This window comes from Arachis hypogaea, chromosome 15, assembly GCF_003086295.3.
Source record: "Arachis hypogaea cultivar Tifrunner chromosome 15, arahy.Tifrunner.gnm2.J5K5, whole genome shotgun sequence".
In the NCBI taxonomy this organism is placed as follows: domain Eukaryota; kingdom Viridiplantae; phylum Streptophyta; class Magnoliopsida; order Fabales; family Fabaceae; genus Arachis; species Arachis hypogaea.
Genome location: NC_092050.1, coordinates 30,654,307 through 30,726,395, shown reverse-complemented (window position 1 = coordinate 30,726,395; position 72,089 = coordinate 30,654,307). Strand labels below are relative to the sequence as shown.

General features: G+C 36.3%; 2 protein-coding genes and 1 pseudogene across 2 annotated transcripts; all 3 read left to right on the top strand.

The window, feature by feature from the left end:
- Window positions 1-26,314: 26,314 nt before the first annotated feature.
- Window positions 26,315-32,567, top strand: LOC112750110 (DExH-box ATP-dependent RNA helicase DExH15 chloroplastic). The gene is made up of 8 exons (XM_025798664.3): window positions 26,315-26,945; window positions 27,058-27,233; window positions 27,385-27,498; window positions 28,537-28,645; window positions 28,734-28,820; window positions 29,495-29,613; window positions 29,785-29,959; window positions 30,221-32,567. Exons 1-8 carry the CDS (start codon window positions 26,448-26,450, stop codon window positions 32,471-32,473), a joined length of 3,531 nt encoding a protein of 1,176 aa, XP_025654449.1. The 5' UTR covers window positions 26,315-26,447; the 3' UTR covers window positions 32,474-32,567.
- A 9,778-nt stretch (window positions 32,568-42,345) lies between these two features.
- LOC112750108 (pyruvate dehydrogenase E1 component subunit alpha-1, mitochondrial) lies at window positions 42,346-46,546 on the top strand. Its single transcript, XM_025798663.3, has 9 exons — window positions 42,346-43,168; window positions 43,754-43,922; window positions 44,024-44,103; window positions 44,528-44,605; window positions 44,987-45,082; window positions 45,178-45,249; window positions 45,800-45,853; window positions 45,951-46,016; window positions 46,157-46,546. The coding sequence occupies exons 1-9, from the start codon at window positions 42,644-42,646 to the stop codon at window positions 46,199-46,201; spliced, it is 1,185 nt and encodes a 394-aa protein (XP_025654448.1). The 5' UTR covers window positions 42,346-42,643; the 3' UTR covers window positions 46,202-46,546.
- Window positions 46,547-51,819: 5,273 nt separating this feature from the next.
- On the top strand, window positions 51,820-53,432 carry LOC112748221 (phenylalanine ammonia-lyase class 3-like; annotated as a pseudogene).
- The last annotated feature ends 18,657 nt before the right edge of the window (window positions 53,433-72,089 follow it).

Sequence of the window (72,089 nt, the reverse complement as noted above, 5' to 3'; positions counted from 1 at the left end):
CATTAAAGTATCTGAAAATAAAAGAGAAATATAAATTAAAAGGAATATTGAACCTGTGACTGAAGATGAATTGAACTAAACTAATAGAAATCCTAAAATCCTAAATCCTAAGAGAGAGGAGAGAACCTCTCTCTCTCTAAAAACTACATCTAATCCTAAAATTATGAAAAGCGAATAATGGAAGACATGTTGATGAATGAATGGATTCCCCCACTTTATAGCCTCTAACCTGTGCTTTCTGGGCCGAAAACTGGGTCAGAAACAGCCCAAAAATCGCCCCCAGCGATTTTTGATACGTACAAGTCGCGGGAAAGTGACGCGGAAGCGTCGTCCACGCGTTCGCGCGGATTGGGTTTTTGCCAGGTCACGCGTCCGCGTGATCCACGCGTTCGCATCATCTGGCTTCGGGGCAGCTATAGCAAATTATATATCGTTGCGAAGCCCCGGACGTTAGCTTTCCAACACAACTAGAACCATTTCATTTGAATCTCTGTAGCTCAAGTTATGACCGTTTGAGTGCGAAGAGGTCAGGCTGGACAGCTTAGCAATTTCTTCAACTTCTTGTATTCCTTCCACTTTTGCATGCTTCCTCTCTATCCTCCAAGCCATTCCTGCCCTATAATCCCTGAAATCACTTAATGCACATATCACGACATCAAATGGTAATAAGAGAGGATTAATATTAGCAAATATAAGGCCAAAGGAGCATGTTTTCAATCATATCACAAAACCAGGAAGGAAAATGTAAAACATGCAAATTATATGAATAAGTGGGTAAAGAGTTGATAAAAACCACTCAATTAAACACAATATAAACCATAAAATAGTGGTTTATCAACCTCCCCACACTTAAACATTAGCATGTCCTCATGCTAGGCTCAAGAGAAACTATAAGAGTGAAGAGGAATGGTAGGATGTATGAAATGCAACCTATGAATGCAACTACATGCTAAATGCTTTTACTTACTTGGTTAAGAGTAAATAAGTTCTTCCAGACAAAAGTAATTCAAATCCCACTAATTCAAATCATATAATAAAAGACAAGTAAACTTGTAAGAAGATAGCTCATGAAAGTAGGGAACATAGAATTAAGCATTGAACCCTCACTGGTAGTGTATATCACTCTAACTCTTAAGTGTCTAGGGTCAATCACTCTTCTCTTCCCTAGTCATGCTTTCTAAACCTTGTTCTTCATCTAACCAATCAACAAATATTTAGCATACTAATGCAAACATCATGAGGTCTTTTCAGGGTTGTAATGGGGCTGAGGTAAAGGTAAGGGTACATGTATGGCCAAGTGAGCTATAATATGAATCTTTGACTAACCTAAGCTCTCACCTAACATACATATACTCTATATACTTTTAAATTCATGCCTAGCTACCCATAATTCCCACTTTTGTATAATTCCCATACTCATATACCAAATTTTTTATATTTCTTTACTTTTATCACATGTGCATTGATCTTTTATTAAACTTAATATTGGGATAATTTTGTTCCCTTATTTATTTATTTATTCATTGAATATTTTTTTTTTTTTTGGATTTTTTTTCATCATGAAAATAAACATAGCTTATCAATGCACATGGATTTTTAATTTTTTTTTTTTTAGTTTCACATGAGTAGGTACCCAAATTCCCATTATTTTATCATGACACATTCCCTTATTAACCCTTGTTCCCACAATTCTCCCATACTTAATTGACACACAAATTTCTATCTTAAACTAACCAAAGATTCAATTGGGATATTTAATTGTTTTTTCGCTTAAGGCTAGTAATGTGGTAAAACATAGAACAAATGGGATTGAAAGGCTCAAAGTGGCTGACAAAGGTAATTGAAAGGGTAGGCTTATTTGGGATTAGTGATGTAATAATCAAATAATGGCCTCAATCATATGCAAGCATGTAAATACACTAAATAGTGGACATATAGAATGGAACAAAGCAAAGATTGCAATCATAGGAAAGAAAACACACAAGAATAAAAATTTATGGTTAAATAATGTAACCATATAAATAAGCTCAAAGTCTCACAGGTTATGTGTTCTTTGGCTCAAAACCCATGTTCCAAATACAACTTCAAACAAATTTAACACAAAAAATTTTAATTATATATATATATATATATATATATATATATATATATATATATATATATATATATATATATGTAAAGCTAAGGGTTCGAGCAAGGAATGGAACATAACAAATGATAATCAATGCACGGTAAAGAAGGATGTTACTAACACATGGTTGCAACTACATGTGAAAAGTTCATCAATGAAAATATAGCAAGTGCATGTAATGACAATTAAATGCAAGATATTTATTGGCATGCTGGCAAATGCATGAGTAGCATAGATCAAACATTCAATGCCCAAGTTAGATTACCAACTCTTTAAAACTAATAATCTATTTGTATTGACAATTATATTTAATCAATAAAACATGAAAGGGATTTTGTGAAAAACAACAGGCATTAGTAGTAGAATGATTTAAAATAGTGTTCAATGCCATACAGACTCTTTCACAAACACATAGCATGCATGGTGAATATATTATTGAAAGTATTAAATTGAACATGCAAACAACCCTTTAAGAAGTAATATGAATTGTCAAACAATTCCATAATAACTCACAAGAAAATAATTACCCAATTAAATTTTTAACACCAATAGAAAAAGAATAAATTTAGAAAAGAAAATAAAAATATGCACAGAATGAAAAAAATGCAATGAATGAAAATATGTAAATGCAATAAAGAAAATAGAATGAAAGAGAGTATGGATGAGAGTGTAAAGGAATGAAGAAGAAGGGGGTACGGGAAAGAAAGAAGTAGAGAAGATAGAAGAAAAGGGAAGGAAATTGAAAACGGAATGCAACGCGCGCGCGTAGGGCACGCGTGCACGCGAAAATTGCATTAACCATGTGACGCGTAAGCGTCGCCCACGCGTACGCGTGAGTGATTTTGGAAGCAAAAGGACACGCGCGCGTCAGCGACGCATATGCGTGGGTCACTTTGTGCTTCCAGCGCAATTCCAGCTCAAGGGCAGCCCAACTCTCTGACTAAACACCATTGACATCGAATTTTATGGTCATGCGTGCGCGTGGGTGACGCGCACGCGTAGAGAGCTATTTTCGCAAATGCCGCGGACGCGTCAGGGACGCGCTCGCGTGGATGCGTTGGTGCCAAAGGCACGCTTCCAGTCACGCTCCCGTGTGACTTTTTGTTCAATCCCTTATTTTGTCGCATGCACAGGTGACGCGTACGCGTCAGCGACGCTCGCGCATCGTGTGCAATTTTTTTTTATGCATGAAAAATGCAGAATAAAAAATGCAGTGTTGATATGGATGTTATGAATAATTCCAGGTTCAATAAAATAGAATAAAACTAAAAACAAACAAAACGAAATAATATTAAAATTGAGAAAGGAACGATCATACCATGGTGGGTTGTCTCCCACCTAGCACTTTTAGTTAAAGTCCTTAAGTTGGACATCTGGTGAGCTCCTTGTCATGGTGGCTTGTGCTTGTACTGATCCTTGAATCTCCACCAATATTTGCAAATCCAATATCCTCCGGGATCCCAAACTAGGCACATAAAGCCTTCAAGCAAGTTAAAGCAGATGACTAGGCCCCGGGAGTGTTGATTGCCAGAATGAATTCCGGGATCCCAAACCTTGCTTTTGCACCGGTCTTCTTGTTGATCATCATGATTCCATCCGGGTAGCAAGCAATCTGAATTCTCACTAAAGCGGACAAACAACTTCCTAGACCCATTCAGTTGAGCTTTACACCAACCTTTGCATTTAAACTTTAAGTTTTCCACCATATTGAATCTTGCATGACGACTCCTACCACTAACCATCTTCCTCTTACGCTTAATGCCACAAAGAGCTCTAAGATGACCATCTGTTTCAAGTAAAGCATATTCAAGCGAGCTAATTAAGCTTAGAGATGAAAGATTTACCCACTTGAATGAAGGAATAGATGGTGATGGCTTTGGGGAAGAGGTCTCCAACAGCATTGGCAAGGTGATTTCCAACTCCATTCCCTTGAGTTCTTCCTTGACAACTTCCACCTCCTTGCAAGCTTCTTCAATTTTAACCTCTTCCTCTTTGTAGCTTTCTTCCAATTTAATCTCTTCTTCATTGCTTACCAAGGGCATGGGAGGCTGTGCTTCTGCTTCTTTAGTCTCGATCTCTTGATCAACCTCTTCCAAGTCTTCAACCATAATATACCTCGGAGGTTGTACACCCTCTTCAACATCAAATTCAAACGTCTTGGAAGGAGGTTCTATGATTTGAATTTCCCATGGAGGTTTCGCATCTCCTAAATCTTCAACCATTTCTTCCTCTACAACTATTATGGCTTCCTCCACTTGTTCCAATACAAAGCCATGTTCCTCATTGTCCACTGAAGTTTCTAGTGTCTCCTTTATGCTACGCTCTTCTTTTGATTCTCCACATGCAGCCATGGGAGTACTTTGAGTGCTCAGATGTTGAGAAGCTAATTTATTTACTACCTCGGTTAAGGCAGTCGCGAGTTCCAGTACATCCCTTTGCATCTTCGCTTGCCCTTGAAGAAGACCACGAAGGATGTCATCCATTGGAGATTGGGGTGGATATGAGGGTTTATTATTTTGGAGAAAGGGTTCACAATAGGAAGGTGGTTCTTCTTGATAAGGATATGGAGATGGTGAATATTGAGGTTGTAGAGACCCTCAATTTTAAAAATATAAATATAAATAAGTTATAATTTATTTTATAAAATTAGAATTCCTTATTTTTGAAAAAATTATTTTTATTATCAGTAATTGAACTAATTATATAATAATTTAAATTTAATCAAATCCATATTATTATTATTATTATTATTATTATTATTATTATTATTATTATTATAAACATTGTATATAATTGCCGTAAGTATTAAATTTCATTATAAGTTTATATATATTATATTCATTGCATTATTATCATTATTACTATTATTACGTTTATTATTAGCATTATTACATGACCATCATTACTATTGCTAGTATTATTATTACTATTATTGATTATAAAACATAGAAAATAAAAGGTGATTTATACTTTACATTAGGTTACATATATATTATTATCATCATTATGCATTAGGTTACGTGTGTGTATATATATATATATATATATATATATATATATATATATACGTGAATATCGTAAGAGAGAGGGAAGAGCATAACGAAGAGAGAAAGAGAGAAAACGTAAACTCTTCTGAACTTCCGGCTTCGATTTCTTGAAATCCGTAACTCCAATAAAAAATCTAATCCGGTAAGAGTATTCGTAACCTCCTCTTCTACACGTTGGCACCATTTTTGATTAGTGGAAGTTGACAGTGACATAGCTCATCTTTTCTTTGGGTTTGGCCAACGGGAATTTTAGGAGGCATAGACGATTCTGGACATTTTCTTCTTCGATAGCTCAGTCAGAAAGTTTCTCCGGAGCTTCGAATATTTTGATTCCGTACGAAGGTATGGTTTTGGTTTCTCGTAGTTAATGTTTAATGTCACGTGAAAACTTAGGCTAGAAGACCTTAAGATAGGAATGAACTGAATGTATAATTGATGGATTGTGTATATGGTATAAAATGTGTGGTTTAGCTATTGTCAATAATTTTCTATTGAAGTTTGTTGGTTTTGGGAAAAGATTTAATGTTGGTATTTGTTTGATTTTGAAATAATTTGTTACTGGAAATGATTTGAATGACTGAGAGGTGTTTGGTTTGGTAGTTGGGACCCTTGAAGGGTGGCATAAATTCGAGTTTCAGAGGAGATACTGCCAAAGTTTCTATAAGAATTAGAGTTTTGATTTGAGGTGTTATTCTAAAAAGGAAAGAGATTATTATGTGGCTTGTGTATCTGAGACTATTTGTTGACCCTCTGTCGCAAGATGTGACCGGGCACTTTAACTCCCCGGGTTCCCCCATGGGCATGCATATATATATGAATATTAAATATTATATTTGAGTTTGGAGTTCGACTCCATGGAATACTATACTATTGAGCTTGGAGTTTAACTCCATGGAATACTATATTATTGAGCTTGGAGTGTGACTCCATGGAATATTATATTTGAGCTTGGAGTTTAACTCCATGGAATATTATTGAGCTTGGGGATGCGTGCACAGAGGGACTGTCCAATGGTTAACTACCAGGACTTGTCGGGTTGGCTGTATAACCGACAGATGAGACTCATCAGCCATAGGACAGGCATGCATCATATGCATTTGTTTGCTTTGTTTGAGTGTGTGTCGTTTTAGTTTGCTTAACTGCTAAATTCTGCTTATCTGCTACTTGTTCTACTTGCTGTAAATACTTCTCTATCTGTGTTTTGCTTGCTTGAATTATATGTGTATGTTTTTTTGAGAAACCCCTCTTGACGGAGGTGTGAAGAGGGTTGTCCTACGGGAGATTCAGAGGATTAGAAGCAACAGAAAGTAGAATGTTAGGTTAAATTTAAATTCAGAACTTGAATACCTTAGATAACTTACCTAATTCTGGTTTAGTTGAATCCTTAAGATGAAGTCTGAGTGTCAAAGTTCTAGGAATGCCTCTGGCTTCCCCGGGACCTTTTACATTAACTATGGAGGCACCTTTGCCATACTAAGAACCTCCGATTCTCATCCCATACTATGTTGTTATTTTTCAGATGCAGGTCGAGAGACACTTCGTTGAGCATCTGGATATCCTCCTTTCAAGCAAAGAACTACCTTTTTGACTGTTATATCTTGATTTTGGGCTATGTATAAATGTTTATAGAATCTCCACATGTACATTTTGTGTTTTTTCCCTCCTAGAGGTCGACTTGGAGATATAGGGGTTTACTTTGTGGTTTGAGTTTTATTTTGGGTTGTATATATATATAATCATATACTCTGGCCAGCCTTAGCTTCGCAGGTTGAGTCTGGAGTTTGCTATCTAAGTTTTGGAACTCTGATATGTATATATGTGTTCAGCTTCCTTTTGATCTTTCCTGTCCGTTTTACAAATATCCATGCGAGTGTGACACGATTTTCTGTTTATCGTTTTTTATTAGCTTATCCTTCAAGGCTCCTAGATATGATTTCATCCAACTATATCTATGTACATATCATTTTCTTTTAAAGGTCGTAATACCTTGCCACCTCTGCTTTACGACTTAAGCGTAAGGCTTTGTGTGGTAGGGTGTTACATTATGGTATCAAAGCAGTTCGTTCCTGTAGAGCCTGAGGGATGGACTGATTATGCTTCTGGGCATACTCTGGGTGTGTGTATGTGCTATTAGGATATCTGATTGATATATGTGGCAACGTTTATGAGCATGCATTTGGAACTTGAAGCATTAGACTTGCGATATTGAGACTGATCAACTTAATATCACTTGTTTGGTGTGTAAAAGGACCAGATGTCGACTCACGGACGCGGTCGCGGGCGAGGTAGAGGGAGGAAAGGCACCATTACTCCTGGCCCAGCAGGGAATGATCCAGTAGACTTCATGGCTGCCCTGGGAAATATGGCTGCGGCTATGCAGGCGACAGCCGAGGCACTGGGTAATCAGATAAACCAGGCTAATCACGGAAACAATAATGATGAGGACGGTCCCATGACACTTGCTACATTTCTGAAAGTTCACCCTCCGACCTTCAGGGAAACCTCAAATCCCACTGATGCAGACAATTGGATTCAAGCTATGGAACGGGCACTTCAGGCTCAGCAGGTTCCTGAGGAGCAATGGGTTGAGTTTGGAACTTATCAGCTGCAGGGTGAGGCTCAGTATTGGTGGCAGGGGACACGACGTATCCTGCAGCCAGATGGCGCTGTGATTCCTTAGGAGGTTTTCCGAACAGAGTTCTATAAGAAATACTTTCCTAATTCAGCCAGAAATACCAAGGAACTTGAACTGATGCAGTTAAAGCAGGGACAGATGACTGTTACTGAGTATACTAGCAGGTTTGAGGAGTTATGTCGCTTTTCTCGTATCTGTCAAGGTGCGCTTGAAGATTTTGCTGAGTGGACATGTATTAAGTATGAGGAAGGTCTTCGAAGTGATATTCTGAGCTTTGTTGCACCAATAGAGATCAGAGTGTTTTCGGAACTGGTAAACAAAAGTAGAGTTGTTGAGGATTGTCTGAGAAAGGCGACATCAGATAAGAGTGATCAACGAATTTTTGTTAGGAGAGATCAGGGAAGGAACTTTGCCCCTAGAGGACAAGATTTTAAGCGAGGCGGTTATACCCCACAATCACATTTGGGTCAGAATAACTTCCAGAGATTCAATAATAACAACAGCCAGGGAAGAGGCAAAGGAAAGCAAGCTCAGACCCCACTGAATGATTTAACTTGTAGGAGGTGTGGAAAGTACCACCTGAATACTCCGTGCAGGGCTGGTTTAGGTGTATGCTATTACTGTGGTGAAGCTGGCCATTTGTCTTGGAATTGTCCAGAAAAGAAGAAGAATCAAGAAGCTGGAAAGGTACAACATCAAGGACGCGTGTTCACTATGACAGCAGATGGTGCTGGAAGCGCAGATAGTCCGATTAGAGGTAATCACGCACTGATAATCGAAATTTCCGACTGCCTTGCATAGTAAATAACACGTAGCATTCATTGTAGTACATTACCAAGTTGTGAGCCTTGTGATTTTCAACTGAGCGATCGACTAAAGACCTCCGAATGGTGAGACAGAACGATAGTTGGTTAGCCTAGAAAAGTGACTAAATTCTTGGAGAATAATAATAAGAGTGGCGCAGCAGTAGTGCGTCGAACTATTATGAGTATACAACTTAAGTTATACATATGGAACCGGAAATGTTGAGAGTTGTGCGGGACAATTACCTAAAACCCAGAGATGGTAAGTTACGAGGAAGAGACATGACATAGATTGAACCCGTAATTGATAATCGGTTAGGTGTTAAGAGAAAGAGTAAGTTGTGACAGATTTAGTGTCAGAGGCTGAACCAGTTTCGATTGTATTACGTAAGGTGACACCATTAGAATTGGCAGAATTTAGGAGCTAGATGAAACGAGTATTAGGGACGATAAACCCGCCGTTCTAGTACTGGCCTGCCTTATAACCTTTCTGCATCGAGTCTATCTTGTATCTTCCGTTTTGCGTAGACTTTTAAGCCATAAGAATATCCTGGATTTACAAACAAAACATATCAAATCTTTCTGTTTTTCTTTGACATGTTCAAGAAGAAAAGTTACGTTAGTATGAATCTTTTCTATTTTATATCAATTTTCGAGGCAAAAATTTTTATAAGGTGGGTAGAATATAGAGAACCTCAATTTTAAAAATATAAATATAAATAAGTTATAATTTATTTTATAAAATTAGAATTCTTTATTTTTGGAAAAATTATTTTTATTATCAGTAATTGAACTAATTATATAATAATTTAAATTTAATCAAATCCATATTATTATTATTATTATTATTATTATTATTATTATTATAAACATTGTATATAATTACCGTAAGTATTAAATTTTATTATAAGTTTATATATATTATATTCATTGCATTATTATCATTATTACTATTATTACGTTTATTATTATCATTATTATATGACCATCATTACTATTGCTAGTATTATTATTACTATTATTGATTATAAAGCATAGAAAATAAAAGGTGATTTATACTTTACATTAGGTTACATATATATTATTATTATCATTATGCATTAGGTTATATATATATATATATATATATATATATATATATATATATATATATATATATATATATATATATATATATATATATATATATATATATATATATATATATATATATATATATATATATATATATATATATAATGGAGAAACCCAAAGCGGTTTATACATAATAATAAAGAAAGTCAAGGCGGTCATATATATATATATACACGTGAATATCGTAAGAGAGAGGGAAGAGCATAACGAAGAGAGAAAGAGAGAAAACGTAAACTCTTCTGAACTTTCGGCTTCGATTTCTTGAAATCCGTAACTCCAATTAAAAATCTAATTCGGTAAGAGTATTCGTAACCTCCTCTTCTACACGTTGGCACCATTTTTGATTAGTGAAAGTTGATAGTGACATAGCTCATCTTTTTTTTGGGTTTGGCCAACGAGAATTTTAGGAGGCATAGACGATTCTGGACATTTTCTTCTTCGATAGCTCAGTCAGAAAGTTTCTCCGGAGCTTCGAATATTTTGATTCCGTACGAAGATATGGTTTTGGTTTCTCGTAGTTAATGTTTAATGTCACGTGAAAACTTAGGCTAGAAGACCTTAAGATAGGAATGAACTGAATGTATAATTGATGGATTGTGTATATGGTATAAAATGTGTGGTTTAGCTGTTGTCAATAATTTGCTATCGAAGTTGGTTGGTTTTGGGAAAAGATTTAATATTGGTATTTGTTTGATTTTGAAATAATTTGTTACTGGAAATGATTTGAATGACTAAGAGGTGTTTGGTTTGGTAGTTGGGACCCTTGAAGGGTGGCAGAAATTCGAGTTTCAGAGGAGATACTGCCAAAGTTTCTATAAGAATTAGAGTTTTGATTTGAGGTGTTATTCTAAAAAGGAAAGATATTATTATGTGGCTTGTGTATCTGAGACTATTTGTTGACCCTCTGTCGCAAGATGTGACCGGGCACTTTAACTCCCCGGGTTCCCCCATGGGCATGCATATATATATGAATATTGAATATTATATTTGAGCTTGGAGTTCGACTCCATGGAATACTATATTATTGAGCTTCAAGTGTGACTCCATGGAATATTATATTTGAGCTTGGAGTTTAACTCCACGGAATATTATTGAGCTTGAGGATGCGCGCATAGAGGGACTGTCCAATGGTTAACTACCAGGACTTGTCAGGTTGGCTGTATAACTGACAGATGAGACTCATCAGCCATAGGACAGGCATGCATCATATGCATTTGTTTGCTTTGTTTGAGTGTGTGTCGTTTTAGTTTGCTTAACTGCTAAATTCTGCTTATCTGCTACTTGTTCTACTTGCTGTAAATGCTTCTCTATCCGTGTTTTCCTTGCTTGAATTATATGTGTATGTTTTTTTGAGAAACCCCTCTTGACGGAGGTGTGAAGAGGGTTGTCCTACGGGAGATTCAGAGGATAAGAAGTGACAGAAAGTAGAATGTTAGGTTAAATTTAGATTCAGAACTTGAATACCTTAGATAACTTACCTAATTCTGGTTTAGTTGAATCCTTAAGATGAAGTCTGAGTGTTGAAGTTCTAGGAATGCCTCTGGCTTCCCCGGGACCTTTTATATTAACTATGCAGGCACCTTTACCATACTGAGAACCTCCGGTTCTCATCCCATACTATATTGTTTTTCAGATGCAGGTTGAGAGACACTTCGTTGAGCGTCTGGATATCTTCCTTTCAAGCGAAGAACTACCTTTTTGACTGTTATATCTTGATTTTGGGCTATGTATAAATGTTTATAGAATCTCCACATGTACATTTTGTGTTTTGTCCCTCCTAGAGGTCGACTTGGAGATACAGGGGTTTACTTTGTGGTTTGAGTTTTATTTTGGGTTGTATATATATATAATCATATACTCTGGCCGGCCTTAGCTTCGCAGGTCGAGTCTGGAGCTTGCTATCTAAGTTTTGGAACTCTGATATGTATATTTGTTTTCAGCTTCCTTTTGATCTTTCCTGTCCGTTTTACAAATATCCATGCGAGTGTGACACGATTTTCTGTTTATTATTTTTTATTAGCTTATCCTTCAAGGCTCCTAGATATGATTTCATCCAACTATATCTATGTACATATCCTTTTCTTTTAAAGGTCGTAATACCTTGCCACCTCTGCTTTACGACTTAAGCGTAAGGCTCTGTGTGGTAGGGTGTTACAGAGGTAGTGGTTCTGGGTGTGGTTCATATGGTGGTTGGTGTGGTGGATATAGGTTAGGGTCATATGGTGGTGTTTGGTGGTAAGGGGTTTGTGAGTATGGTGGTCCAGATTTGTGTTGAGGAGATGGTTCATAAGCATATGGCGGGACTTGTTGATAACTACAAGGGGGTCCACAAATAGTCATCATTTTGGTATGCATCACAGAATGGTTGTTGGTTATAGTGCATTGGAGCGGGTTGTTGCCAAGAGGGTTGATCAAATCCTTGTGGCTCCTCCCATCTTTGATTCTTCCAATCTTGATGCCTATTTTCATTATAGTTTCCATTCCTTACAACAACATTGGAACCAAACTTAAAGCGATGGGGGTGAAAACTCATAATAGCAAATAAAAATTAAAAACGAAAATAAAAATAAATTTAAATTAAAAGGTTATTGAAATTTAAATTTTGAATTTGAAAATTAAATTTTGAATTTTGAATTTTGAAATTTGAAATTTGAAATTTGATTTTGAAATAAGATAAAGTTTTGAAAAAGATATGATTTTTGAAAAAGATTTGAATTTTGAAATTTAAAACTAAGATAAGATAAGATAAAAAATTTAAAATAGAAATCGGAAAATTTTTTTTATGCAAATTTTGAAAATTCAATTAAAATAAAGAGAAAAGATATTTTTGAATTAAATGAGGAAAGAGAAAAACAATAAAATGACACAAAACTTAAAATTTTTAGATCAAAATGAAGAGAACAACTAAGAACAACTTGAAGGTCCAGATGAACACGAAGAACAAATTTTTGAAAAATTTTTAATAACTAAAAAAAAAACCAATAAGCTCTTAATTTATGAAAAAGCAAAAATAAAAACAAAAATAAAAACAAATAAACAAGCAAAAAGCAAATATTTACAATAACCAATAATAAGGCACACGTTTGCAATTCTCCGGCAACGGCGCCATTTTGACGAACTAAATTTTCTATCGGTAAAGAATAAAAGTAATCGCGTTGTAAGTATAGCTTCTAAACCAATAGAAAATCCTTCCGTACAAACGTTTGGTTGTCACAAGTAACAAACCCAATAAAATTTATAAACCAAAGTATTCAAACATCGGGTCGTCTTCTCAAGGAATTGCAGGGAAGTATGATTTATTATTGATTATGAAAAATAATATTTTTGGTTTTTGAAAGGTTTGAACAAGGAAAATAAATTGCAGGAATTAATAAATTAATATATAATAAAACTCTTGGCAAGGTATGAAAATTTGGAAGTCCTATCCTAGTTATCCTTATCGATGGTGATGAGAATTGAGATTTAATCCCACTTAGTTAACCTTTACTAAAGCAAAGGAAAGTCAAGTGGACTAATTAGTTTGATCCTCAAGTCCTAGTCAATTCCTAAGAAAGGACTAGAGTTATTGGAATTCAATTCAATTAGCAAAAATAACAATTATCAATCACGATGAGTTTGATAACTCAAGAGTCTCCAATTAATCAATTAAAGCCAAGAATATAAAAAGCTAAATAAGAATCATAAATCTGAAATACCTCAATTTATATTAAATAAAGAAAATCCTAACATGAAATCATGAATGGTTCGTAAGCCAATTTGGAAACATAAGTAATCAACAAATAAAAGCATTAAAGTATCTGAAAGTAAAAGAGAAATATAAAGTAAAAGGAATATTGAACCTGTGACTGAAGATGAATTGAACTAAACTAATAGAAATCCTAAAATCCTAAATCCTAAGAGAGAGGAGAGAACCTCTCTCTCTAAAAACTACATCTAATCCTAAAATTATGAAAAGCGAGTAATGGAAGACATGTTGATGAATGAATGGATTTCCCTACTTTAAAGCGTCGTCCACGTGTTCGCGCGGATTGGGTTTTTGCCAGGTCACGCGTCCGCGTGATCCACGCGTTCGAATCGCCTGGCTTTGGGGCAGCTATGGCAAATTATATATCGTTGCGAAGCCCCGGACGTTAGCTTTCCAACTCAACTAAAACCATCTCATTTAGACCTCTGTAGCTCAAGTTATGACTGTTTAAGTCCGAAGAGGTCAGGCTGGACAGCTTAGCAATTTCTTCAACTTCTTGTATTCCTTCCACTTTTGCATGCTTCCTCTCTATCCTCCAAGTCATTCCTGCCCTATAATCTCTGAAATCACTTAACACACATATCACGGCATCAAATGGTAATAAGAGAGGATTAATATTAGCAAATATAAGGCCAAAGGAGCATGTTTTCAATCATATCACAAAACCAGGAAGGAAAATGTAAAACATGCAAATTATATGAATAAGTGGGTAAAGAGTTTATAAAAACCACTCGATTAAACACAATATAAACCATAAAATAGTGGTTTATCAAGGATCCGCAAATTTGGGGCGTAAATTTTCTTTTCTCAACACTTTGCACTATCTTTCTCTAGTTTTTAGTAGTTTTGTCTTTTGTGAATACTTGTTGGTATTTCATTGCATTTTGCTTAGTTTGCTTGTATATATCTTAGCTTGCTTATAGTTTTATTTTAGTAAATATTTGCATGTTACCTAGTATAGAAAATAAGTTTGGTAAAACAACAAAGAATTCTCAAGAAATCTCTTTTTGGGCATTCCATTGATTGGATTTGAACCTTGTTTTTGAACTTGCTTGAAGTATTTTTCTTATGGAACATAGAAAAGAGCTTGAACAAATTACCTAGTGAGATTTGAGCTTTAATGGATGGTTGCACATTTTCAACCATTAATTTTGTTCTTGTGTGCTATACTTTCTTATGATTGTAATCTTTGATTTGCTTGAATTCTTTATGTCCTATATTTGATGTTTTGATTGCATTTAGTATGATTGAGGCCATTTTTGATTAAACTCACTTAACCCATATGGACAACCCTTACATCTACCATTGTAAACCACTTTTGAGCCTTTTAATTTCCCTTTTGTTCTAATATTAAGCACATCTTTTGCCCTAAGTGAAAAACCATTATGTCCATGTATTGTATCTTTGATTAGCTTGGGTTTGAGAGTGTGTGTCAATCAAGTGTGGGGGAAATTTGTGGAAAATATTGGTAGAAAGTTAGTTTGGATTTTCATTGTGAAATTTGAAAAAATGGGTAAACACTCATGCATTCTATACTTGAAACATATGCATCTCTTTTTGATGTTAAGTATAAAAAAAGAAGGAAAAAGAAAAAGAAAAGAAAGAAAAAGAAATGATAATAAGAATATTAAATAAAGGATGCATATGTGTGTGTGTTGGAAAGAAAATGCATGAGTAAATGTGAGATAGGAGATAAATGGGTAGTTAGGTTGTTTTGTTATGTGTACATAGGATGATATAGGATTAGGTGGACACTTAAACTAATCAAAGATCTAATTCACTAAGTCCACTTGATCATATTGATCCTACCTTAACCCTAGCCCCATTACAACCCTCCAAAGACCTCATGATATTTGCATTCATTCATCAAGTATTAGTTGATTGTTAGATGACTTGCAAATCTTTGAAAAAAACATGATTAAAGAAGAATTGAGTGATTAAGGCCTAAACATTGAGCGACTAGAGTGTAAACACATCCAGTGAGGGGTTCGATCGCTCAATTCTATGATTCCATCTCTCATATTGTGTCTTCTTGCAAGTTGTTGAAAGGAAATTTGAAAATTTCAAATCAAATCTTTGGACATTGATTATATTGCTATATTTTCTTGTCTTGGCCCTAAGTTTCTACTTTGGATTGATTGAGATTCTCTTGTTTGTTTTTGCCAAACTCCATAGGAACCATGGTATAGATAGAGATAGATAGCATTTAGTATAGTTGCATGCATATAAGTAGTTGCATTTAATAAATTGCTTACCCTCCTTATCCTTCTCCTTTGATTGTGATTAGCATGAGGACATTCTATTGTTTAAGTGTAGGGGAATTGATGAATCCATATTTGACGATATATTTTGGTTTGATTTGAGTGGATTTTATCACATAAACCCACATTTATTCATCTAAATAGCATACTTTTGTATTCTCTCCCTAAATTGAGCTTAATTGTAAAAACATGCTCTTTTGTGCTTATTTTAATCACTTTTATCCCATTAGATACCTTGATGTTGTTTGTGAGTAATTTCATGTGTAATAGATTGGAATGGCTTGATAAGAGTGGAAGAAGAGCATGCAAAAGGGAGAAAACATGAAGAAAACAAAGGAAAAGTACACATTGGAGTGTGCGTGCGCACAAACCCCTGTGTGTACGCATAAGAACCACACAGCAATGTGTGCATGCACACAACATCTTGTTGCGTACGCACAAGAAGAAAATCAGCATGTGTGCGTACGCACACGTCCCAGCACGTGACTCACTTAATGGAAATCGCTGGGAGCAATTTATGGGCTTCCAGAGCCCAATTTTTGGACTTTCTGAAGTTGATTCTTCCTATATTAAACAAGGCCTCACTCCATGTGAAGGGGGGAAGAAGTTAGGGTTAGTTTAGCATTATGTAGGTTGTTTTCTAGAGAGAGAAGCTCCCCTTTCTCTCTAGAATTAGGGTTTCTTAGTTTAATTTATTGTAATTTCTACTTTCAATTCTTATTTTCATTTACTTTTTCTTGTCATTTATTGTTATTGCATCTTTATTCTTCTTCATTTCCTTTGTTATTTCCTTTATCTTGTCATTTTTCTGTTATGAACACTCCTTGTTAATTTTACTTTCAATTAATACAATTTATGTTTAATGTTCATTTAATGCTTCCTTTAGTTGTTGTTATCATTTTCTTGCTTTTGGTAGTTAGATTTTATTTTTAATGCATTTTAATATTATTTTATTTTCATGCACACCAAGTGTTTGATAAAATACTTGGCTTAGTCTTTACATAGTTTTTTCTCACTGTTGGCTTAAAATTGATGACTTTGGTGACCATTGAGTCATTGATGTCCACTATTATTTGATATATTAGAGTAGTTAGTTGTTTTAGTTTCCATTGACTCTAAGTGACCCTTAGTGTTGACTTAGGACTTATGGATTGAAATCAACTATGCCTATTTGACTTATCTTCGATGTAAGGTTGACTAAGTAGGATTAACTCTTCATAATCATCATGTATTTGTGGTCAATGGCTAGGATAGGTAACCTTAGCTCTCAATTACTTGCCAAGAGGTTTCTTGCATTTTAATTTTCCTTGCTTTGACTCTTATTGCTTTGACTTTTATTTCTTGCATGTTTGGTTTTCACACTCTTGGTTGAGAAATTGGATGTTTGGGTGGAATTGAGTTGTGGATGTCCATTCCGTATTGTGTGAGGATTGTTAATTGGTTCGGTTTCCCTTGACTCTAAGTGACCCAGTATTGTTGACTTAGGACTTAGGGATTGGAATCAATTATGCCCTTTTGACTAATTCTCAAGTAGGATTGACTAATTGGGATTAATTCCACACAATTGCCATGGTTGTGGTCCACAACTAGGATAGGAATCCTTAATTACCCACTTATTGCCAATAGTCCTTTTTATCATTTAATTTCCATTTGCATTGCTTTTACTTGCTTTCCTCCATTTAATTCCTTGCATGATCATTTACTTTCTTACCATTTACATTACTTACTCTCTTGCAATCATCCAAATCCCCATTTCCTCCCATAGCCAATAATATGCACTTCATTTGCAATCTCCTAGGGAAGACGACCCAAGGTTTAATTACTCTCGGTTATTTTGTATTGGATTTAATATTTGATCTTGAGAATTCATTGTTGGTTTGGACTATGCTACCAATGAATTGATTCTTGTTTTGATTGATTCTAAACCGGCAATAATTTCTCTTATCACTATGGCAAGAATGAATAGGAATGGTAACGGAGCTGGAGGAAGCTCAGTTGCAGGTCCGATGACATTGACAACCTTTCTGATGGTTAAGCCCCATGTTTTTAGCGGATCGATTAATCCAATGGAAGCCGATAACTGGTTCTAGGCAATAGAGAGGGCAATGCAAGCACAACAGGTACCGGAGGATCAGCTAGTCGAATTTGCTGCTTACCAACTGCCTGGGGAAGCACAACACTGGTGGCAAGGAGCTCACCGTCTGCTGCAGCAAGGAAATGAAGATGAGGCTATCACATGGGAGAGGTTCAAAGAGGAGTTTTACAAGAAGTACTTCCCAAACTCCACGAAGTAGGCTAAGGAATTGGAATTACTACAACTGAAGCAAGGATCTATGACTATAGCGGCTTACAAAAGCAAATTTGAGGAGTTGTGCCGATTTTCAAGGGTCTGTCAAGGTGCCCCTGAAGGGTATGAGGAATGGAAATGCATGAAGTACCAAGATGGCCTGAGGGATGACATTATGAGGGCTGTGGCGCCTCTTGAGGTCAAGAACTTTGCAGAATTAGTCAACAAGAGCCGTGTAGTGGAAGATAGCTTAAGGAGGATTGCAACTACTAACACCAACCGTGGTGGGAACCATGGTCGAGAGGGTGCGAGGTATCTTTTCCCAAGGGGTCAGGATTTTAAGAGAGGAGGTCATAACCAGCAGCCCCAGCAAGGCCAAGACAACTTTCGAAGGAACAACAACAACAATCATTAAGGGAGGAGGTATGGAAAGCAACCTGAGAATGAAATTACTTAAAGGTGGTGTGGAAGCTATCATCCGGGAACTCCGTGTCGAGCTGGATTGGGACTTTTTATAGTTGTAGAGGAGTTGGACACATGTCTTGGAACTGTCCTGAGAAGGCCAATCGGAATGCTGCCAAGGCCCAACAACCAGGTCGCGTATTCACTATGACGACGGAGGATGCCGCTAGGTCCGACGGTTTGGAAAGAGGTAAGTGAAAGATCGGTAACAACGTGTTAAAAGTATGCTTGAGTTGGTGTTTGATTTTGGCTATCATAGATAGAAATCTAGTGAATGTCTGTCATGCTAAGTTGTGGTTTAGTACTTAAGGAGATAAGTGATAGGATTAGTACTAGATAAGAAATCAGAGTCACGCAGCGGAAGTTTATGAAAGTATTAGAATAGAATCGTTGCAGATGGGAGCTGTAAAAGATGATTAGAAATACTTTAGGTTTGGATATCTGACAGGTTTAGTGAGCTAATGCCAATAGTGATTCGCACGTAGTTAAGTTTAATTGTGGATATGGGGTTACACTGATTTTAAAATAGCTATATAAATGACTAGAGGTGTAATTGGATTCGTGCTTAAATGTTGATGGATAAATTATTGGACTTTGGATGATAGATTTGGAAGACAGTAAAAATTTGAAACATTGAGGTCGTATTGAGGTTAATTTGAGAGAAACGGTGAAGGGAGGTGAGTTTCGGTTTTGGGAAAAGTTTTATGAAGGGTGAGATGAACATAACATCTGATTAGTTATTGAGAGAGCTTATATGAAGATTTGATATCGAATTTTCGAGGACGAAAATTTTTGTTAGGTGGGTAGGATGTAAAACCCGGCAAAACCGTGTTTAATTAAATATAAATTAAATATGAGCAAATATGGTTAGGAAATTTGGCAATAGGAATTTGAAGATTTACATATGATAGTTGAACTCATACGATTTTTCTGAGTTAGAAAATGTAATTTCTGCGAAAAACCGCATCAGACTGCGAAACGGCAGAATAACCAGGCGAATCGGTTTAAGTCTGTCCAGTACTGTGAGAGAATAATTAAAAATAGTAGAAAACCTTAGAAAAATAATTAGAATTCAAAACCGGACACTAATTCTAAAGGTTTGGCCCAAAATTGGGCCAAACGGGCCAAAAATACTAACGGGTTAGACCGAGCCCAAGTTGGGCCCAAGCCCAACCTATATATAAGCTTAAATGAACCCCCATTCAGCCACTTCACCCTCATAAACACAACACCACAGCTGAGAAGGGAAGAGAGAAAATCCTAACCTCTCTTAATCTTCAAACCACCATAACTTTCTCTCCGGTGCTCCGATTGACGAGCCGTTTGCGGTCACGTGTCGTCCTTGACGAGCTCTTCAAATCTATCTAGGTTATGTGGTGAGTTTCTTGATGAAATCTGCCCAGTTTCGATTTTTCTCTTGTATTTCGAATTTGGCTTGGGTTTTGAGAAAATCTTGTGACTTTGGTTGTTTAGGGGTGCTCTAGTATGAGCTATTGGTGAATTCCATCAACCAAATTCATGGGTTAAGGTAAGGAACCCTCTAACCCTTGTAATATATGATATTTAGTGAGCCCTAAGTTGATGTATGTATGTAATGTGTGTATTAGAGAATTGGATACACTTTTGGAACTTGAATCTTGCTTGTGAAAGTGTTTGGTGGAGCTTGGAGCTGAGTTTAGGTGGAGATTCCCAAGCGAGAACTTAAATTTGACTTCTAAGAGGTACGGTTTAAGTTTCATTTGAGTACCGTGTGGTGTGATATGAATTCCTAGGTTAAATGCCCTTAGGATTAGGTTTGAATTATGTATTGGGATGAATTTGATGTGAGTAGATGGTATATTGTGGTAATTGAAGGTTTGGATGAGATTAGTGTAATAGTGCATAATTGGTGTATTGTTGGATTTTCTATTTGATAAGGAATGGTGTGAATTTTGAGTTATATATATATATATATATATATATATATATATATATATATATATATATATATATATATATATATATATATTGATTGGTGAATTTTGGGCCGGAGGCCGGAAGAGGTAAGGAAGGTGAGTTGATGTGTGTAGTGTGTGATAATGCATGATGATTTTGATGGGTGTGATATTGTTGTTGATTATTGAGATGGAAGTTGAATGATGATAATGTTGGGTAGTGATATTGAGTTTGTATGCTTGTGGATGTTAATAAATGAAAAGGCTTGGTGATATGGATATAGGATGATGGAATGAGGTTTTTGTCATGTATATTGTTGAGGTTTACATTTTTATAAGTAGAATGTGGGTATGGAATGGATTATCTATGTCATGCTAGGTGTTGGAATGATGAAAAGGTATATGAACATGAATTAAAGCATATTAGGACTGCTTTAAATGTGGAATAAGTGATGCTGGATTGAAATTTTGGTAAAATTGAGGTTTAGAGGTTTTTGGTAAAAATGGATTTTTAGTTAACTTCGACGGATCATATCTTGAGCTACGGATTTTGAAAATTAATGATTTTTTGTATCAAAATAAAGACAATTCAAAGAGCTTTAAAACGATATCAATTTTGTAGAAATCTGAATTTTGTAGAGAAAGATATGATCATCAAAACTTGGTATCCGAAATCTGAATACTGTGATGTTGTAGAATTTTGGTTTCTGGTTAGTGTGCGCATGCACACACTGTGTATATTTTTGAAAATGTGCGTACGCACACCCTTGTGCGCATGCACACACGAGGATATGGCTGCTGTTGGGAGAGCTAGCACGCCCTGTGCGCACACACAACCATCGAAGTTTTGCAGGCTGTGCGCACGCATAACCCTATGCGCCCGCACACGCTGGGAAGTGCGTTCTGTTGGAGGCGTTCGCATGTTCTGTGTGTACACTCAACAACCAAAATTTTACTTTCTGTGCATATGCACAACCTTGTGCGCACGCACACTTTCTAAAAACTCTCCTGGGCGTGCGTATGCACAGCTCTATGCGTACGCACACTGCCCTGTTTTTCAAATAAAAACTTGTTTTTAACTGTTTGATTTTCCTGATGAGCTTGCAAACTCCCGTAATACTTACTTGACACTTTTTTTTACCAGTTTTAGGGTATTGAATCACGGGAGAGAATAGTAAAGGAATAAAAAGGGTAATTTTGGTTATGAGTTTAGAAGATAGTGATTTAAGCTTGGTAATTTCTATAGATGAAATCAGAAGGGAATTAATGATGATTCGTGGGAACGATGAATGAGTTAACTTGAGGTTGAGTATTAAATTGAGACGAGATTAATGATAAGGGTGATTAAGAGTGTGATACTGAAATTGAATATGATTTGACTGTGATATACCTGCCTGGGTTGATGCAGTGGAGTAATTCTGCTTGCTCCGGGTTTGGTCTGAACTCCTGGGGTAGATGCAGTGGTTAGCTCCCACTTGCTCCCAGTCGAGGATAATTTGAGATTTGTGAAATTATCTGAGTTTCAGATTTCCTTGGGTAGAGGCAGTGGGTCGACTCCACTTGCTCCAGGTTGAGATCCGAGATTCTGTTGACCCTACGTCGTAAGATGTGGCCGGACACTTATACCTTTTCAGATGAGCTCTCCCCCATGGATATTTTCATTTTGATTTTTGAGCTTGGGGACGCACTCTCGCAGGGACTGTCCAATGGTTAGCTACCAGGACATGTCGGGTTGGCTTTGTAAACGACAGATGATATCATCGGCCATAAGGCAAACATTCATCATTTGCATATGTTTGACTTGTTTGGGCTTGCCTATTTGTTTTGGATTGCCAAATTATACATATATGCTATGCTACCTGATTAAATGCTACTTGCTTTACTTGTACCTTAATTGTATTTTACTTGTCTGTATTGCTTGTGTTTGTACAACTGAGAGGTCCCTCATGCTGGTGTCAGTTGACGCTGAGGGCTGTTCTTAACACGATGAGTTGATGATATAATTAATTAATGATAATGATTATTAAATGAGATAATTTGAGCTCCCTGGGTAGACGCAGTGAAGTGATTTCACTTGCTCCAGGTAGAGAATGAGACAATTGGTAATTGGAGTACTGAGTCTGAATTACGGGTTATAGTTGTTATGAATTAAGTGATGAGAGGTTTGAAAAGAAGAGAAAGATGAGGTGTGGCCTAGACTTAGTATTACCTAGATCGGTTGCCTAATTCATGGATTAGTGAGAACCTAGGATGAATAATCGACGAAGGGTGTTAGGATGCTTAGTGAGTTTTTATTACAATGTATTGTATTTATTTGGCACTTTTACCGTACCGGGAACCCATGGGTCAGGGTTCTCATTCCGTATATATCGCTTGTTTTTCAGATGCAGGTCCAGGTGTTCAGTAGTGAGCTGTGGTTCATTTGAGAGACGGCGAAGACCTTTATATTCCTGCTTTATATTTTGCTTAGAATCTCTCCACCTCCATTTTGAAAACTTATATTTTGTATATTGATCTATTTTGGGAACTTGCCTATTATTTTGGGAGAGATAGGACTTTATGTTGTTAAATTGCTTTTATTCTGTAACCTAGCCGGCCTAAACTTCGCGTGTCGCAACTAGTGACTACTTACTTATGCTATATTTCTATATTCTGACTTTACCCTATTCTTCTTCGCGGATTTAACTCTATATCGCCTTCAATTTATGCTTTATGTTCCATTTGACGATACGTGAGTGTTACGACCTTGCGATTTTATTTTTACTCTTTTCAAACTTCTCGATTAATACCACCTTCGATTATACTTCTAATTATGTATAAAAAAAATCCACCTGAGAGTCGTACCACCTTATTATCATTGACTTATGATTCGAGTATAAGGATTTGTTTATTAAGGCGTTACATTTTTAATTTTGTTCCACCAGCTATGTTAAAATGTGTTTCAGGTCTATTTTCAGCCACCATGTCTTCTTTACATATTTTCATGAATATAATAGTATTTTGTTCATTCCAATAAAGTTTAAATTTTATTTTCGGACTTGCCACTTTCATAAATTTGTTGAGGAAGAGCATAAAAAAATCAAACAAACAAAGTACATGAAGAGATACATAAAAAAGTGGAGAGATATTGCAAAATAAGGAAATGACCCTATTGAAAAAAAATGTTAAAAGGCCAACACTTCTAGCAAATGGAACATTGCGTGAAAATGGTGGAAGGCCACTACTTCTTGCAAACGAAATATTGCATGAAAATTATGGTAGATGGCCAATATTTCCAGCACAAATAGAAAATATTTTTCACAAAGCCAAGAATAAAAGTAGTACAAAGATCTCTTTTATTTTAAAGTCAAATTTTTTTTAATAGAAGTGATAAAATAACTTCTAAAAAAAAGAAGTCATATTTTCTATTTCTTCAAAAACGCTCAATTAACTTAAAAAGTTAAAAACAGTTTCTAAAAAATGATACTAAACACATATATTTATAACTTTTACAATCCAAAAGTTAAAAAAAAAATTGCTACTTCCCAAAAGGCACGCATAATCAGCCAAACTTTTTGGAGGGCCAAGTGAAATTTATCTGACCCAATAGATAGATTCGAGTAGGGGTGGCAAGAGGGGAAGCCCGCCCCGTCCCGCCCCGCCAGAAGCCCGCCCTTTGGTGGGCTGTCATGTCCCGTCCAGCTAGTGAGGGAGTCCTAAAATCTCACCTCGTCCCGCCTAACTGTGGCTGACAGGCTAAACCTGCTAAAACTTCTTTTTTTTTTATTAATTACTAAATAATATATATAATTTCCAAGGTTGCGAGAACCGGACCGGTCAATGAACCGGTGAGGTCACTGGTTTAATGGTTTACTGGTTCGACCGGGGTTCAACCGGGGTTCAACCGGTTTAATTAAATATTAAATAAAATTATTAAAAAACTTAAAATAATCTTAAGTATATAAATTCAATAATTTCTAACTTAATAAAATTTAATATTTCACATAATAAATTATCCATTACTTAATATTAGAGGTTTACAAACAACTTCAAACATCAAAGTTTATAACTAAACAAAAAATAAAACGTACATAATGACAAACCCATAATGTTCTACATTCAAAAGATACAATTACTAGCAGTTTTCAACTAATCAAAGATGCAACTCATCAAACTTTAATAAGATGATATTTCATTCTATATATCCCCCCTCCATTATAAGTATTCAAGCAGAAAATACATGTATAGTGAGCCTTGTTATTTTTGTCATACCTCACTGTGAAATACTGCCAAGCTGGATCAGATTTACCTCTAGATGAACCAGTTTGAGAATTTTGAGCAGCATTATCTTGTGGCTGTGAGTTACTTTGTGATTGTTCCATCTAAAACAATCAGAAACAGAACAGGCAGCATAGAGAATCAAAAACTATTTCCAGATTCCAGCAAACAGAACAGGCAGCATAGAGAATCAAAAACTATTTCCAGCAAACAGAACAGGCAGCATAGAGAATCAAAAACTATTTACAGATTCCAGCAAACAGAACAGGCAGCATAGATCAACTTCATGCAGCTTGACAGTCACAGAAATCAACTGATTCAGGTAAAATAAAAATTTAAAACCATTTCCATTCAGAAGCAACAAAAAGCAGAATCCAACAGAATGGTCGAGCATAGAGCAAACAGAATCAGCAAACAGAACATGCAGCATAGAGAATCAAAAACAAAAATTAAGATCAGCATGTTATCCATGAACCAGCAAACAGAATCAGATGCCCTGTTATTTTTTTTTTCAAACAGAAGTACAGAACAGGCGAGCTAGAAGGAAGCATGTTCAAAATCAAGAAGACAAGAAAACCAGTCTTACCGGCGAATGCGATGCGGGCTCGGCGAGCTCGTCAAGGTTCGGCGACGAGGAGGCGGGCTCAACGCGGTGGTGGTCGCGGCTGCTGAGGAGCGCTGCTGGGTGGCGAATGGGGAGCGATGCTGGGTCGCGAATGAGGAGCGCTGCTGGAATCTGGAGCTTGGTGGGCGGTGGCAATAGTGGCCTTGGTGGATGAGGGGGGAAGAAAGGGGAGGAGGCTGACTGGCTGAGAGCTTCGGGGGTTTGGTGGGTGGCTGAAGGCTGATTGATTAGGGTTAGGTTCGTTAGGGTTAACTGGTTAACGCGTATGCCATTTTTTTTTAAATAGCCAAAACGACGTCGTTTGGCTTCTGAATTTTGAAACCACTGAACCGTCAAAAAACCGGACGATTCTTCCGGTTTGCCGGTTAACCGCCGGTTCGACCAGTTTTTCCACCGGTTTTTTGCCACACGGTTTTGGAGGTTACCCAGACCGGCCAGGTAATCGGTTCCCGGTTTTCAGAACCATGATAATTTCACAACCATATTAATAAATTTATAATTTTTAAAAGCATAAAAAATAAAAATATTCACAAACATAATTATAAACTAAGTTTTCATCCAAAACATAATTATAAATATTGTCTCCAAAACAAAATAAACATAATCCAAAACATAATTATAAATATTATCTTCAAAGCAACATATAATCCAAAATAGTGAAAATACTCAATATTCATCTTTATACTCTTATAAATTGGATTGGAAGAAGATGAGTTTTGGCAAAAAAAAATTGCAAAAATACCTCTTTATAAAAAAAAAAACTAAGCCTGACAGGGAAGTCCGTCCTGTCCTGCCAAAGCTTGCGATTTAAGCGGTGCAAATTAGGCAGATTTTTTTTTTTTTGCGATTCCAATTTTTCAACCCGACCTATCTTTTTTACGGGTTATGCGAGCCGGCCCGATAAATTTAGGCCCGACGGGTTTAGCCCGTTTGCCACTCTAAACCGCATCATGGCCAGAAAATAAAAAGAAAAAATAAACAAACACAAATGTTGACAAAAAAAAACACCCAACCAAAATCTTGAGATATTTTTCTCATTTTTGAATAATAAAAAAGTTGGATATATTGTCATCGGCAACAGAAAATCGCAGCCAAACCAAATCCAAACGCGAAAAACTCTCCCGCCATGGTGGTCGTGGCAACCGCCCCCGCCACCAGCACTCCATTCATTCTCTCACTCCTTCCAACTCGCCACACTCCTCTCCCATTTACACGAGCCGCCACTACTCTCCCCTTCTCTCTTCTACTTCGCCACCGTTCGGTCCTCTCTTCCCTCCGTTTCCAAATCTCCTTTAAGTCCCCATCCTCTACGCTTCACGAGGCCGACGAAGACGAAGAAGGCGAACAAGATTTTGAAGAAAATGAAGAAGATGATGAATTCGAATACGACGACGACGAAGATGTTGCTGCTGATGAATACGACGACGTTTCGAGCGAGGCGTACGATGGCGCCGTTTCCGACGAAGGCGAGGAAGCGTTCGAGGCTGCTAGACTTGGCAACGACGGAACGTTCAAGTGGCAGAGAGTTGAGAAGCTCTGCAAAGAGGTCAGGGAGTTTGGCTCCGATATCATCGACGTCGACGAACTTGCCTCCGTTTACGATTTCCGAATCGATAAGTTTCAGGTTCAGTTTTCTCTTCTTTCTCATTTCAAAATTGGTTCGGAGAATTTTGTTACTCGAAGTGAAGTTTGTGCTGGCTGTTTTTTTTTTATTCGTCTTTGGCTTTTTCCTTCAGCGGCTGGCAATACACGCTTTTCTAAGAGGCTCATCGGTTGTGGTGTCGGCTCCAACGAGCAGCGGGAAGACTCTGATAGCGGAATCTGCGGCGGTTGCCACTGTTGCCAGGGGACGCCGGATATTCTACACGACGCCGCTCAAGGCATTGTCCAATCAGAAGTTCCGAGAATTTCGGTATGCAGTAATTTTGAGAAATGGAAGTTCTATGCTTCTAAATTTGACTTTCCTATTTTGCATCGTGTGAGAGAGTTTCTGTTGCCTTATCTTTTTGTCACTTTCATTACAAAGTTGAATCGTTGCTGATGCTTTTGTTGTGGATTGTCAGGGAGACTTTTGGAGACAACAATGTTGGCCTTCTTACAGGAGATTCCGCTGTCAACAGGGATGCTCAAGTCTTGATTATGACCACAGAGATTTTGCGCAACATGTTATATCAGAGGTACATAATTGCAAAAGTTTAATTTCTATGGAATGTCAGTGTAAAGCTCTTCTACATTGGCATCCAATCAGGTGCTACTTCTCATACTATAGCGGCTAGTTTCTGCCTCCGCCATTGCAAAAAGAAATTACTTTTATTTATGTTGCAGCAGCTCATTGGATGTCGGGGTAAAAGACAATGTGCAAAAATTGAACTTAACTTGGATCCCAGTATCAGAAACAAGTGATTTTGTGTAGCTGTGTACCATTTCACTACTTTTGAGACTTTTGTCACGAAACCACTCATCGCTAAAGTTTAAGTTGATAGGAGAAGCCGAGAAGACAACATTAATGGTTATATCTCGAATACTTCCCCTCAAGCAAGAGCCTCTTTTTGGGTTTACTTGATTTGCATAGGTCTTCTCTTCTTTTATTTGTCTTATGCTATTTTTTTCACTTCTGGGGTTCACCAAGGATTGAACTTAAGTCCGAGCTCTGATACCATGTCATGAAATCACTCATTCCAAAAGCTTAAGCTGATAGGAGAAGGCAATATTAATGGTTGTATCTCTAATAACTTTCAAGTTGTGCAGTGAAGCTGTGAGTTGGGGCTTTACGTTGAATAGGCCTTGTCTTACTGTTAATTACCCCTTTGGATACGTTTATTAGAGAAGATAATTTATTCTCCTTTTTTCCCCTGGAAATCCAAAATGGTTCATTTCAGTGGGTTAGAAGTCGAGCCTAACTGAAAAATGGAGTTGCTTGTTATGTTAAAGCATAGTCACATAACTTGTTCCGAGAATAATTTTGGTATATGTTGTCTTAAGCTAGGAGGACTTCAGCTACCAGTTACTGGCTTTATGTATTTGATCTTAAAATTTGATTTTGACTACATTATTTTTCTCACCTAAAGTCCAATTGTTTGCATAAATATTATTGAACCCTTCCATTTCATCCGAATTATAACATCTATAAAGCTTCTCTTCTCCATTGTGATTTTGGTATTTGAGCTCATCTATTGTGGACATCAATCATAGATAACTCTTGTCTTTTCATGCAGTGTTGGTAATATTTCTTCAGGAGGCGGACTTCTCCATGTTGATGTGATTGTTTTGGATGAAGTTCATTACCTTAGTGACATATCTCGTGGTACTGTTTGGGAAGAGATTGTAAGCATACTTTGTTTTTTTCTTTGCCTAATACTTAGCATAGTCAACTTCTCTTAATTACAAATACTTATGCAATCAAATACTGCAGGTTATTTATTGCCCTAAAGAAGTTCAACTAATTTGTTTGTCAGCAACTGTTGCAAATCCTGATGAGTTGGCTGGCTGGATTGGCCAGGTACTTGCGCTGGCTGGGTTTCTATATCTGTAAAATGATTCAGTCCGACTTAGTAGATTCTTGCACCCTTCTCTCGCTCACCCACTTACACATATACATACAAAGGAGTTCAGTTTTAGAGTGATAATAAAGAAAGAAAGAAAGAAAGAAAGAAGCAAATAGACAGTGAAATTTCAAATGGGTTTGAAAAGCTTCATTTTAAGTACCAAGCATTTTAACATCCTATAAACAATTACGTAACCATGGGAGGTCTTCCCCCTCTGTTCTTGGACATGAAAGGTTTTTTTGTAACTAGCATGAAATATCGAAAAACATTAGACAGTGCATTTCAAATTTACCTAAAAATTCAGTTTCTAGGGAATTTTGTAGGTTGATCATCTTGATGTACTTATGGAAGTTCGGGATTTGAAGAGTGTTTGGGTGTTAGATCTTGCCTATACTGATGTTCAATGATTTCAATCTTTTGTTCAAGTATGGGTCCTGATGGTTATACGATTCCTGGATTTAGCTTTTATCTACCCAAAATTTTCTGTACTGTTGTCTAACTGAGGTTTAGGGTTTATTTTCTATGCTCGTGAATGGAATTAAGTATGTGGGTCAGTGTATCCCTGCATTTTATTTAGTGGTTTCTGCAAGAGCGATCTTACAATGAGGATAACTGTTTTGGCTTTCAGATTCATGGTTCAACAGAATTGGTAACATCATCAAAACGCCCAGTTCCACTAACTTGGCATTTCTCTTTGAAAAATTCCTTATTGCCACTTCTTGATGAGAAAGGAACACGCATGAACAGGTCCGGTCAGGGACCCTTACTGCATTTATTTAGTTTTGTTAATCGTTTCTGACACTGCTGTAGATTAATCATTATTCAACATTTTAAACAACTTGGTACCAAATATTATAACATTTTTATTAGTGAATTGGATAAAAGTGGAAACTTAGTTTCTTCCTTTATTTAAAGCAGGAAGCTGTCTCTCAATTATTTACAACTTCAAGGTGCAGGGGTCAAATCTTACAATGATGATTGGCCTAGAAGAAAGAATTCCCGGAGACGAGGAACGAGGTACGATAGTGATGGTAGCACACTGGAAAATCGTTCTCTTTCAAAGAATAATATAAATGCAATTCGTCGTTCACAGGTAAGCCTTCTGAAAAAATTTCTGATAATGCTTCCATATTTTCCCTACCTTCAAAAATCATAATGCTGAAACTGTGATGGATAGATCTTGATGTCCAATAAGTGTTCATGAATAATAAATGGGGAGTTTGAGTTCTAAGACACACTTAGGGTATAAGTGCAAAAACTTTATTAAGACCAACAAAAAAGACTGAATGAACTTGTTTATAATAGTAAGTATATTCTTCAAAATGGAGTATTAATCATTTCACTTGTTTTCCAGGTTCCTCAAATAATTGATACTCTATGGCAACTTCAGTCTAGGGATATGCTGCCAGCTATATGGTTTATATTTAGCAGAAAGGGCTGTGATGCAGCTGTGCAATATGTTGAAAATTGCAATCTTTTAGATGAGTGTGAAACAAGTGAGGTTGAACTTGCCTTGAAGAGGTTCCGCATTCAATATCCTGATGCTGTCAGAGAAACTGCTGTGAAAGGACTTCTGCAAGGAGTTGCTGCACATCATGCGGGTTGTCTTCCCTTGTGGAAAGCTTTCATTGAAGAATTGTTTCAAAGAGGGCTTGTCAAGGTTGTTTTTGCAACAGAAACACTGGCTGCAGGAATCAACATGCCAGCTAGAACTGCTGTTATTTCATCCCTCAGCAAAAGAGGTGATAGTGGACGTGTCCAGTTAAGCACAAATGAACTGCTTCAGATGGCTGGGCGTGCTGGGCGAAGGGGCATTGATGAAAGTGGTCATGTGGTGCTCATACAGACACCTAATGAGGGTGCTGAAGAGTGCTGCAAGGTGCTGTTTGCTGGACTTGAGCCCCTAGTCTCACAATTTACTGCTTCGTTTGGAATGGTTTTAAATCTTCTTGCAGGTGTGAAAGCCATTCATAGGTCAAATGAGTCAGATGATGGGAGACCTTCATCAGGGAGAACTTTGGAAGAAGCTAGGAAGTTAGTTGAGCAGAGTTTTGGAAATTACGTTAGTAGCAATGTTATGCTGGCTGCTAAAGAGGAAATTAATAAAATTGAGAAAGAAATTGAGATTCTGATGTCAGAAATAACTGATGAAGCCATAGATAAAAGAAGCAGGAAAGCTTTATCACAGCGACAATATAAGGAGATTGCAGAATTGCAGGAGCAGTTAAGGGCAGAAAAACGTGTTCGGGCTGAACTGCGTAAACAGATGGAAGCAACAAGAATATCTGCTCTAAAACCTTTGTTGGAAGACCCTGAAAATGGACATCTACCATTTTTGTGCTTGCAGTACACAGATTCTGAAGGAACTCAACATTCACTGCCTGCTGTGTTTCTGGGGAAGGTTGACTCACTTAATGCTTCAAAACTTAAGAAATTGGTATCTTCTGCTGATTCTTTTGCAATAAATTTAGGTGATGCGGAACCAAGCATTACTGATTCAGTATTGGATGATGGCCTTGAACCATCATACCATGTGGCTCTTGGTTCTGATAACTCTTGGTATCTATTTACAGAAAAGTGGATTAAAACAGTATATGGGACTGGCTTTCCTAACGTTCCATTGGCTCAAGGGGATGCTCTACCACGAGAAATTATGAGCACTCTCCTTGATAAGGAGGACATGAAGTGGGATAATCTTGCGCAATCTGCCTATGGTGGTTTATGGTTCATGGAAGGCTCTTTAGATACATGGTCTTGGAGTCTGAATGTTCCTGTTTTGAGTAGCTTCTCTGAAAGTGATGAGCTACTGCTAAAGTCTCAAGCCTACAGAGATGCTGTAGAGCGTTACAAGGATCAAAGAAATAAAGTTTCACGCTTGAAGAAAAAGATTTCTCGTACAGAAGGCTACAAAGAATACAGTAAAGTCATAGACGCAGTCAAGTTTACTGAGGAGAAAATCAGGCGCTTGCAGAATAGATCAAAACGTTTAACTAATCGAATAGAACAAATTGAACCCTCCGGATGGAAGGAGTTTATGCAGGTTAGCAATGTCATACATGAAACCAGAGCATTGGACAAAAACACGCAGGTCATATTTCCACTTGGGGAAACTGCAGCAGCAATCCGAGGAGAAAACGAGCTTTGGCTTGCAATGGTTCTTCGCAGCAAAATTCTTCTAGAGCTAAAACCTCCACAACTTGCTGCAGTTTGTGCAAGCTTGGTCTCTGAGGGTATCAAACTCCGACCATGGAAGAATAACAGTTACATTTACGAGCCAACCACAACAGTTATGAATGTCATAAAGTTATTGGATGAACAAAGAAGCGCCCTGTTGACCATTCAGGAGAAACATGGGGTGATGATACCTTGCTGTTTGGATAGCCAGTTTTGCGGTATGGTTGAAGCATGGGCTTCTGGGTTGACTTGGAGAGAGATAATGATGGATTGTGCGATGGACGAAGGCGATCTTGCTCGCCTCCTTCGTAGGACTATTGATCTGCTAGCTCAGATTCCAAAATTGGCAGACATTGATCCTTTGTTGCAGCGCAATGCAAAGGCTGCATATGATGCCATGGACCGGCCGCCAATTAGTGAGCTTGCCGGGTAGTCTCTCTCTCTCTTGCTTCTTTTCTGGTGTATCATTCATTTGTAAATATTGTATGATTATTGATTAATTCCAAAGATTATTCTTATGATACCAATATAGATTCATAAGTGTACAAGTTAGTTTTGATCAATGGGAAGTCAACTAGGATTCGAGACGAACTTTATTTAAAATGGAGCTCACATCCGCGCCGGATTAGTCCTTGACCTGTCGGGTTGGGAGATACCGTGGAAAACAAAAAAAAAATTTTCAAAATTTACTATACTTATATTCGAGATCCAGCTCTGGGCACTATATTCATTCTTGGTTTTGTCTTAGATGGAAAAAGGTATATTAAAAATCTTGGTGGTCCAAATAAAAAAAAATTAAAAAATAACATGGTAAATTGCTTAAGTACCATGTCTTCTTCCTCTTATTTTTTTTATAACAATAACCACCATCACGCCACTTGCTATATCTTTGTGTTTCTTTCTAACAATAGCAATCACCACAATATTTACAAGTTACAACCAACATTATTAACAATATTATTAATAATTATTGTTTTTCCCTTTTTATATCGTTAGGACAAGGTTCCTTCGCTTCAATTCAACACTCCATAATCATAGATTTCATAAACTGGTTTGGGATAAAAACAGTGGTAAAAAGTAATAATTAGTTTCTATACAATTTTTAACACCAAACTGAAACTGATCTTTAATAACTGGGCTGTGTCTTGTTAAATAGTAACTAATATACAATTTCAATGTCTTACCAGTTGCCACTTCACAGATCCAATATGTTGTATTTTAGACTAAACCTCAATAAACGACGAGTTCACTTGGTCAAAAGTGCTATGAATGCTTCATAGCCATGATAAGTAGGTGATGCGTGTTGTTTTTTTAGGAGCTTCTATTTTTGATTCAAAGCTCACATTAATTAGAGAAAAATATTAATAATCAAATCTCATTTTCTATCAGAAGAAAAAGATAGCAAAGTGGATGATAGGACAAAGAGGGAATGAGCTGGAAAAAAAAGAATAAAAAAGTAAAATCAAAATTTTACAAATGTTGAATAATTAATTTATATTATTATAATTTTTAATATATAATAATCATTTAATCGAAACCATTCATCACTATTTTTTAATGGTTAAGATGAAAGATTCTACTTGGACCATCAAGATCCAAATATACTTTCACCACCATAGAACCAGCCTTCATTCTTAACTCTTTCTAACTACTACTACTGAGTGACTATATATATATATATATATATATATATATATATATATATATATATATATATATATATAGTTTTTATATTAGAAATACATATATAAGAATCTAATGAATAAATTTATCATTACTTTTGTCCAAAAAATATAAAAAAATTATGGTACAGTATTATTGTGCAAAAAATAATAATAATAATTTTAATTTTTTTTGGATGGAGGATTGTTATGTCTGACAATTTTTTTTAGGACTAAAATGTCCGTTTTTAAAATTCTTAGGGACTGATCTGAGTAATTACTCTGCCGAAAAATGAACTGGGGACTGATTTGTCTACCGGAGTAAAACCTTGGGGATTGATATATGTATTAAATTTTTTTCAGGACTAAAATGTCCGCTTTTAAAATCTTTGGAGACTGGTTTAGGTAATTACTCTATAGATTATTACTCACTCCTCACGTACCTATGTTCGCATATTCAGAAAATTCTAATGCATACATGATATTAAGATCCAAGCTACGCATAAAAGGTGAAACATCAATGGGTTGACTGATTATGGATAAAACCACTAAATTGTCACGACTACCTCACCTTTTCCATCACCATCCTCATCCTCCTCCTCGTCACCGGCTTCGTAGGTAGCTTCGAACTGACTTTGTAGGTAGCTTCAAAGTCTTCTTTGCTATCACTGTTCATTTCTTCGTACACTTCAACTCTATTATTTTGCATGTTTGAGTCATGTTGAATCCCATCCGCAGCTATATGTTCAAACTCAACATACAACTCAATCTTTAGATGTTGTACCTGAGTCTGCTGGTGAATATGAAACATATGATGAATACTTGTTTCGTCAATGATCAGCATAATATCAAACTATATTAGGCGCCAAATACGATAACAAGATTCCTATAGAGAATATTGTTTATCCTCTTTAAAATATCACTTTCTATATTTTGACGAAGACCATACTGTAGTTCTGCGAATGTCATAGTGCATGGAACCACAAATGAAAATGAATTTTCACACATAAAGCTTATCACCTCATTTGTATTTTTTATAATCTCACAATTGTGGTACACTATTCTATTTGTAGTACTCTCCATTGCACCAACAATACAGTAAAACACATCTCTTGCAATGAAGTAAAATGATAACGAGCTTCAATTTTTAGGTAGAGCACCCACCACGCAAGTCACATGTTGGAATCGCATCGAATCAAAAGTTGATATGTGTCCAATATGCACCCTACGTGTTGGCCTCGATCTTAACACATGTCGATCACGCATCCTACGTGTTAACTCAGCATGTCCCTTGTGTGTTGGGACTGCTCCACCTGCAACATCCACCCACGTGCAATTATACCAAATAGGTTTATTTCCAGAAAAACATCCAAAATATTTCTATATAAAAGAAATGAGCCGATATTTTAATATTTTATTGATATTAAAATATAAATTATTTTTAATTGTTTTAATATTTTTTAATTATATAAAATATTTAAATATTTTTTAGTTTAATAAATAATAATATATATTATTTCTAAACTCATTTTAAGAATAAGGAAAGACACGCTGATACGTGATAGTATTTAGGTATATTCAAACGTATTCGAAGAAATTTTTTTATTTTTTATTAAGATACAATTGGTCACTAAAAATATGCGTGTCTAACGAATGTTAATGAATATCATGTTCAAAATGTGTTCGATACAACAAAAGATTTATTTTTCATAATAAATTTTAGATATTTAAATTTTTATATTCATAAATTTAAAATTAATTATTTGACCTTTTTAATAATTAGGCAATAATATTTAGACCTATATATCACGGCCTTGGACACACTCCAACGCTACCGTGCCAGCACTCGGACTTACTCAACCTCTTGAGTTAAGAACAAGTCAGCCTAACCCTCAATACTTAGCAAGAAAGCTAAGAATACAAAAGAACATAAGAGAATGGAAGCTTTGGTGAAAAGAACACTTTATTACTCAAGTGTTTGTTACAAATGACTCACACATGACTCACACTAATTCTCTCCTCCTATTTATAGTCATCCACCTCCTTAATGGATGGTTAAGATTAAATCTAATCAATGGTCCAGATTAATTATCTAGAACCTTCATTACAAATATCTATCATACTACAACTTTCTAAATACTTCTAGATTTTTCCATACCTCTTCATACTCCTGTATACATCCACACTCTTCTAGAATACTCTATGACCTTCCAGAGTCTTCTAGAACCTTTTAGAGTATTCCTGGACCTTCTAGGACATTCTAGAATGTTCTGGAACCATCTAGAGCATTCTCAAATATTGCAGAAAATTATACAAACACTGTTAAATCTAACCTTCTAAAATTTACCGTGACATTCTCCCCCACCTAATGCGCAAACGTCCACGTTGTGTTCTGTTCATGATAGCGCTCTAGGTGTTCTTGAAATTGCCACAAATCTTCACGAGCTTCCCAACTAGCTTCAGTTATCGGGAGCCCTTTCCACTTGATCAAGTATTGGATACTTGGTGGTACCCCTCTTCGTCGCATGACGCGATTAGCTAAGATCTCTTCGATTTCTTTATTAGAGGATCTAATCACCATAGGCAGAGCATGAATCGATTCACCTCTACTTGGTTTATTTTGGTCTTCATGATATGGTTTAAGCATACTCACATGGAAGACCGGATGGATCTTCATAGAGGGAGAGAGTTGTACTTTGTAAGCAACCTCCCCAACACATCCAATGATCTCAAATGGCCCTTCGTATTTGCGGATTAAGCCCTTATGAACCTTGCGAAAGGCTTTGAATTGTTGTGGAAGAAGTTTAATCATTACCTTATCTCCCACTTGATAGCTTGCATGCCTCCTCTTCTTATCTGCCCATTTCTTCATCTTCTTTGCTGCTTTGTCGAGGTAAGAACGAGTGACATCTGCTTGTTCTTCCCATGACTTGATCATATGATAAGCTCCAGGGCCATTCCCTGAGTAGGAGGAAGAAAGAGAGTGAGGCGTAAGCGGCTGTTGTCCAATCACAATCTCGAACGGACTCTTCCCAGTAAAGTCACTCCTTTGTAGATTGTATGAGAACTGAGTAATGTCTAGGAGTTTTGTCCAATCCTTCTGATTAGCGCTTACGAAATGCCTCAAGTAACACTCAAGTAAGGCATTCACTCTCTCAGTCTTCCCATCGATTTGAGGATGGAAGCTTGTTGAGAAATGAAGCTCCGACCCAAGGAGTTTGAACAGCTCTGTCCATAGTCGTCCTGTGAAGCGTGGATCTCGATCACTAATGATACTCTTAGGCAATCCCCAGTACTTCACCATATTCTTGAAGAATAGTCGTGCTGCTTTCTCTGCAGTGCAGTCAGTAGGGACAGGTATAAAAGTAGCATACTTCGAAAATTGATCCACTACCATGAGAATAGATCCAAACCCCTCAGACTTTGGTAAGGCAGAGATGAAATCTAGAGAGATACTTTCCCACGGTCACTCTGATGGAGGCAGAGGTTCCAACAACCCACTTGGTGTTTTATTTTCAATCTTATCTTGTTGGCACACAAGACAAGTCTTCACATAGCTCTCCACTTCATCTCTCATTTGAGGCCAATAATAAGAAGATTCAATGAGTGCTAAGGTCCTTCGCTAACCTTGATGACCAGCCCACTTGGTGTCGTGACATTCTCTCACTAATTTTCTTCTTAGATTTTTTCATTTAGGGACGTATAGTCTTCTCCCTTTAGTGTAGAGAAGGTCGTTTTCTAGCCAAAATCTTTTGGTCTTACCTTCTCTAGCCACCTCCACCAACTTCTTGGCTAATGGATCGTGGTGCAACCCTTCCTTGATAGTATGCACAATATCTCCTTCAACCATAGAAATGGCCACCAACTCAGCCTTGCGACTCAGCGCATCTGCTACCACATTAGTCTTGTCTGACTTGTATTCAAATTTGAAATCAAACTCAGCTAAGAAATCTTGCCACTTAGCTTGTTTGGGGCTTAACTTCTTCTGAGTTTGGAAGTAGCTTGTAGCCACATTGTCTGTCTTGACGATGAAGTGTGAACCAAGCAAGTAGTGATGCCAAGTTCTCAGACAATGCATCACCGCGGTCATCTCCTTCTCTTGGATAGTGTATCGCCTCTCTGTATCATTCGACTTGCGACTCTCAAAGGCAATAGGATGTCCTTCTTGCATCAGAACCCCTCCAATAGCGTAGTCAAAAGCATCAGTGTGGACTTCAAACACTTTTAACTAGTCGGGTAGTGCTAGTACTGGTCCTTCTATGATAGCAGCCTTCAACTCATCAAAAGCCTTTTGACACTCCTTTGACCATTCCCAAGAGTGATTTTTCTTGAGAAGATCAGTTAATGGTGCAGTCTTGGCGGAGTATCCCTTGATAAATCTCCGATAGTAATTAGCCAACCCAAGGAATGACCTCAATTCAGATACCTTATTTGGCGGCTCCCATTCTTTGATAGCCTTCACCTTTCCTTGATCCATGCAGAGGATTCCATCTTTAATTATGTGTCCCAAGAAGTGGACTTCATCCCTTGCAAAGGAACACTTGTTAAGTGCTCAATAGTCGATGCATAGTCTCAGCAAACCATCATGCTTCTTTTGGAACAAGACTGGTGCGCCAAAAGATGCCTTCGATGGACGGATGAATCCAGCATCTAGCAAATCCTTGAGTTGCTTCTTCAACTCCTCAAGTTCTGGAGGTGCAGTAAGGTGTTGAGGCAGGCGGCTTTGCTCTGACTCCAATTCAATCTTGTGGTCCACCTTCCTCCTAGGTGGTAGTTATTTTGGCAACTCGGGAGGCATCACATCTTTATTTTCTTCAAGGAATTTCTTGATTTCAGGAGGAACGTCTTCTCTTTCAGATGTTGACTCCTCTTGTAATAGAGCCAAGTATGTAATCTCTCCTTTCTTAAACCCTTTCTTGAGTTGCATAGCAGAGAGCATCAGTGGTCCTCCAGCTTTAGAGACTGTAGAGACCATGCATGGAGACCCTTTCTCCATGACGCATACTATGTCATAGTATGGCATAGGTATTATATTTGCCTTCCTTTACAAATCAAGTCCGATGACTATTTTGATATCGTCCATGGGTGCTACTGAGAAATCTACAAGACCCTTACAAGAATCAAGAGTCATCTCAACCCCTTTTGCTACTCCCTTAAGAGGTTCACCCTTGGTATTCACAGATTTGAACCAGCCATTCTTTTTGGTGATCTTCAACCCAAGCCTCTTTGCTTCATCAGACGTGATGAAGTTGTGTGTAGCACCAGTGTCAATCATACCCATGACGGGTTTTTCATTTATAAAGCCCTTGACATACATCAAGCCTTTCTTTTCTGCGGTGCTTGCCTCTTTTTCCTTCAGAGCATTCATAAGTTGGATAGATCCAACACACTCATTTACTTGAGTTTGGGCCTCTCGTTCCTCGACGATAGATGCCAGAGTCCCTAACTTGGGACAATCCTTCATTTGATGTGGTCCCTTGCACACGAAGCATCCTCCTTTGGGCACAAAAGCCTTCTTCTTTTCCTCGTACTCTTTTTTTGAAGAGTATTTTCCTTCCTTCTTGGTTGAGAAACTCTTCCCCTTGTCTCCCCAACCTTTAGTAGAACTAGGTTTGGAGGAAGACTTGGGTTTAGAGTCTCCCCTAAGATACTCAATGAGAGATTCGGCCACTACGATAACCTCATCGACATCCTTAACATTCCTTCTTTGTAGTTCTTGCTTTGTCCAAGGTTGGAGTCCATAAATGAAGAAGAACAATGCAACCTCTGATGCTAAGTTTGGGATTTGAAGTGTAAGAGTAGTGAACTCCCTTACGTAGTCACTAATCATACTCTTGTGCTTCGACTCCCTCAACTTCTTCCTTGTTTCATAAACCACATTCTCAGGGAAGAATTGTCTTTTTAACTCCCTTTTAAAATCTTCCCATGTGGCTATGTTGCAAGTACCCTTTTTCATATCTACGCACTTTCTCCTCCACCACAAAGTAGCATTATCAGAAAGGTACAGGGTTGCAGTGCGTACCTTTATTGCTTCTTCAACCATTTCTTGGCCTTCAAAGTACCTCTCCATTTGCCATAGGAAGTTCTCCACCTCTCGAGCGTCCCTTACGCCCTTGAACTCCTTTGGCTTTGGAAGATCAATCTTTGTCGTCTCCCTTATAATGATTGGTCGAGATTTTGCCTCCTCGAACCAAACTCGAACTTCCTCAAATAACTTCAAGGAATTCTCAAGCTTCTCTTCGATTTGAAGCATGCTTTCTTTGAAAGCATCTAGTTCTCCTGACACGTGAGTCTCGAGGGTCTCCTTATCATGTTCTATCCTTTGGAAGCGCTCATCCATAGGATAGCATTTGTTTTTGGAGACACGACACAAAGACATGGACAAAACATGTTTAAAAAATGTTTGGAAGCAAAGACATGGACAATGAACACATTGTCTCCGAGACAGTTTTTTATACTTTTGTGTCTACCTTTTTACGAAGGACAATGATGGACACGGGATTTGGAAGAATGGACACGGACTTTTTTATAAATTTTGTTTTTCTTTTTGTCCATAGATATTTTTTATTATTCCACTATTACCCCTTCTTGTTTTTCCTATTGCGTTGTTCTCAGGTATTTTCTTCTTCCTGCTCTTTCTCTATCTTTGTGTTCTCCTTTTTGTAGAATTTGTTATTGAACTGGATAATTCCTTCCTTCTTATCGTTCTTACTTTAATACCATTTTAACCTTGTATTATATTATTTAATTTGTAATAAAAATAATAACAAAAATAATTAATCTTAAAACTTTTGAAAAATAAATATTATCAAAAGTAAAATTGATCTTTTAAAATGCTAAAAAATAATTTATAAGTTGTAATTGATTTTATATAATTTAAAGAAAAATCAATTTTTTGAAAAGAAAAATCAGTTTTTAGATAAAAAAGAATTGGTTTTCTAAATAAAAATAGATTTTTATGTGCAAAAACTAATTTTTTTTTTCATGTAAAAATGGATTATTTTTTAGAATTGATTTTTTATTTAAAATTAATTTGACTTATTAACCTAAACAAAATTTTTTATTAATTAAACTCAGATTTATTTTTTTGTTAATCTTAACCATATGTATTCCTACATATTAATAATAAATTTAAAAATAAAATAATTATATTTATAAATTTTATTTTAATATAAATACTATTATATATTTTTTTATTAAAATTTTTTGCCTTTTCAAACATTTTTTTAAGTTCTGTCTGTACTCCTACGTGCTCTCATTCTCTATTAAATTAGTTTGTATTTGATGTAGAAAATTTAGAATCACATGGCTATTTTAGTCATTTTATATAATATTTTAGTCTTATCTATGTGTATTCAAACATAATATTGGATATTACATTAGTGTCTTGTACATCGTATCCAAACACAATACACAAAGGATAATTTTTAATATCTCCGTCCTATTGTCTCTATCTCAGTGTCATGTTCTGTCTCTAAAAATAAACATAGTCTAGAAGATAGAACATTTTCCAACATAGAAACTCTCTCTTCTAAAAAGTTAGAGTCCTTACCTTTAGGCTCACTTGAAGAACAGGCCTTCCAGCCTCTCCATTGAGAAGGAATAGCATCATTTCCCCTTTGAGACTCAACATGCTCCATGGTTACATTAGAAGTAATATTCACAAACCACTTGTGCTCCCTCTCGAATCTTGCTCTGATGCCAAATTGTCACGACTTTGGACACACTCCAACACTATCGTGCCGGCACTCGGACTTACTCAACCTCTTGAGTTAAGACGAAGTCAACCTAACCCTCAATACTTAGCAAGAAAGCTAAGAACACAAGAGAATGGAAGCTTTGGTGGAAAGAGCACTTTATTGCTCAAGTGTTTGTTACAAAATGACTCACACATGACTCACACTAACTCTCTCCTCCTATTTATAGCCATCCACCTCCTTAATGGATGATTATGATTAAATCTAAGATAAAAGGATAAATAGGTCCCTGACCTTTTGCCCCGCGGACATTTTCGTCCCTGACCATTGAAAAATACTTTTAAGTCCCTGACCTTCACAAAATTTGGACGAATCAGTCCCTCCGTCCAAATGCCTCCGCCAGGGACTGATCCGTCCAAGTTTTGTGAAGGTCAGGGACTTAGAAGTATTTTTAATGGTCAGGGACGAAAATGTCCGCGGGGCAAAAGGTCAGGGACCTATTTGTCCTTTTCTCTAAATCTAATCAACGGTCCGAATTAATTATCTAAAATATTTATTACAAATATCTATCCTAGTACAACTTTTTAAATACTTCTAGATTTTTTTATACTATTCTTCATACTCCTATATACATCCACCCTCTTCTAAAATACTTTATGACCTTTCAGAGTCTTCTAGAACTTTTTAGAGTATTTCAAGACCTTCTAGAACATTTTAGAACCTTCTAAAATCATCTAAGCATTCTTAAACATTTAAAAAAACTATACAAACTCTAGCTTTCTAAAATTTACCGCGACATATAGTATTTAACCAAACAAATACTAGTTAAACAAATTAATTATTTTAGTATATAGTTATTACTTATTACTTATTGGAGATATTAGATTAGAGATCATCGAAAAGCAAATACTACAATATTAAACATTTATTAACACACTAATTAATTTAGTTCATGTGGCAGTAACATGACGAGACACAAAACAAATCACTCTCGGACACGATTATTCCCCTCCAAAAATTTCTCCTTTTATATTTTTTCACCTCTGTTTCCTTCTTCTTCTTGATCTTCCACCTTTCTCTCTAAACCTCCAAACTTTTCTCTTTTGTTCTCTTCTTCACTTCAAAACCCCTCAACCCCATTTCCACATTCCACTCTTACTCCAAAAACTCTCCACACCAAAACAAAAATTAAACCAATTTTCTTTTTATATTTTCTTTGTTCTTCGGTAACAAGAGAATCTAATCATGGCTCTGTCACGCATAGCATCATCAACTCATGCATCCAACCTCCTTAAACCCCTCTCCGCCGCCTTATCCATCCGCCGCGTTATCTCCTCCGACTCCACCGATCCCCTCACCATCGAAACCTCTCTTCCATTCATCTCCCATAAATGCGACGCGCCCCCACGCGCCGTCGACACCTCCGCCTCGGAGCTCTTCTCCTTCTTCCGGGACATGGCCACCATGCGCCGCATGGAGATCGCCGCCGACTCACTCTACAAGGCCAAGCTCATCCGCGGCTTCTGCCACCTTTACGACGGTCAGGAGGCTGTGGCCATCGGCATGGAGGCCGCCATCACCAAGAAGGACGCCATCATCACCGCCTACCGCGACCACTGCATCTTTATTGGCCGCGGAGGCACGCTCCTCGAGGTCTTCGGCGAGCTCATGGGCCGCATCTGCGGCGGCTCCAAGGGCAAGGGCGGCTCCATGCACTTCTACCGCAAGCAGACCAATTTTTTCGGTGGCCACGGCATCGTCGGAGCTCAGGTGCATTTTAGTTAACTAAGAGTTAGTTACAGTTAGTTCAAATTTGTTATGATCCAGTTAAGAATTCGTTGAGTTAGTTGAGGAATTAAGTAAGTAGTTAGTCGTACTTGTTAGCAAGTTTTTCATGCTGGATTAGGCCCACTCAACTTTAATTTGTTACGAAGCATATCCTATGATTGTTATTGGGTCAAGGCCACTGCATATATCGAATAAATCAAATCTTACACTTCAAGTCCTTGACCCTGATGAGAGATGAAGTAGGCCTAACCAAGTCTATTTGTTAGATTTAGTTAAAAGTACAACGGGATGGTCTAATGGTTAGCTTACTAGTCAATTTAAGCAAGTGTCGGTTCAAATCCCGCCTTGTACATGCTACAACCCATTGGCAAACCCTTAAATGAGCTCTGATCGGCGATAGATTAGTTCTTGGCTTGCCGGACTGGCGGATGCCGTAGAAACCAAAGATTTAGTTAAAAGTAGTTAACTTAGTAGATAATTATACTAATTTGTGATCAAACACTTTCCATTCTTCCGTTTGTCTTTAACCTTCTTTTTGGCTCTCAAATTGTGTTCTTTTTTCAACAGATTCCGCTTGGATGTGGGTTGGCGTTTGCTCAGAGGTACTCCAAGGAAGAGAATGTGACATTTACCTTGTATGGTGATGGTGCTGCCAACCAGGGCCAATTGTTTGAGGCACTTAATATGGCAGCGCTTTGGGACCTACCTGCGATCTTGGTCTGCGAGAATAACCATTGTGAGTGTTTGGGGACTTGGGGAGGTTTAAAGTTTTGTGCTTTTTGCAGTGGATTGGACTGGTTGGGTTGATTTGATTCTATTCGACTTTGGTTTTCGCAGATGGGATGGGAACAGCAGAGTGGAGAGCTGCTAAAAACCCTGCTTATTACAAGCGTGGAGATTATGTTCCTGGGTTGAAGGTGAGATTGAGAATTGTTGCTTAGATTTTTAGTTCGGTCTTGTTTCGGTATGTTAGCTTCATGGAAGTGATCAATAATCTTTATTGTTCTGTAACACTTCTGTTGGGTGAATACATGTCAGTGTATGGGATGTAGATTATAGAAAATTACCAAAATTTAGTTAAAGTCGTCAATACAGTGATGTTGCTATGTGCAGTGTGTTCCTGGGCTCTATTCCGTTCCATGATTTTGTATCTAAATTTGTAGCACTATGTTTTGTTTTGTTTTGTTTGAACATATAAGTTCTTTGTTACCATTGTTTAAGTGTATATTTTATTTACTTGTTTACTTGGATGCATATATTAAATTGTGAATATGCATAGTATGATAGTAGTCTCTTTTAATCCAGTGTTTGAAAATTTTCAATATTATAAACTTTTTCTAGGTTGATGGCATGGATGTTCTTGCTGTGAAACAAGCTTGCAAGTTTGCAAAGGAGCATGCTTTGAAAAATGGGCCCCTTGTAAGTATATTTATTTGCTATATTTGATATTTATATCTTAATAATAATTATTAGCAATTCAAAGTTCTAAGTGGATCATCAACAAATGCTTAGTTGACATAACAAATTAAAACTCTCTAGATCTCTGAAAGAACTTATAAGTGGTATCGCATTAACCATGAAAACTTTGTAGCCATCAGACATAGATGTACGTATAGATCTCTGAATTAAAGCTTACTTGTGTATATAAGATAAGATTGGGCTTTCTCAACCCAAGTGCTGCATATAGGATTGCCCTAACTTTAATACTTTCTAGCATTTGTGTAGTTTTGATTAAATTATCAAAGTTTGTTATTTGCTTTACTCTGATTGCTTTCTTGTATTCTTGACTATTTTGTAAAGATTCTTGAAATGGACACCTATAGATACCACGGGCACTCTATGTCTGATCCTGGAAGCACATACCGTACACGTGACGAGATTTCCGGTGTGAGACAGGTTTGTCACACTACCGAGCAAAGCATATAATGTTCTGTTATTTTAATATCATGGAGTTCTTTCTCAAATTTTTCTCTTGGCTAATATGATTATAGGAGCGTGATCCAATTGAGAGAGTAAGGAAGCTATTATTGGCTCATGACATTGCTTCTGAGAAGGAGCTAAAGGTAATCAAACGAAACTAGACTTCTTGCTTTGTTCTTCTGATGTGAAGTGCGATAATTTTAAGGGTTGGTTATGTATAATACTATGACTTCCATATTGATGACATCTTTGCCAAATTTACCATGCCTTTTTTATTTTTTATTTCTTTGAAGATAGTTCATGGATTAAACTTTTCTTTATTTTGAATTTATGATGTAAGGTATCAGACTTGACTTAAAGAATTATGGGTTACGTCATATTTTTCGTGGCTTCCAATTCGTGTTTACCATACTTTGGAGTTAGTAAGTGGATTCGAGTCCTCTCATAGGGTATAGATCTTATTATAGTAACTACCGTTAAATTGAGTTATATTCTGCCTATAACTATTTCTGCTATGTGTAGAAGGTTGCCTATTTTTTGAATTACTAGTTGTATTCATGGTTTTCTTTCCAATTCAATTGGAGTTTAGGAAGATTTGTTGTTGAAACATGCAAGTATATATTTTGTTGTTTTAGGGGTCAGATGAAACATTTTATTTTAAGCACTATGCTTATTCAATTGATCTTCTTTTAGGACATTGAGAAACAAGTCAGAAAAGATGTCGATGATGCCATCGCTAAAGCAAAGGTAAAGAACAAAAAATATATATTTCAATCAGCCATACCTTGTGATCGCCGTACATGGTTAACAAATCTTATTTTTCATGTTCATTTTCTGTAATCAGGAATGCCCAATGCCAGACCCATCTGAACTATTTACCAATGTATATGTTAAGGGTTTAGGAGTTGAGGTATCGATTTATTCCAAATTCATTACTAGTTTCATCAAGTATAAGAAAATGACAAATTAAGTTTTCGTCTTTTACTTTTAAAATTGAGGATGCTATGTTTTATTCAACCCTTGACCAGTAGTGACCTTGTGAATTTGCAGTCATTTGGTGCTGATAGGAAAGAAGTGAGAGCTACTTTGCCGTGATCGATAACATCACTTTTCGAGTTGAGTATGTTACTATCTTAGTACTAGACTACCAATCAAAATAAAAGGATGTTATGTTAACAGGTTACTTCTCTGCCTATTGGTTGAGTTCTCTCCATATGTATTGAATTTTACTCGAGTAGCAATGGGGAAGAAATTCATACTTTTGTGCATGTAATTTTGGATGAACCAACCAATGGCTATATAACATTATGCAACTGATGTTGCTGCAAATTTGAGGAATTAATTGTGCACAACTCCTCCCAACACTTGTCTTTTTCACTAATTGGTGGCAAGTTTTTGCCATTATAATTAATACTTAGTAGGTTGTGTTTATAATCTAAACCGTTGATTTTGATAATGTGGTAAATTTGGTGTGTTTACTTATTGTAAGTCTCACATTGCTGGAGGATCTAGTTATGTTGATAGTCATTACAAGCAAAGTTATTAAACTATCACGTTTAGGTTCCCAAATCGGATTTATAATTGTACTAGTAAACATACTATTATTAAAAGTTGCTATTTTTGAAAGTTAAATATTTGAATTCTGCCTTGTGCATGCAGCAACTCATTAGCCTGTGGCAAACTCTTAAATGTAGCTCGAATCTGCCACGAATTAGTCCTTAACTTGCCGAGTTGGGGGATACCGTGAAAAACCAAAAGAAAAATTTACCGTTCAAGTTCACCTAGCTTCCACTTGCGATTTTTGAGCTGCTGCTTTTATCTTTTCTTTTTTTCCTTTTTCAACAAGTCTCTTATTCTCATGCTTCTTTCTTGGGGTGTGTGTGTGCCCCCCTTGCTTCTTTGTTTTTTATGTCATGGATCCTTATGGTAGGTTCAACCTGGAGCTAACTGTTTTAGGGGCTGGAATTTGGCTAACCCAAAAGAGTGTTGCGAAATGTTTTCTGTTTTGGTCTGCAATTTAGTTTGCACATGAATAATTGAGTATCAGATTGTCTACGAATTAATCAAACTGCTATAAATGATGTAATGGTGAACTGTTAGTATTGAGAATGATGTTTGTACTATTTCTTATGTATATTTATTTTTATGGTATATAAAAGAAAAAAAACTTTTTTTCATTTCTTAATAATCATTTTTAATACCAAAAGTAAAATATGTATAAGAAAAATGTACATGAAGTGCTGCATATTACGTCCTTCCCTTCCAATCATTAATTGCCTTGCATGTTGCTCGAGCATTACAGCACAATAGATAACGCTTCCACCATACAAGTGTTTGTGCCAAGTTTCACAACAATATTAGATTCGAAAAAATGTATTTTTGGCATTTGATTATAATTATATTGCACGAAAGTTTATTAAATTAGGTTAGACCTTTATTCGGACTTAGAGCATCAAACTCTTATCTGGGTTGGAATTTCAGATGAAAAGGTATACGAAAGGAGTGTTTATTTTGAATACTAAAAATATGCTTCACTTTATATTTCGAATTCTTACGAGAATCAGCAAGAATTAAGAGGATTACCGCCAAAACCCAATTACTAAGATAAAATCAAACAATCTTATTAACGTAGGAAACTTCAGTTCCCTCGAGAGTGACTCGCTGATATTTCCCTGGTTTACTTTGCTATCCTGTTCCGAATTCTGTACCTAAAATAAATGCTATGTTTAATTTATTTTATTTCTGTACCCAAAATAAATGCTTCTCAAGAGTCAAGAAAGAGAAGTCAACAATAATTCATGCATAAACAAATCCTAGAATAGAACAGATATATAGGGAGCTGGAACCTTCTTCTACCCATTTATTATAGGTGTTTCGTTAAGACTATCAACTACCATCAAAATCACTCTAAGGTGTTCGTTGTAGAGCAGTCAAAGCTCCGTAAAAAAAATTAATAATAATAACCTAACCCATTTATTTTTCCTAAAATTATCTTGAATATTTAATATTTATTACAAAATAAAAAAATGTTTTGCATTAAATTCATTACAATATTTTTATATTAAATATTTCAGACTTTTTAAATTGCACAAATGAGAAAGATAAATTTCTTTTTTAAAAAAAATCATGTTCACAGATAATTTTTTTAAATAAGTAAACTCTTATAAACATTCAAATCTTTAAGTTGAAATAAAACCCTTTCGAATATCTTTAAGTTCAAATCTTTATAATCAGAATCAGGTACGCTTTTTAAATGTAACTTAAAGAAAAACTGTTGGTATATGGATAAATTTTTTGTAAAAAAATATTAGAAAGTCAACAGAATTTATTATTTTTTATCAATCATTAGTCATTAATATTTAAAAGTATGAGCTAAAAATATATTATTAAATTACAAAACTAAAGACCCGTTTAAAAAACTTTAAAAACAACTTTTTTTTAGACTTTTGACTTATGAAAAATCGTATTAATAGTATTGTTATAATTTTTTAAATATTTTTAACTTTTTAAAGGTTGTTTAAGAGTTTTGAAAAAGTAAAAAAATTTGATTTTTTTTCTTTTCCAAAGCTATTCTATTACTCCTATTTATTAAACAACTTTAAAACAAGCACTTTTTTTTTTCAAAGATAATACTTTTATTGCAATCAAATGGTTCAATTACAATACCCGCACAATCAGGGATAAGCATATACAGTAATAAAAAATTTGGAGAAACTCCCAAAAAGAACAATACCAAGCTATAGCATTAGGGATTCAAAACAAAAAGGTCAAGTTATTCCTTCCTTTTCAGTTTTAGTTGCTATGCCTCCCAAGTCATCCAAATTCTTCAGCTAATGTCAGAGCTTGGAACAGAATTTTTTCAACCTCAACTCTGCAATTTTCAAAAATGAGAGTTTCTGGACAATCAGATTTGCCATAGCAGGTAACTCACTTGACTGAGTTTTTCTTTTGAATATCCTCTTCTTCTCACCGCTTCCATCAACTGACACTACCGCTCCCATAGTTCCATAGTCGGATCTCTGGGAATCACACTTGTTACTGGTGATTTATTCCATACTTGCACAACTCCCGGACAAAAGATCAGGACATGAAGATGTGTTTCCAATGGTGAAGAACATCGCAAAAATTGCTTTTAATATAAGTTTTTATGTTTTACATTTTTTTATAAAAAAATTTAATTAAATTATTTATCCAAACTGATTTTAAAAATATTAGATTAATGGCTAAAAGTACTTGCCAAAATTAACAAATTTAGCTGGTGATTGAGCATTTCTCTTATTCTCTTCTTGTAGAGCACGAATGCATTATTCAGATTTTTATTTATACTTATTATGTTGAAAATTTATGTTACCTTAGAGGTTCATTTGGTTTATATTAGGTACGGCTAGAAGTGAGTCAAGCCAGCTCATGAACTAGCTCGAATTTGACTCGTTAATAGTTCGATAAGTTAAGCTCATAAGCTAATTAGTGAGCTAATTAAGCTTGAACTTCGAATTGAGCTCATAAATTAAATAAACCAAGCTTGAGTTTGGATAAGTTTAGTTCATTAGCTCGTGAGTTTACTCGATTATATATATATATATATATATATATGCATTTAATCTATACTTTTAATATTTTATATATACATATAAAATAGTAATATATAATTATATATATATATATATATATATATATATATTAATGATATTAATTATTTAAAATTTTATATTTATTTTTTACTTATAATTTTGATGTAAGATATAAATAAAAAATTTATAATTTATTGATAGATAACAATATATAAAATTGATCTTTTTAAGTATTTTTAAAATATATAAGTTATAATTTATTGATATAGAATGATAGATTATATATTTATGTTTCTATTATTTGAGTCAACTCGTGAGCTCGAGCCAGCTCGTGAGTTTTCAGTGAGTCGAATTTGAACTTAAAAAATAAGCTCAATTGTTAATGAGTCGAGTTACGAATCAAGCTCAATTTTTATAAGCTGAAGTTGAGCTTGGTCTAGCTTAACTCAGTTCGGCTCACTTCAGCCCTAATATTAGATATGGTAATATAAGCTCATGTTATAAGTTATAATCTTATTTGTCTTTGGTCCAGTGAACTTATCATTGTATAAGTTTATACATCATGGACCTCGTTTTATGTCAAAATGATATATAGCTTAGTCATATCCATAAAAATCATATTATGTCTAAATAAAAAGATAAATAATATTACAACAAACAAAATTATAATATATAAAAATATAATTAAATAATAAATATAATATTATTATTAGATATTTTGACTTCTTTTTATGAATAAATAGTTATTTTTGACGAAAAGATTCGGATACTTACAAAATTGATCACAGAAGAACTAAATGAACTTTATACTCATAAAAAGTAAATTGTATTTGACAAAAATATCCAATCATTAAATTTTTGTTGACTTCATTTAAAAAACACATTAAATTTTAAAATTAACCTTACCACCAATTATCTCCAACCTTTAATCTTCTATTATACTTCCTTTCTCACATCCTCTTGGGATGATACCGTCAAATTCTGGACCCTCGACTACCCCTCCTCCCACCACACCTTCAGGGAATATTCCTACTGCGTCTACTCCACCGTATAAAATCCTCCGCGTGTGGAATATTTGTGAACTTTTATGTACCATGGTGTTTCCTCCTCACAAATTAAAGGTGCTAATTACTTTCAATTGGAACAAGTACGACGACTACATAATTGTGACTGCTTCGGTGGATAAGAGCATTAAAATTTGGGATATGGGGAGCTTTAGGGTTTCAATTGCGGCTATGAATGGGCATGGTATGCGGTGTCAAAGGTGAGATAGATTTTTGCCGCAAGTGCAGAATTTGATGGTATTTTGCTCTTATGAAATGACGGTTTATGTTTAGAATTTCATGATGGAGGATGCACTGGTGAGTTGGTACAATCATTACATAAAATTTGTCGTTGGCGTTGATACGAGTGTTCTTGTTGAAGACTTGATGACCAGCATTCATTAGGATGAGCTTGTTTATGTTTGGCAGCATGGCACTGATAAATTTTTGTTGGCTTAGAGCAAGACATAGCAGGAGGTTGAACATTAAAAATAATTGGTAGTAAGGTTAATTTTAGAATTTAAATATTTTTTAAAATGGAATCAACAAAAAGTTAACAATTGTATATTTTTATCGAATATAATTTATTTTTCATGGATATAAAATTTATTTAGTTCTTCCATAGTCAATTTTATTAATGCCCGAATCATTTATGGTCAGAAATAATTATTTATTTTTTTATATTTGTTTGATTTTTTTATGATAGATTTAGTATATATACTCCCTAATTTTATGGATTTATATGAATTTAGTGTGTTACAGTTAAAAAAAAAGAGTAAAAGACAAATAGGTCTCTGACCTTTTTAAACGGAGACATTTTCGTCCCTCAAAATTGGAAAATACATTTTGATCCCTCACCATTCAAAACGTGTGACAATTATATCCCTTCGCCGAATTGGTGTTGGAAGCGGTAACGGAGATTGTTGAGCTGGAGGGCTGGATAGTGATGTGTCCGTTACGGTTGCTGAAGTGGATGGGGAACAAATTGTTGGAGGACAATTTGGTCCTTATTGGCCAAAACGACGCTGTATTGTTGGAATGAGCCCTATTTCATCGAAATGGATCGACAAAGCAATGGCCATTGATGGAGTGATCGTCGATGATGAGTGAACGGGGTTCTTCATGCACAAGACCTGGCGGGAGATCTTCATTCGTCGTGCCAAGAGCTTCTGTGGAGCTCTTTGAGGCAAACATATTAGCTTTATTGTCTGAAATTTTGTTAGCAGTTTTCACCGAAGTTATGCAGGGCAATCCAGAATTTACACATCATTTGATACATAAGCTGAAGTACCATCCTGGCCAAATTGAAGCTGCTGCTATCATGGAGCACATCTTAGAAGGTAGATCTTACATCAAACAAGCCAAAATGCAACAGCCAAATCCATTGCAGAAGCCCAAAAAAGATCGTTATGCTCTCCAAACTTCTCCTTAGTGGCTTGGTCCACTAATTGAAGTCATCAGGTATTCGACTAAATCAATTGAGAGGGAAATAAACTCTGTCAACGACAATCCTCTGATTGATGTCACTAGTAGCAAGGCTTTGAATGGTGGCAATTTTCAAGGCACCCCAATAGGAGTTTTGATGGATAATGCACGTTTAGCTGTTGCTTCAATTGGCAAACTCATCTTTGCCCAATTTACCGAGCTAGTCAATGACTTGTATAACAACGGTTTGCCATCGAATCTCTCTGTCAGCAAAAATCCGAGTCTGGATTATGGTTTTAAGGCATCTGAGGTTGCCATGGCTGCTTATTGCTCTAAACTTCAATATCTGGCAAACTCAGTAACCAACCACGTGCAAAGTGCTGAGCAACATAACCAATATGTGAATTTCTTGAGGTTAATTTCTGCTTGAAAAACCGTAGAAGCTGTCGAGATATTGAAGCTAATGTGCTCCACGTATTTGGTTGCGCTTTGTCAAGCAATTGACTTGAGGCATTTGGAGAAAATTTTGAAGAGCACAATCAAGGATATTATAAGTGGAGTTGCAAAGAAGACATTAAGCACAAATTTGTTTGGATCATGTGAGAGAGATTTGCTCAAAGTAGTTGATAGAGAATATGTATTCTCCTATATTGATGATCCCTTCAATGTTAGGTATCCATTGATGCCAAAATTAAAACAAATACTTTATGAGAAAGCACAAGCGAGTGCCATCGGCGGGAAAAAAAATGCGAGCGTAGTTTTTGAGGAAATTGGAGCTTTTGAGAATGAGTTGAAGAGTATGTTACCAAATGATGTTGAAAGTGCAAGAGTATAAGAATGGGAATCCAACAGTTCCAGATAGAATTGCAAAAAGCATATCACCCATTGTATAAGTTTGTGAGGGAGAAGCTCGGAATAGGGTTGCTTACCGGGAAGAAGACTGCCTCACCAGTGCTCTTGCTGCCCCACAACAGAAAGTTGATTGCAGTTAGAATCACGAGAGCAATTCCTGGAAAGAAGCATGCAGCAAACCACGAAATTCGCCACCACCCTTGTGTTGTTCCCTTGATGGTCCTCCACACTCGCACACTCACATATCCAGGAGGACAACCCCATCACACTCGTATTCTCTTGGCACGACGAATGAAGATCTCCCGCCAGGTCTTGTGCATGAAGAACCCCTTTCACTCATCATCGACGATCGCTCCAACAATGACCATTGCTTCGTCGATCTATTTCGATGAAATAGGGCTCATTCCAGCAATACAGCGTCGTTTTGGCCAATAAGGACCAAATTATACTCCAACAATTTGTTCCCCATCCACTTCAACAACCGTAACAGACACATCACTATCCACCCCTCCAACTCAGCAATTTCTGTTACCGTTTCCAGCACCAATTCGACGGAAGGATATAATTGTCATGCGTTTTAAATGGTGAGGGATCGAAATGTATTTTCCAATCTTGAGGGACGAAAATGTCCCCATTTAAAAAGGTCAGGGACCTATTTATCTTTTACTCTAAAAAAAAATGCGTGCTCCCGCCGCAGCCCTCTCCGGTAATGCATGCCGGTAGATCACAAGGTGCAATATAAGCAAACTTTTTTCTTTTTGAGTTCAAATTTAATGTCCAATCCATCTCTTTTTGGCTGGTTAAACAAAATGGTACACTCGGTTAGAAGCTACAAAATGAAGCAACTCTATGTGTTGGCTCCACAAACTATAAAATTAATGTTGACAACACTGCATTGTAACTGGTTTCGCATGCAGTAGATTGGTGCATTTTTATTTCCAATTAGTAGAACCAAGGGAAAAATAGTGGGATACATTAAGATTAAGTGTTATCCGGCTATTTTAGTTGTTAACTTAATGTTCTGTAAATAAGTATGTAAACAGTTACTAATTACTATTAGGGCATAAAATTTTAGATACATTTTATTTGTAAAATTGTACAATTACACAACATATACACTAGTTGGTTTTGAGCGCTTGAGTAACTTAATTTACAATATTTTTTAGTTGAAGACAACATAAATAAATTTACCAACTTTTAAGTATATAACTTTTTCCCGTTATATTTCATTTACTCAAAAAAAAAAAAAAAAAAAAAAAAGAAAACAACAACAACAACATAAACAAATTATTCTTGCCTCTTCTCATCACATTCGAATAAAGCAAAGGAAATATACTACTTTTATTCTTTTCTCTTTTTCCCCAGTTCTTTTGTAATCTTCTGGGCTCACTGTTTAAGTCGTTTATTTAATTTTGATTTGATAGATAACTATCTGTATTATTATGCACCGTCAATATAATCCGCCATCAAAGCAACACACATTCTTTTTATGAAATGTAAGTACTCAACTTATGATTGAGCACTTTTTGTACATTTTTTATTTTTTATTTTTTTTTATTCTATATAAAACGTGAAGGTGGTGATGACAAAGTTCCTTGCGTATTAAGTATTGGATATTGATATACCTGCTCGCATTAGTTAATAAAAAGCATGTTACAAAGTTAAAGCGTAGGTATACATCACGAACAAGATAAAGTCAATTATGATGATGATTAGGTATTAATTAAGAAGCATTAAATGTTATATAAAGACATAATTGAGTATCAAAAAATGCAAAGCTTGAACTAATATATATATATTAACTTCTAGTTAGATTTATGTCTGACAACATATCTTGGATATTCTTGCATATTGATATGAAATATAATGTTAGCATAATAGAATACTCACATGCAAAGAGGTTGCAAAAAACATGAAGCCCGTTGCGTTTCACGGGTTACTAGTAGCCGTCAGATTATTCAACAGTAATCCATTTATCCATATGATTCAGATGATGATGATGTGATGATTATTATTATTAGATTTTAGTTAAGATGTGGTATATATTAATTAGGATATATGCTAGTTGCTAGGGTAACTATTAGTATATTTTTTTTTCTTTTAATAAATATATTAAAAACTCAAATTTTGTATCATTTTTATCATATTTTTTAATTAATAACTTTAACATGTGTCTTAAAAATTTATTTTAATTAAATCTTATTATTATTATTATTATTTGTTGTATGAAAAAAGTTTAAGATTATACTCTATCATAAAAATAACATATTAGGAGGTGAGCTAAAGCCACCAAATGACAACCTATGGAATTTAATATATTTTATTTATGAATATTGAAATAATAATTAACAATTATGTTTAATTTTTCTGACATAATATGTGTGTGTGAGTGAATACGAAATGATCGTACAATCATGTTTGTAATCAAACTTTATAATTAATATAATCAAATTCAATTTATACTTGTAATAAAATTTCATAAATAATATAATCGAACTAAATTTATGCACTAAACTATAAAATTAAAATATAATGGTGATATTGGAGCATAATAAAGTAATAAACAATAAATCCAACATTCGGAGAATACAAAATTTCAAATAATATAATTACCTTTTTTTTATTTTGTTATTTCTTATCTTTTTTCTCAATATTAGTATCTTTTTAGAAGATAATAACTCACTATTTTTATTAGTTATTTTTTTAAAAAAAAATCTATAAATATCTTTATAGAATTCTGATGAATTATACATTATGTGCTGATATGTTGTGTATATATGTAATGATTCAATCATTAGAAAATTAAGCAATATAAAATACAATTTTTTATATTCTATCTTTATTTGCTACAAGTCTTGTTATGGTATCAGAATTATTAGAGCTTTTCTGATATCCTGTTATGGTGAAAATAGTCAACCCAAATAATTCTCCTCCTTCTGACCCTCCTCCTGTCATGAATAATAATTCACAACTTGAATCATAAAACCTCAACAATCCCTATTATATTCACCCTAGAGAAAACTCCACTTCTTTTCTTGTTACACCAATTTAAAAAAAAAAATAATTATCATTCTTGGTCCAGAGCATTTTTCATAGTTGTAATTTAAAAAAAAACTAATATGGATTTCTTACCAATCTTATTCTTTTTCCTTCCTCTGATAATCCTCTTTTTCCTACTTGGGAACGCTGCAACAATTTGGTCATTTCTTGGCTGTTTTACTCTCGTCTACCTCCATCACTCATAGTGTCATCTACCTCACAACTTCTGTTTCTGTTTTATCAGACCTCCATGAACATTTCTCTCAGTCAGATTTACTTCAAATAGCGAAACTTCAAGAAGAAGTTTATTCCCTAAAACAGGGCACCCTGACTGTTACAGATTTATATACTGCTCTCAAAATTCTCTGGGAAGAGCTAGATAACTCTAGACCTTTGCCCGTTTGTCTCTGTCCAGCGAAATCACACCGAGCACAAGACTTCATCATCAGTTTCTCATGAGACTCGACGAACATTTTTTTTGTTATCCGTTCGCAACTTCTTCTTCTTGATCCATTGCCGTCGGTGAATCGTGTGTTCGCTATGGTGATCAAACACGAATGGCAGCTCCAAGCAAATGTTGGAATCCTTGATGATCAACGAGATATTGCCGTCACCTTCGACACTCGCCACTCCTCTTCTGCTCGTGGCCAAGGCACCCCCAATCTCTCTTATGGATGCGGCAGCGGCTCTTTCAAGCAGTGCACTTACTGCGGTCGAGGAGGTCACATTGTGAAGGTATGCTATGGCAAACTGAAGAGAGAACTTTTGCGTGGTCTAGAATTCAGAATAAATTCTCATTGCAAGTATAGCTTCTAAACCAACAAAAGTCCTTTCTTACAAACGTTTTAGTTGTCACAAGTAACAAACCCCTAAATAAATTGATAACCGGAGTATTTAAACCTCGGGTCGTCTTCTCAAGGAATTGCAGGGAAGTATGTTCTTATTATTGGTTATGAGTATTGTGAATTGGGGGTTTTAAAAGTAAGGAATCAGTATGTTAAATGATGAGAAAAATAAAATAGTAATAATAAAATAAACTCTTGGCAAAGTATTAGAACTGGAAGTCCTATCCTTATCAATTGTGATGAGAATTGGATTTTAATCCCACTTTGTTAACCTCTAACTATGAAGGTAAATCAAGTGGATTAATTAGCTTAATCCTCAGGTCCTAGTCAATTCCTATGGAAAGACTAGAGTTATTGGAGCAACTCCCAATTTCAACCACTGCTTTATTTGACAACTCAAGCGTTACCAATTACTTAACCAAAGTCAAAAGGAGGAAAATATCTAAATTAAATTAAAAGCATCAATATAAATAAAGCAAAGCAATCTTAAATCTGAAATACCTCAAATAATATTAATTAAGAAAATCATAACATGAATGTAACATAAGCCAAATTGAAAGGATAAATAATTAAAAGTATATAATAAAAGTAGAAAATAAATAAGAGGAACATTGAACCTGTACTTGAAGAGAAGTAATCCTAAAATTAAGAGAAATCCTAATCCTAAATCCTAAGAGAGAGGAGAGAACCTCTCTCTCTAAAAACTACATCTAATCTTAAATATTATGAATTGTGAGCTGATTATTATGTATGGATGCATTCCTCCACTTTATAGCCTCTAATCTATGTTTTCCGGGCCGAAAACTGGGTCGAAAACAGCCCAGAAATTGCTGGAGAAGAAATCTGCCACGCTGATTTTTGTCACTGCAACGCGTCCACGTGGAGCACGCGTTCGCATTGCCTAGCATCAGATAAACTATGGAATATTATATATCAAATCGAAGCTCCAGACGTTAGCTTTCCAATGCAACTAGAACCGCGTCATTTGGACCTCTATAGCTAAAGTTATAGCTGTTTGAGTGCGAAGAGGTCAGGCTGGACAGCTTAGCAATTTCTCCAACTTCTTGTATTCCTTCCACTTTTGCATGCTTCATTTCCATCTTCTGAGCCATTCCTGCCCTGTAATCTCTGAAATCACTTAACACGCATATCAAGGCATCTAATGGTAATAAGAGAGGATTAAACATAGGGAACTTAAGACCAAAGAAGCATGTTTTAAATCAAAGCACATAATTAGGAAGGCAAATGTAAAACCATGCAAATAGTATGAATAAATGGGTAAAGATTTGATAAAAACCACTCAATTGAGCACAAGATAAACCATGAAATAGTGGTTTATCAACCTCCCCACACTTAAACATTAGCATGTCCTCATGCTAAGCTCAAGAGAAGCTATAAAGGGGTGAAGGAGAATGGTAGAATGTATGAAATGCAACCTATGAATGCAACTACATAAAGAATGCTTTTTCCTACTTGGTTTAAAAGTAAATAAATTCTCCAAGAATAAATATGAACTGGATTTCACTAATTCAAATCATAAAAATGAAGTACAATTAGGCTTGTAGAAGAAAATAGCTCATGAAAGTCAGGAACAAAGAATTGAGCATCGAACCCTCACTGGGAGTGTATGCACTCTAATCACTCAAGTGTTTTAGGTTCGATTCTCTCAATTCTCTACTAACCTTGCTTTCTAAGGCTTGCTCTTCATCTAATAATCAACATAAATTTAATGCACAGATACACATATCAAGAGGTCTTTTAAGGGTTGTAATGGGGTTAGGATCAAGGTAGGATTGTAACATTTTCAAATTCTTTAATTCTTACAAATATTTTTTATTTACCCCAATTTCATTTCAATTCAATTTCTATTTCCAAACTTACATCCTTCCTTTCTTTCTTGTGGACTCACCTTTCACAATCTTTTTGTACTTTATAGGCACCGCACAATAAGAAGATGATTGGTTTGGGTAAAGTAAGAGAACGACTATACATACTTCATGATGTTATCTACCGCTAATAACTTATCTCCTTCAATAAATTTCACATACCTTACATGTATTACAACCACCAATTTATGGCATTTTAGATTAGGGTATCCATTCGAACATAGACTAAGTCTTTTACACAAAAAATTTCCATTCATTACTTTCTCTCATGATGATGTTTGTGATGTATGTCACTTAGCAAAACAAAAGAAAATTTATTTTTCTCTCAGTTCTTCTAAAGAAAATGTTGTCTTTGAATCTTTGCATCTAGATATTTGGGGACCTTTTTATCAAAATTCTATTTATAATCACAAATATTTTTTGACGATTGTTGATGATCATAGTCGATTCACTTGAGTCATTTTATTAAAATCAAAGAGTGAAGTTTCAAAACATATACAAACGTTTGTCAATCAAGTTGAAACATAATTCAATTCCAAAGTCAAATTTATACGTTCCGACAATGGTTCCGAATTTCTTCTACCACAATTTTTCTCTGTTAAAGGTATTATTCACCAAAAGAGTTGTGTAGAGACCTCTCAACAAAATGCTAGAGTTGAAAAAAAAACATCAACACATTTTGAATGTTGTCCGAGCTCTTATGTTTCAATCCAATTTATCTCATCAATAAAGTCCCTCTTCTAGTGTCAATTTTAAAACACCCTATGAAAACACAAAAACTCATAGTAGAATCCAAAAATGTGAATTTAACATTAAAACATATGAAAATTTAATAAAAACTAAACAAAACATGTTAAAAACTATATGAAAATGATGCCAAAAAGCGTATAAAATATCCGCTCATCACAACACCAAAATTAAACTGTTGCTTGTCCCCAAGCAACTAAAAACACAGTAGGATAAAAAGAAGAGTAAGATACAATAAATCTCAGAGTTTCCAATGAAGCTCAGTTTCAATTAGATGAGCGAGACTTAGTAGGTTTTTGCTTCTAAATAGTTTTGGCATCTCACTATCCATTGAAACTCAGAAATGTTGGTCTCTTTAGGAACTTAGAATCCAGATGATATTATTGACTCTCCTAGTTCAGTTCTTTTTTATTCTTGAACACAGCTTTCAGAGTCTTGGCTGTGACCCTAAGCACTTTGTTTTCCAGTATTACCACTGGATACATAAATGCCACAGATACATTAACTGGGTGAACCCTTTTGGATTGTGATTCAGCTTTGTTAGAATCCCAAGATAGAGGTGTCCAGAGTTCTTAAGCATACTCTTTTTGCTTTGAATCGTGACTTTAACCACTCGTTCTCAAGCTTTTCACTTGACACCTTCACGCCACAAGCACATGGTTAGGGACAACTTTGTTGAGCCGCTTAGGCCAGGATTTTATTTCCTTTAGGCCCTCCTAACCATTGATGCTCAAAGCCTTGGATCCTTTTACCCTTGCCTTTTGGTTTCAAGAGTTATTGGCTTTTTCAATCTGCCCTCCTTTTCCTGCATTTTTGGGCAGTAATGGATATTTCTCTTTTTTTTTTTGCCATTTTATTTTTTTTCGCATGCATGTATTATTTTTTTTTCTTTTACAACATGATTTTTATTTTTCTTTTTGCTACTTTTTCTTGCTTTAAGAATCAATTTTTGGATTTTTCAGATTACCAATAATACTTCTCCTTTTTCCTTATTCTTTCAAGAGCCAACATTCATAAATTTCAACTTTAAATATGCACTGTTTGTTTATACATTCAGAAAACAAAAGCAATGCCACCACATCAAGATAATTGAACTATTCTTATTATAAACTTGAAATTCATATATCTCTCAATTCTTTTCAATTAAAATTTTCTTTTAAGCAAGGTGAGAGATATATGGAACATTTTACAACTTTAAGACATCAATGCAAATGATCATGCAATAAGAACAAGAGAATAGACAATACAACATAACAAAAAATAGAAAAATACAAAAGAAAAGGAGATAAAAGTGAATGAATCCACCTTTAATGGTGGCTGCTAGTACTCCTCCTTGAGGATCCAATGTGGTGCTTGATCTCTTCAATGTCACTCTTTTGCCTTTGTTATTCTTCCCTCATAGCCCTTTGATCTTCTCTAATGGATCTTTGGTCTTCCCTTATTTCATTGAGGATGGTGGAATGCTCTTGATGCTCCACCCTCAATTACTCCATGTTAGTGCTTAGTTCTCCAAGAGAAGTGTGCCAATGATCCCAATAGTTTTGAAGAAGAAAATACATCCCTTGAGGTATCTTAGGGATCTCATGCTGAGGCGACTGCACAGGCTCTTGTGCATGCTCTATAGTTTGTTCCATCCTCTTTTTAGTGATGGGCTTGTCCTCCCCAATGGAGATATCTCCTTCTATGACAATTCCAGCTGAATTGTATAGATGACATATGAGGTGTGAGAATGTGAACCTTGTATTGGTAGAGGGCTTCTCAGCTATCTTGTACAGTTCTTGAGGAATCACCTCATGTACTTCCACCTCACTTCCAATCATGATGCAATGGATCATGATGGCTCTATCAATAGTCATTTCTAACCAGTTGCTAGTGAGGATGATGGAACGTTGGATGAATTCTAGCCATCCTCTAGCTATGGGCTTAAGGTTAAGCCTTCTTAGTTGAATGGGCTTGCCTTGGGGATCCCTTTTCCACTGTGCTCCTTCCACTCAGATATCTGAGAGCACTTGATCCAACCTCTGATCAAAGTTGACTCTTCTAGTATAAGGATGTAGGTCTCCTTGCATCAAAGGCAAGTTGAACGTCGACCTCACACTTTCCGGGCTGAATTCTAAGATTCTCCCTCGGGCCATGGTGCTCCAATTCTTTGGATTTGGGTTCACACTAGTGTCATAGTTTTTAGTAACCCATGCATTAGCATAGAACTCCTGCACCATTAGAATTCCAACATCTTGAATGGGATTGGTTAGGACTTTCCAACCTCCTCTCCGGATCTCTCTTCGGATTTCTGATACTCATTCTTTTTTAGCTTGAAAGGGACCTCAGATATCACTTTCTTCTCTGTCAGTACTTTATAGAAGTGGTCTTGGTGGGTTTCGGTGATGAATCATTCCATCTCCCAAGATTCAGAGGTAGCGGCTACTGCCTTTCTAAAGGACTCTCTAACCTTGGGTGCCATAAATGGGAATGGAAAGAAAGAAAAAAAAAGCTAGGCTTTTTTAACACCAAACTTAAAACTTTGCTCATCCTCGAGCAAAAATAAAAGAAAGAGAAGAATGGAGTAGAAGAAGAAGAAAATAGAGGAAGATAGAGGGAGGGAGAGGGCTCGGCCGTGGGGCTTATGAGTGTATGAGAGGTGTGTGTATGAAGGTTAGAGGGAGGGTTATTTATAGGAGGGGGGTAGGGTTGGGTTCGGCCATGGGTGGGGATTTGGGTGGGAATTATGATGGATTTGGGGAAGTGATATGGATATGATTGGGCTAGGGTTTATAGAGAAGTGTGTATGGAGAAGTGTGAAAGTAAGTGGGGTAAGTGAAGATACTGTGGGATCCACTGATCCTGAGATGTTAGGGAATTCAGATTCCCTGCCCTCTGCACTGGCGTTTGAATGCCCAAGGTCTGCTCCCTGTCTGGTGTTCAACTTTAACAACACTCCATCCAGAGTGTTCTGTTTTCACTGCTGAATTTTTCTGTCTCTGTTCTGACTAATGCACATGATCATGAACCTAAATAAACTTAAAGAAAAACAAAATGAATAAAAATAAAAATAATTAATCAAGGATGGGTTGCCTCCCAACGAGCACTTCTTTAACGTCACTAGCTTGACGGTTAGCTCCTTACGGAGGTGAGTATGGGCTTATATTTCGCCCCTTACAGTAAACTTTCTTCCTGTCTTCTCATGAATGAACTTCACATGCTCTAGAGACAGGATACGACCCACTATATGTGGTATGACTGGTTTATTGGTGAAGACAACTCTCATGCCAGGTGAGAGGCCTTCAGTTGGGACTTTCTTGTCCTTCCAGCCTTTAGGTAATTTCTTCCTAGTACCTTTGTTCCCAAAGCTTATTGATGGCTGCCCAACACCAAACTTAGAATTGATGTTTGGGGGCTCAACAAAGCTCTGCACAGAAAGAGAGGGTTGGAACATTAGGTGTTGCACCACTGTCTCTTTCTTATCAGAGGGAGAATTGGGATTGGATATCTTGAACAAGATGTAGTCCTCTCCTAGTTGGAAAATGATTTCTCCCTTTGTCACATTAATCATGGCATTTGCAGTAGCTAGGAAAGGTCTCCCGAGAATGATAGAGTCATCCTCATCCTCTCCTATGTCCAAGACTATGAAATTTTCAAGGATGTAGAGGTCTTCAACCTTTACCAAGTGATAAACTACTATTTTATGGTTTATTTTGTGCTTAATTGAGTGGTTTTTATCTACTCTTTACCCACTTATTCATACTATTTGTATGGTTTTACATTTGCCTTCCTAATTATGTGCTTTGTTTGAAAACATGCTTCTTTGGACTTATAATTTCTAATATTAATCCTCTCTTATCACCATTAGATGCCTTGATATGTGTGTTAAGTGTTTTCAGATATTATAAGGCAGGAATGGCTCAGAGGATGGAAAGAAAGCATGCAAAAGTGGAAGGAATACAATAAGTTGGAGAAATTGCTAAGTTGTCCAGCCTGACCTCTTCGCACTCAAACGACTATAACTTTAGCTACAGAGATCCAAATGACGCGGTTCTAGTTGCGTTAGAAAGCTAACGTCCGGGGCTTCGATGTGATATATAATATGATATGGTTTCCCTGACGCTAGGTGATGCGACCGCGTGATCCATGCGGCCGCGTCGCAGTGACGGAAATCCAGCGTGGTTGAATTCGAGACCAGCGAATTCTGGGCTATTTCTGACCCAGTTTGCGGCCCAGAAAACACAGATTAGAGGCTATAAAGTGGGGGAATGCATATATTTATGGGAGGCTCTCATAATTCATAATTTTAGGAGTAGATGTAGTTTTTAGAGAGAGAGGTTCTCTCCTCTCTCTTAGGATTAGGATTTAGGATTTCTCTTAGTTTTAGGAGTGACTCTCAATCCCAGGTTCTTTATTTTTATTTATTTTTATTTAATTTATGAACTCTTCCATGTTACATATAATTTTCTTAATTAATGTTATTTGAGGTAATTCAGATTTAAGATTGCTTTGCTCTGTTTAAGATTGCTTTCAATTTAATTTAGATATTTTTCTCCCTTTTGGCTTTGGTCAAGTGATTGGTAGTACTTGAGTTATCAAACTCAGCAAGTGGTTGAAATTGGCAGATTTTGCTTGAGCTAGGATTGCTCTAACACTAGTCTCTCCACAGGAGTTGACTAGGACTTGAGAATCAAGCTGATCAGTCTACTTAACCTTCCTTTGTTTAATAAAGGATGACCAAGTGGGATTAAAACCCAATTCTCTTCACACCTGATAAGGATAACTAGGATAGGAATTCCAATTCTTATACCTTGCCAAGAGATTTTATTATTATTATTTTATTTTACTTGTCATATAACATATTCCCACCTTACTTCCAAAACCCCAATTTACAAGACTCATAACCAATAATAAGAACATACCTCCCTGCAATTCCTTGAGAAGACGACCCGAGGTTTAAATACTCGGTTATCAATTTTAAGGGGTTTGTTACTTGTGACAACCAAAACGTTTGTACGAAGGGATTTCTATCGGTTTAGAGACTATATCTACAACGCGACTGTTTTTATGACATTCTTTACTGGCAAAAATCCTAACGTCAAAATGGCGCCGTTGCCGGGGAATTGCAAATGTGTGCCTTATTATTGGTTATTGTAAATATTTTTTTTTATTTTTGCTTGTTTATTTATTTTTATTTTTGTTTTTATTTTTGCTTTTCCATAAATTAAGAGGTTATTTGTTTTTATTTAGTTATTAAAAAAAATTTCAAAAATTTGTTCTTAGTGTTCATCTTGATCTTCAAGTTGTTCTTCACGTTCATCTTGACCTTCAAGCTGTTCTTAGTTGTTTTCTTCATTTTGATCTAAAAATTTGAAATTTGGTGTCATTTTATTGTTTTTCTCTTTCCTCATTAAATTCAAAAATATTTTTTATTAATTTTTTCGAAAAAAAAATTTAGATTTTTATTTTTAAAATTTTTATCTTATCTTATCTTATTTCAAAAATCAAATTTCAAATTTCAAAATTTCAAAATTTAATTTTCAAATTCAAAATTTAAATAACCTTTTAATTTAAATTTATTTTTATTTTTATTTTTAATTTTTATTTACTACTATGAACTCTCACCCCTTTGGCTATGAGTCTGGTTACAATAATGTTGCAGGAAGAAGAAATTACAATGAGAACAGGCATCAAGGTTGGAACAATCAAAGATGGGAGGAGCCACAAGGATTTGATCAACCCTCATGGCAACAACCACCTCCAGTGGACTATCAACAACCACCACCATATGCCTATGAACCCTTTTCTCAACATGACTTTGGACCACCATACTCACAAGCCCCTTTCCACCATTCACCTCCATATGACCCTAACCCACATCCACCATACCAACCACCTTATGAACCAAATGAACCATACATAGATCCACCCCAAACCTCCATGGAGAAAGCACTTGCCGATCTAAACTCTACTATACAAGCTCTCTTCACCCAAATCAGACCACCAAATACCTTCAACAATCAACCCTCAAGCTCTAGTGCACTTCCTTTTCAACCACAGAATAATCTCTCCATCCCATCACCACCATCCATGGAAGAGCACCCACATCCACCAATCCAAGAGCAAGATGATCCCAATTATGCTATTGATATGGAACAGAAAAGAAGGAATCATCTTCGCGAATCCATACTTCATAAAGAACTAGAGGAGACCCTACGGGTAAGGGTAGGAGAGACCCTTGAAGATGAAAGAATAGTTGAAAGGAGTTGTCATAGAAAAAAAAATCGAGGATGAGTACGATTTTATACTTAAACAACTGGACAAAGCAGCAATTATTAAAAAGGAAGAAGTGGTTGCAGACTTAAGAGATGCTGTACCTCCATTGGAAAGTCCAGTCACAGAGCCTCCTTCCACGGTGTTTGATGTTGATGATGAGAAGAGCGTACAACCTCCAAGGCAGATCATGGTTGAAGATTTTGTAGAGGTTGATCAAGAGGTAGAAGATGTCAAAGAAGAGCACAAGGGAGTGGAGCTTAAAATTACCTTGCCAAAGTTGTTGGAAACCCCTCCCCCTATGTTGCCATCATCCTTCACAACATTTAAGTGGGTAAAATTCATATCCCATAGCTTTCTAATCCCACTTAAATATGGGCTACTGGAGACGGATAGTCAACTTAGAGCTCTTTGTGGCATTAAGAGTAAGAGGAAGATGGCCAGTGGTAAGAATTGTCCTGCAAGGTTTATTATGGTTGGAAGCTTTAAGTTTAAACGCAAAGGTTGGTGTAGAGCTCAATTGAATGGGTCGAGGAAGCTGTTTGGTAGCTGCAGTGAGAATTCAAATTACTTATCACCCGGCTGGAAAAATACAGATCTCGACAAAAATGGGTGCAAAGGCAAGGTCTGGGACCCCGGAATCCATTCTACCAATCACCACTCTTGGGGCCTTGTCACTTGCTTTAACTTACTTGAAGGCTTTCTGCGCCTAGTTTGGGACCCCGGAGGCTATTGGAAATACAAACATTGGTGGAGATTCCTAGATCAGTACAAGCACAAGCCACCATAGTAGGAAGCTCATCAAATGTCCAACTTAAGGACTATAACTAAAAGTGCTAGGTGAGAGAGAACCCACCATGGTATGATCGTTCTTTTTTATTTTTATTTAGTTTTATTTGTTTTCGAGTTTTATTTTATTTTATTGAACCTGGAGTTTTGCATCACATTCATATTAACACTGCATTCTGCATCTTTTCAGATTAAAAAAAAAAGCGAGCACGCGACGCGACCGCATCAGCGACGCGTCCGCGTCGCAAGGAGATGGGAGACAATATTAATATGAACAGAGAGTTTCGTAGGAGCAGCGCTGGAGGCGTGCCAATGGCACAAATCACCCCATGCGACCGCGTTGCTGACGCGACCGCGTCACCCACGCGGCCGCGTGACCTGAAAATCGACGTCAACCGGGTGCATGGCCGAAAGTTGAGCTGGAGTTGGGCTGAAATCGTGCTGGAAGCCCAAGCCTCACCACGCGGATGCGTGCCCCACGTGTCCGCGTCATATCCCATAATGGCCACTCACGCGATCGCGTCAACCACGCGACCACGTCACCCAGGATTTTGGCAATACTAAGTTTTGAACAGAGAGTTGTGCGACCGCGAGGCTGCACTCGCGCCACTAGCACAAATCAAGTCACGCGATCGCGTGCCCCACGTGTCCGCGTCGCCTAACCTTATTGCGCACCACGCGGCCGCGTCACCCACGCGACCGTGTCGCCAGCGTCGCACAACCTATCCAGATTAGTGCCAATTTTCTTATCTTTTCTTCTCCGAATCCTTATTCTCTTATCTTTTCTTATTTCTTTCTTCTTCCTTTCTTATTTTCTCTCACTCCCATTCTAGTTTATTTAATTTATTTGCATACTTTCATTCATTGCATATTTTTATTTTTCTAAAATTATTATTGGTGCTCAAATATTCTTATTCAACTGTTACATCTTTTCTGGTATTTTCTTGATGCTTAGTGACTTGTTTAATTCTGATTGAGTAATATTATCTAAATCAATGCTAATCTTTTATATTTGTATTACTTTTGCATTGACATAAATTTATATTATCTCTCCTCCCCCACTCTTTTCCCCATTGTTGCAAATTTTGCACCATTGGTATGCCATGGCTTCTATTATTTTCTCACTTACATGTTGTAGCTACCATGTAAATGAGACCCTTTTCATTTGGCATTAACCCAACCATACTTCATTTATTTTCTTATCTCTATTATTGGGTTACCTTTCTTCCCTTTTTCTTTCAGGATGGCCACCAGGAAGAGAACCGGAAGACGTTTACATGGGGAGACAAATAAGTCCATCAGCAAAATTCTTGGAGAAAAGCATCAGTTGGAGAAGACCCGTCCACCTGCACATCTCAGCATGCACCGAGGACGGTGAAATCTTTAAGTGTGGGGAGGTCGATACCGATCTCTATGGGTTAGTACTTTCTTGTCTCAACACCAATGTTTAAATTTTTCTTTGTAGTTAGTTGTTGCATTTGCATGTTTGATTGCATATTTATTTGATTTTTTTGTATATTTTACCACTTGGTTAAAGTAATATTTTCTTTTTCAAGAAACCTTTTAGAAAATTTCACTAATTTGAATAAAATTTAATGTTACACTTGTTTGAAAAGATATTATACTGGAACATGGTTTAGAGCTCGAACACACAAAACCTGTGAGATTTTTGAGCCTTTTGAATTGGTTGCATTTTATCAACCAAAAATTTTGTTTTAGTGTGTATTTTTCTCTCTAAAATTGTGATCTTTGTCTTGCTTAATTCTATATTTCCATAATTTAATATATGCATACACTTATATGATTGAGGCCTTTGTTTCACCGAGCTTACATACCCATATGGCCTTAACCCTTCAATATCCTTTGCAAACCAACTTTGAGCCTATTTTACCCCTTTGTTCTTTATTTTAGCACATCATTAACTCTAAGCGGAAAATAATAATGTCCTTGATTCGAATCCTTGGTTAGCTTAGACTAGTGAGAGTGCTCACGAATTAAGTGTGGGAAAAGTGGGTTTGGAAACATTTGGTTTGAGAATTGAGTATGTTAGAATTTTCTGAAAATGTGAAAGAATGTTGAGAATATGTTCATGCATTCAATACTTTAATCATATGCATTGAGAAAAAAAAAAGAAAAAAATAATATATAAAAAAAAAAAAAAAAAGAAAAAGAGCAAATAATAAAAGGGGACAAAATGCCCCAAAGTAAGTGGTGAAAGCAATGCATATGAGTTGTACTTGAAATTAGAATGCATGAATATATGAAAAACATGGTTAATGGATAGTTGGATGTGGTATTATGATTATATGGATTGTTTAAGTTAGGTGGAAAGTTTAAGTTAATTAAGGATTCAGATTTTAGTCCACTTGACCAAATACAGTCCTACCTTGACCCTAACCCCATTACAACCCTTAAAAGACCTCTTGATTTGTGTATTTGTGCATTAAATTTATGTCGATTGTTAGATGAAGAGCAAGCCTTAGAAAGCAAGGTTAGTAGAGAATTGAGAGATCGAACCTTAAACACTTGAGTGATTAGAGTATATACACTACCAGTGAGGGTTCGATGCTCAATCCCTTGTTCCCTACTTTCATGAGCTATTTTCTTCTTGCAAGTCTATTTGTACTTCATTTTCATGATTTAAATTAGTGAAATCCAGTTCATATTTCCTCTTGAAAGATTTATTTACTTTTAACTAAGTAGGTGGAAACATTCTGCATGTAGTTACATTCATAGGTTGCATTTCATACATTCTATCATTCCTCTTCATTTTTATAGCTTCTCTTGAGCTTAACATGAGGACATGCTATTGTTTAAGTGTGGGGAGGTTGATAAACCACTATTTTATGGTTTATCTTGTGCTTAATTGAGTGGTTTTTATCTACTCTTTACCCACTTATTCATACTATTTGCATGGTTTTACATTTGCCTTCCTAATTATGTGCTTTGTTTGAAAACATGCTTCTTTGGACTTATAATTTCTAATATTAATCCTCTCTTATCACCATTAGATGCCTTGATATGTGTGTTAAGTGTTTTCAGATATTATAAGGCAGGAATGACTCAGAGGATGGAAAGGAAGCATGCAAAAGTGGAAGGAATACAATAAGTTGGAGAAATTGCTAAGCTGTCCAGCATGACCTCTTCGCTCTCAAACGGCTATAACTTTAGCTACAGAGGTCCAAATGACGCGGTTTTAGTTGCGTTGGAAAGCTAACGTCCGGGGCTTCGATTTGATATATAATATGATATAGTTTCTCTGACTCTAGGCGACGCGACCGCGTGATCCATGCGGCCGCATCGCAGTGACGGAAATCCAGCGTGGTTGAATTCGAGACCAGCGAATTCTGGGCTATTTCTGACCCAGTTTGCGGCCCAGAAAACACAAATTAGAGGCTATAAAGTGGGAGAATGCATCCATTCATGGGAGGCTCTCATAATTCATAATTTTAGGAGTAGATGTAGTTTTTAGAGAGAGAGGTTCTCTCCTCTCTCTTAGGATTAGGATTTAGGATTTCTCTTAGTTTTAGGAGTGACTCTCAATCCCAAGTTCTTTATTTTTATTTATTTTTATTTAATTTATGAACTCTTCCATGTTACATATAATTTTCTTAATTAATTTTATTTGAGGTAATTCAGATTTAAGATTGCTTTGCTCTGTTTAAGATTGCTTTCAATTTAATTTAGATATTTTTCTCCCTTTTGGCTTTGGTCAAGTGATTGGTAGTACTTGAGTTATCAAACTCAGCAAGTGGTTGAAATTGGCAGATTTTGCTTGAGCTAGGATTGCTCTAACACTAGTCTCTCCACAGGAGTTGACTAGGACTTGAGAATCAAGCTGATCAGTCCACTTAACCTTCCTTTGTTTAATAAAGGATGACCAAGTGGGATTAAAACCCAATTCTCTTCACACCTGATAAGGATAACTAGGATAGGAATTCCAATTCTTATACCTTGCCAAGAGATTTTATTATTATTATTTTATTTTACTTGTCATATAACATATTCCCACCTTACTTCCAAAACCCCAATTTACAAGACTCATAACCAATAATAAGAACATACCTCCCTGCAATTCCTTGAGAAGACGACCCGAGGTTTAAATACTCGGTTATCAATTTTAAGGGGTTTGTTACTTGTGACAACCAAAACGTTTGTACGAAGGAATTTCTGTCGGTTTAGAGACTATATCTACAACGCGACTGTTTTTATGACATTCTTTACTGGCAAAAATCCCAACGTCACCAAGACATCTTCTACTAAGCCATATGGATTCTTCATTGACTTGTCTGCCATCTCTAATGAGATGTTTGCAGCCTTCACCTCAAAGATTTCCAGCTTCTCCATTATAGAGAGTGGCATGAGATTTATGCTTGACCCTAGGTCACACAAAGCCTTCTCAAAGGTCATGGTGCCTATGGTGCAAGGAATCAAGAAGTGTCCAGGATCTGGAAGCTTCTGAGTTAATTTCTACTGAACCAAAGCAGTGAGTTCTTTGGAAAGCAATGGGGGTTCTTCCTCCAAAGACTTTGTACCAAATAACTTGGCATTCAGCTTCATGAGAGCTCCTAGGTACCGAGCAACTTTCTCTTCCCTAGTGTCTTCATCCTCATCAGAGGATGAGTATTCATCAGAACTCATACACTGCAGAAGTGCATGCAAAAGAACCTCTATGGTCTTTATGTGAGCCCTAGCTTCCTTTAGTTCTTGGATAGGGGTTTCTTGAATGGATATTGAGCACTCAGAGGGTGTGCCTTTACTGGCGTTCAATGCCAGCTCTGATAGCTCTTTGGGCATTGAACGCCAATGATGTACACCCTTACTGGCGTTAAACGCCAGGTCCCTTATCATTGTGGGTGTTGAACGCCCAGCAGGGATGTCCTGGTTGGCGTTCAATGCCAACTTCCCTGTCTGGTTGGGCATTGAACACCCAGTGAGGGGTTCCTCACTGGCATTCAGCGCCAGAGTTCCTACCTATTTGGGCGTTGAACGCCCAGCCGAAGCTCACTGGCTGGTGTTCAACACCAGCTCTACTGCCAGGATGGGCGTTGAACGCCCAGCGAGGGCTTCCTCACTGGCGTTCAGCGCCAAGCTTGCTGCCAGTTTGGGCGTTGAACGCCCAGTGATATGCCCTTCATTGGCGTTCAACGCCTTCCTAGTTTCTCCAGATTCAGCCTCTACCTCAGAGGTGATGGCCTTGCACTCTTCTCTTGGGTTCACCTCATTGTTACTAGGAAGAGTATCAGGAGGAGTCTCAGGGATCTTCTTGCTTAGTTGACCAACTTGTACCTCCAAATTTCTAATGGAGGATTTTGTTTTAGTTATAAAACTATGAGTGGTCTTAGAGATGTTGGAGACCAGAGTAACTAAGTTAGAAAGGCTCTGCTTAGGAGTCTCCATATTCCCTTGAGAAGATGGGAATGGTGGTTTGTTGTTGAACCTATTCTGAAGTACCCCATTACTTACAAGGTTTCTTTCAGAAGTGTACATGAATTGGTTGTTTGCAACCATTTCGATGAGTTCTCTTGCTTCTG

Coding starts and splice junctions, on each gene's coding strand:
- LOC112750110 (XM_025798664.3), top strand. CDS start 26,448: ATGGTGGTCGTGGCAACCGCCCCCGCCACCAGCACTCCATTCATTCTC. Junction 26,946..27,057: donor TCCGAATCGATAAGTTTCAG/GTTCAGTTTTCT, acceptor TTTTTCCTTCAG/CGGCTGGCAATACACGCTTT. Junction 28,821..29,494: donor TGGCTGGCTGGATTGGCCAG/GTACTTGCGCTG, acceptor TTTGGCTTTCAG/ATTCATGGTTCAACAGAATT.
- LOC112750108 (XM_025798663.3), top strand. CDS start 42,644: ATGGCTCTGTCACGCATAGCATCATCAACTCATGCATCCAACCTCCTT. Junction 43,169..43,753: donor ACGGCATCGTCGGAGCTCAG/GTGCATTTTAGT, acceptor TTTTTTCAACAG/ATTCCGCTTGGATGTGGGTT. Junction 45,250..45,799: donor CTTCTGAGAAGGAGCTAAAG/GTAATCAAACGA, acceptor ATCTTCTTTTAG/GACATTGAGAAACAAGTCAG.